General features: G+C 38.4%; 1 protein-coding gene across 1 annotated transcript; it reads right to left on the bottom strand.

Moving 5' to 3' along the window:
* Nucleotides 1–44,725: 44,725 nt before the first annotated feature.
* LOC121247267 (SH3 domain-containing protein C23A1.17-like) lies at nucleotides 44,726–59,422 on the bottom strand. Its single transcript, XM_041145643.1, has 3 exons — nucleotides 59,410–59,422; nucleotides 59,149–59,264; nucleotides 44,726–45,787 (listed from the first exon to the last, which is right to left on the bottom strand). The coding sequence occupies exons 1-3, from the start codon at nucleotides 59,420–59,422 to the stop codon at nucleotides 44,726–44,728; spliced, it is 1,191 nt and encodes a 396-aa protein (XP_041001577.1).
* Nucleotides 59,423–72,089: the final 12,667 nt, after the last annotated feature.

Below are 72,089 nucleotides of genomic sequence, written 5' to 3'. Positions count from 1 at the left end.
TATGTTTTGATCCCTATGTTATTTGTTTGAAGTTTGGAGCATGTTTATGTGATGAATCTTCATGTTTTTGTGCCTATGAGTTTCGGCCTAAGCAAGTTTTTATGGTTCTATGTACATAATTTGATATCTATCATGGTTTATGTGATCATGCTATGAAATGAATATATTATGCTTGGTTGTTTTACGCACAACATTTCATATGTCATATGTCAAGTATAAGTAAGCATGTTAAGTCTCATGTCACATGCATTTGGGGAAAGAAGTGTTTTCAAAGAAATGCTAACCCCAAGTGCATGACCCCAAGTGCCAGGGCGGGTGAATGTCCAAGTGGAACTCCTATGTCCACTCTGGAATACTTAACAATGGAGTGCTAACCTTTGGGTCGATGAAGATTAGTCAACGTGCCTCAAATGGATTCTTTTTAAAGAATGCTGAAGCGAGAAAGCACCTAACGCTAGTGGATGCATAAGGCATGTAACTCGACGAAGTAAGGTCAAGTTAATATGATTCTCTCTTTATGACGTATTCATTACGATATATGGACCGCTGATGGTGTGGTAACTTGCAGGAACACGTGGTGCAAGGAGGGAAGCCGTGTTGTGTCCACCCTGTGAACAAGTATAAGAGCTCATATGATAATGATCACTCGATAAAAATCTTGTGATATGTTCTGACAAGGCAAGTTTCGAATAAGGTCACGTGAATAAGAAGTTAAGAAGTTTTTATGAAAAGTTTATGTCTTAGTTATAAGTCTTTTGTAAATGGTCAAGTACATATGTCAAGTTCTGGTTATGGCATAAGTCAAGTACATGATGTACTTTTTGTATGCTTGTATTAATTGTGGTATGTCGTGTGATTACTTGTTGAGATTTCTTAAAATTTCATTGTGGTAATTTTCACTACCATTCCCTAACCGGAATGGTAGAAGTTGTAACAGGTATCCCAGATACCTAGGAAACATGAACCAAGACGGTTCTCTGATAGAAGATGAGTTCATTGTTCAGGCTCGTCAAGACTACAGTACGGATGTATTAATTCATACGGCTATGCTACTCAGGAAGATCTTACATAGTATTAGTGAGATAGAACTTGACGCTACGATCTATCAACTCTCTAAGAACTTGAAGTTTTGGTGGAACGTGGACCAGTTGTCTACATATTTAGAGCGAGCCTCTAAGGCTTTGGCTAACGTGAAGGCAGTAGCAAAGGATTTAGGTTTGTTACCTCCCGAGCCTTGGCAATCCCATGGGGCTTTTTGTGTCTATCTCCTGATGGGATGATGGTTATGAAACTTTTGAGGACTTATATTTCTTTTTTGGGATATTGTGCCTTTAAGGCCTATGTTTATGTTTTGAACAATGTTTTGGGTTATGATATTAGTATATGGTGCCATGTGCTTTGTAATTGCTTATCACGTTGCTTAGTAATATGAATTTTATTAATTTTTCCGCTGCATCGGTATTGCATACTGCTAGTGTACTTAAGTGCATAGCATTTTATCTATCATGTACGAGGGGTGTGTAGCCTTGTGTTACATGTCCCGACGTCTTAGTCACCGTCCAATCTCAAGCAGGGATTGGGGGCGCCATAGAAATACTAGCAAGCTATAAATCCTAACATATCATATTAGAAAGAGCATCTAAAACCCTATCTTATGTTCTTGAATGTTTGTGTGTGTGTTTTTCTAGGATATCACTTGGTCTTAAACCATTTAGCTTCTAGGATTTTTAGGTTAAAACCATCCTCATTTCACTCATAAAGTAAAACAAAACCTAAGGTAGGCAAGAATACATGTGATGGTTGAAATATTGAGGATAAATTCCCTCTTCACTATTTGGCCTCAAGGATTTCTGTTAGAAACCCTAGGTTATTTCTAAAATAGTAAATGTTCTATCATTTTTCAAAGTCAAATTAGATTTGAATCTCATTTTCAGATTGAGAAAAGATTTATATATGAGTAAGACTTAGGAAAAACCAAACCTTACCTTACAAATCCTTGGGTAGTGCCGAAATCCTTCTCTTACAAGGATCCTTCTTGCTTGGTTGGAGAGAAAACACAAGAAAATGAGAGAGAGTTTTCAAAGGAACATGGGAGATTTGTGTGGAGAGAATGAGAACTCATGCAAAATCCAAAAAATGACAAGGGAAAAGCCTCCTAGGCGTGCACCCTTCTCTTCATATAAGAGACCCTTCACTTCTCTCATTATTTGAATCAAAACCCTTGCATGTGAGACAAGTGGCAAGGTTTTTTATTCTCCCTCTCTCTCAAAAACAGAAAAGTCTCTTGCAGTTTCCCACTTAGATTGCATTAGGAAAGGGCATTCTTAGAGGTGTCGTGTTGGGTTCCCTCCTTGGCCAAAAATCTCTTTTCCCTCTTATGCCCTTCCTTTCCTTTAACAAGTCAATATCTTCTCAATGGGTAACTTGGTAAAACCATGCATGTCACTTCCTATTCCCAACAAGAAACTCTTGGCATGGAAGACAAGTGGAATTGGGCATGTGCCATAGCCCTAGCCATCCTCTTCACTTTTCCATTCCCAAAGTGTTGCTTCATCTTCTCAATATTCATTCTCTAGGTGACCCTTCACATTTCATTGGTCTAAAATGCACTAAGTGACAAGTGGCAAGCGAATGGAAGGCTTGGGGGCATGCTAGCCGAAACCCTGAGGGCAAACTTGTCCTTGATTCAAAAGTCTCATCACAAAAATCTTATAGAAACTTGGTGCATGCTTAACACATGGCAAAAGCTAGCAAGATTCGAAATCCCAAAGGCCTCTCTTCAGCTTCCTATGCAAAACTTCTAGAAAGGCACCATTTCACTTCCCTAGGCTCCCATTTCCAAAAAACCTACTTCGGAACTTGAATTCTGGACAAAAACAATAGGCTAGGCATGTAAACCCATCTTGGAGCTTTCTTACATCTCTCTTTCCCTCTTAACCCACTTTCTAGACTAGGTTTAAAGTATAGCATGCTTGGGTCACATAACACTTAGCAATTTAGAATTGGATCACGGACCTATACCATTGGACCTAAGTTCCCAATAAGGTCGAAATTCTAAGGTAAATTAGAGTCACTCTTCTCTTGGGCTTTAGTTACTACATCAAAGGTTTCTAAAGCCTTCCAAAGTAATTAAGGCTCCTAAAATACCATGGCAACCTAGAATAAATTCTAAGAGCCAAGCTTAGACAAAACTTGGGCCATCACATTTTAACCCTTAATAATGTGACCAGTTAGAATATATTTTTTACAAAGTAATCATTACAACTTTTTCAAACTAATCATTACAACTTTCCCAAACTTTCAAATAAAAAATGAAAAACAATTCAATTTTTTTCAAATCCCTAAACAAAATTAGTATTATAAAACTATATTCTAACAAAAATATTTTAATTGTATAATATTTTTTATTCAATTTTTTTTCTCTCATTTCCTAAAATTCAAAACATACTCAACTCAAACTAGCTCACGACTATTTACAAACTATTTTACTACTATTCATCAAATTCTCAGCTCATCTCGCTCCCTAAATGAGCCCAGATTATAATACTTAGATTTAATGTACAGATAACCTTCTTTTCTATTATTGCAATATGTAGAGGTGTATCATCATTCAAATGCTAGGAAAAAGGGCAGCAAAGGAAGGGTGGAGATCCTAAAATTGTTCCTATCGCGGCTCAATAAAAAAAACCCAAAGGATCTCAAAGTTGTGAAATAAGCATTTATTTCGTTTCACATCGATACTCACCTCCTCTTTTGGGTTCAATCACATTCAAGTTTTTTTTTTATTTGAAGTTTTTAGAAAGAAATAGGTACTTCTTTTTGAAAAAGAAAAATCTCCAATTCTATTCACTAAATAATATTGCTTAGAGCACTATTCATTCAGGGTATTCCTAGCTTAGAACTCGAATTTCAAACCCGGCCAGATGACCTGGGCCGAAACTCTAATGAATCGGAGTTTTTACAACCTGGAAATCCGGGTTCTAAAAACCATATTTGTCCGGGTTCCAAGTTGTACCCGATTTTCTTTCTTTTTTTTCTTTTTTTTTTTTTACACAAAAGCCTATATTATTAAATTTTAAAAAAAAATTAGATAATGCTGAAAAGCATAATTTTTCAATTATTTAAAAGCCTATATTCTATTACAACTTTTTCAAGAAAAAAAGTTGAAAAGGATATATATAAAACAACTAATTACCTTTTTAACTAAATTCATCTAAAAAAAATCAATATTTATTGTGAAATCTGCATGCAACACATAATGCAATTCACTACATATTACATTATTTGGTTTTTATACATTATATTATAAAACATAAAATTACAATATATGAAAATTACATATCAAAAGTGGATTACAGAGAGCCAATGGTTACTATCTCTTTAAACACTTAGAATGGGTCTACTTCATCCAATCAATGCATTCCTCCACCGCTCCAAACCGATGGGAAAGTTGCCATGCAAGCTCTTTTTCTTGTTGCCATTTTTAATGAATCAATAAGAGTTTCTACCAATTTAGGTTTGTTAAGTTCAATAATATAACGCTCCCTCTCCCCTTCCTTTCGGCTAAACTCATTCATCATGAGGTAAGGGAAATGATAGTAGTAGTAATAATAACAATGACTTACCCTGTTACCCACTGCCTAACAGTGGTCCTCCAGCTTAAGCTCCAACACTACATCCTGTATGGAAAAAGGAAAAAATAACAGGGTGATAAATGCAAAGAAGTCTACTAGCTGATACATGTGGAATGAAACATCACGATAAATGCCATAGAAACTTCATTCCTGGAAAGTCCAATGCATACCCACAACCTTTGAGGAAAGAGTTAAGAAGTTCATGCCTTTTCCACAAATCTATCACTGTACCATTGGGCAATGGCAGCATTTGATTCTAACAATTCCTTCATTGAATATCTATTTTTGTACCTTATGAATTAAAACATGAAAAAAAAAGGTTTATATTTCTTCTAGGAATTTTTTTTAGGGTAGTCTAAGACCATATAGAGACATGATCACTACAAAACTAGCAGCAGTAATAACAACATTAAAAATGGTGAGGACATGAAATGTTATAACCCTAGTTTGCTTAGAATAATTGATCAATACCTTTATAATCTACATTGCTATAATCAATTGCATCAAAGAAAATTATTTTTAGGGCACCAAACTATAATCAATATAGGTAGAATGCACAAAATTTCTCAAATCTGTACATGCTAAAGATGAAGAAACTGGATATAGCATATATGATGATGGTGGCAGTGGGGTCTTTTGGCATAAGCATTTCTGTCCCAACCGGTCCTATAATCTTTACGTCAAATCCAGGTTTTAAGTCACCTGAAACACATCTAACATTTAAATCTACTTGGGACAATTTTTTTTTTTTTTAAACGAGCTATCTCAACTCTCAACATCTATCTCATCCCAGATTTGCAGACAACTAATTTCTTCAAGTCTAATACACACCGGAGGAAAATCTGAAAGTACTGAAATATATGCACATGGTCCTCACCTGATCCATCAACTCTTATCAATGTTCCATTGATTTAATTGGTCCCTGGTCTCTATTCACTAGCATGCACCCCTCCTTTTTTTTTTTTTTTTTTTTTTTTTTTTTTTTATGGGAAATAGACTTCATTCATTCATGGCCTTACTCAACATTACAACATGACTCAACATTACAACCGTAAGAAAAACCTCCTTACTCAACATTACTGGCTTTACTGAAGGTCATTTTCCTTTTAAATATTTGGGCGTGCCTATTATGGATGAGAGACTTAAGACCTCTGACTTTTGTGAGCTATTCAAAAAAGTTAAAAAGAAAATAGCGGGATAGAAAATGAAAATGCTTTCTGCTGGTGGTAGAATTATTATTATTTTGTTAAGGCACCTGTTGTCTAGTATGGCCACTCATCTCCTGATTATTTTACATGTTCCTAAGGTTGTCCTCACTACTCTTAATAACATCATGAGTTATTTATTTTGGGGTGAGTCTGATGGAAAAGGTAAGAGAAAATTGGTGGCTTGAAAACATATATGTCGATCCACTGATAAGGGGGGCTGAGGATTTGGGATTTTGGAGACACCCAACGAGCTTTGCATTTAAAGCTTGCTTAGCATCTCATTAAGGGTCACTCCTTAGGGGCGGATTTCTTTAGAGATAAGTATGTTAAGGGTAATAATTTATCCCTCCTGGTGCCTAATGAAGGTACTCGGGTTTGGAAGTCTATTGCTTGTAGCATTCCTGTTGCTTTGAATAGTTCAAATTGGATTGTGAGAGAGGGTGATATTTCTTTCTGGTTTAACAATTGGAAGAAGGGAGCCCTCTACATGGTCATTAATCGGAGATTGAGAACCCTTTGCTTAAGAATAAAGAGTGTCGCATTGAAAATGGGTGGGATATTCCTTTTTGGGAATGCCTACTGGGTCACCACAAAGCTCCTAGCCTGGTTAATGTCTTGGCTAGTCAAAAGGGCCGGTAGGATGTGTGTTAGTTTGGTTGAAGGATTCTCAAGGTAAGTTTACCATGAAAAATGCCCAGGATTGCATTAGGGTCCAAGCTCTGCTTTTACCTTGGGCTCAGTGGACTTGGCACAATAACCTTCCTAAGAAAATCTCCATTACGATGTGGAAGGCCTCCAAAAACGGTTTGAGTTTTGATGAGAATATTAAAATGATGGGTATTTCCATTGCCTCTAAATGTAACTATTGTGCCACAGGTCACATGGAAGATCTTAATCATGTTCTTCACACTGGTGACTTTGCTCGACAAATTTGACGTCTAGTTGCGACTCATATAGGGGTGTATTTCAAAATTGGCAGTAGCAACTAAATTTTTGGTTCCATCGTGCTGGTAAGTATTCTCAATTACGAACTATTTTTGGTCTCCTCCCCTCGGTAGTATCTTGGAAGCTTTGGCAGAGGCACTGTAAAGCCAGGTTTGAAGTTAAGGCTGACACGGTTGAGTCTATTTGGCACGTTATAAAATTGTGGGTTTGCTAGATTATGCAAATGGACATGAAAGTGCTGAGGCTACCCAATCAGGATGTGGCTATTTTAAATCGGTTAGAGATCCCGGTTTTACTTCCTAAACCTAAGAAGGTTCGTGTAGTAAGATGGCACAAGTCCCAACAGGGTTGGGTAAAACTTAACACGGATGAGAGTAGTTTTGATAACCCTGGGCTGTCAGGAGTAGGGGGTGTTATTCGGGACTAAAATGGAAATTTGTGTGCGGCTTATTCTTCTTCTTGGGTCAGGGTTCTAATAACTTTGCTGAAATGAGGAGTTTATTGGAAGGGGTTCGGAGGTGCTATCAGCTTGGCTTTCACAGGGTTGAATTGAGACTAATTCCCAAGTTCTTGTGGATTGAGTCACTAGGGGTGAATGTAATATATGGTATTTAAAGGATTTTTGGGATGAGCTAATTATTTATCTAGAGTCTTTGGAGTACAGCATGAAACATACTTTGAGGGAAGGAAACGTCATAGCTGATTCCCTTGCCAAGAGTGGAGCTGAGGGTTCAGAAATGGCCTGGTCTGGAGATTGCTGCATGTTACCCACCAGTTTAAGAGGCCTTCTTCACATGGACAAAATTGGCCTTCCTTATCTGGGAATCTCATAATGTCGTTCCTGGTAGGTTCTTTGTGCTCTTTTTTGTTTTGATAATTGTACTTGCTTGTGTCCTTTTTGCAGGTTCTTGTATTGCTTATGTCACTTGCCTTGCCTTCTAGTCTTTCTTGTATTTTGTCTAGTTGCTTTACGATTTTTGAGGCCTGAATTTCTTGTATTCCCCAGGAATCTGGATGTAACCACGATTTTCCTCCGCTACAAGTGAGGGCTATCCAAAAACTTGTGGTGCCGTTCTCTTCTTGAAAAAGAAAAAGGAAAAAAAAAGACATCATTCATTCATGAAAGGGAAGTTACACCTGTGACTGATAATACAGGAGAAAACCTAGATTACAAGCCAACTACTCACAGTTGAGGCTCCACCAGTACACAAATTTCTTTGTAAATGGTTTGGTGTTAAATTTTATAACTCTTTACAGACAAACTGTCTAAGAGACCATATTCTGCCTAAAGCAGAGATTTCAAACTCCACCCTCCAGAGGAGGAGAGGACTTTTACTCTATTGACAAAATGTCCAAGAGGCTATTTCTTTTTTATTATTAACCTAAAACAAAGGAAATAACAGAAAACAAAAATGATACATAGAAAAATAACGAAATACATCTTGGAAAGCTATAGATCCGCAATTTCAACCTTAGAGGAAATCAAAGAAGCAAACATAGAGATTGTGGTGGCGCTTGATTGACACGCACCACCCTAGAGGTATAGTGGACAATCGAGTCTGAACAAACCGATGGCTCTGGTTCAAGAAATGTTGCGCATGGCGACAGTAGAGCTCCCATTGTGGTGGCACATGAATGTCACGCTTGCAATTTGGACCATGCGTGTGGCTCACTTGCTACTCCGCTCGATGAGATTCTTTGCCCGTCTGAAGGATCGGTGCCTTGGGAATCTTGCGGTAGGACGCGTGGTGGTCACCAAGCTCCAGAGAACAATATATCGACATTTCGCCCTACTTTGAAAAAAAAACACAAAAAATAAAAAAAAATAAACGAAAAAAAACTAGAGAGAAAAGGGAGGATGTGACGCCCCGACTCCCACGTACAAAAACAAGGGAATCGTGACGTCAGGATGATGACAACACGGGTCACGCATCCCAACGAAATGTGCTCAAGTATGTGCAACATGCAAGAGTGCACAATAAAAATCGCAGCGGATAATATAAATAAGTCATCTAAGTACCAGAAATTTAAATAAAAATATTCAAAACAAATTACCTTTAAAGAGTTATACAGTCATCCTAAATATATTACAAAGGTAATACATAAATTGATAAAAAAAACTCGATAAACAGGAGCAATCCCAGATCACTCCACCAACAGAGCCAAGCTAAGGCTCGTCATCCTCATCTACATCAAAATCTGCAATACCATAAAATGGTACCACAGGTAAGTATAAACCAAACAACTCTCAGAATAAGAACAAATTAATGCAACCAACATGCATTCATACGACAAAATCCACTTAGCCATAAAATACCATTTTTCCCCAAAAATGATTATTTCCAACACACGCCAAAATCTCATTTTGGCCCAAAAACATAGTCTGTCATTTTCCCAGAAAATCATTCAAACAAAACAAACCATTTATCGGACACTGTAGGCGGGAATCGCAGGCGGGACTCTACCACCGTCCCTGTTTACCACTATCCCTACCGCGTGCACCGTAGGCGGGAATCACAGGCAGGACACAACCACCATCCCTACCGCGTGCACCGTAGGCGGGAATCACAGGCGGGACTCTACCACCATCCCTGCTTACCACCATCCCTACAGTTCTTTTCCACACAATGAATACTTATCACACAAAATGAATACTTATCACACACCATGAATACTTATCAGAGCACTGTAGGCGGGAATCACAGGCGGAACTATACCACCATCCCTGATTACCACCATCCCTACCGCGTGCACCGTAGGCAGGAATCACAGGTGGGACACAACCATTATCCCTACCGCGTGCACCGTAGGCGGGAATCACAGGCGGGACTCTACCACCATTCCTGCTTACCACCGTCCCTACAGTCTCTTTTCCTTTTTCTCAAACCAGTCAATTTAGTCATTTCAAACACACTCAAATCATTTCACATGAAAATTCAATTTTCAAATAAACACATGAACATGTATGCAATCATGTGAAAACCTAGTTTTCATTTACAAATATGAACATGCGTGCAAATATGCATATACATCAAACAACACCACAACAACTAACAATTCACAATACCAACCAAACACACAACTCCGTCCATAATCTATCCGACCCCTGAACTCCTCGGACTCAGTCCGGCATGTCCAACCAGATCACAATAATATGTGTTAGTGTAAAAATACATTTAAATCACAAAAGTTCTTTGAAAAAATACTTACAATGCTATATTATAATTTCCAGAGAACCACGGAGTTGCAAAAGGTAGCAGCTCAGCAACAAAACAGTATAAAATACACTGTGGCTATGGGTCTCAAAAATCCACTTTTCAACGGGAACAAACCAAGACCCGAAATTGATAGGGTAGGGCTTAGAGAGGTCGGTAAAGCCAATGGTGGTGGTGGTTTGCCGTGGATGACGGTGCAAAGGGTGGTTTTAGGTCAAAAATGTCAAAATCGGAGATAGGCTTGGTTGTGCTTCACTGGTGACGGATCGGAGCCGGGGTTAGGTCCATTGGGTTGCCAAGAGGTCGGGGATGAAGTGGTGAAGAGATGGTGGCCGGAGGTGGCGAGACGGCAGCGCTGGAGCTGAAGATGCGCCGCGGCTGGGTGTTGCTCGTGGAGGCTAACGGCAGCGATGGAGGCGCTGAGATTGACAAGGAGTGGTCGCCGGCTGATGGGGAAGCTGATGGGAGGGGCGGTGTCGCGCACGGCGTAGCGACGACGGTCGGTTGGGTGGAAAGAGAGAAGCGCACGGGAGAGAGAGGAGACGTTGCGCTGCACGGGAGAGGAAGCAGGAGAAAAAGAAAAAGAAAGGAAAAGAAAAGAAAAAAGAAAAAAGAGAGGAAATAGAGAATAGAGGGAAAGAAATGAGGTCCAATCCTCATATCTTGGGTCACAAAAATGATCCAACGGAAAGGATTTTAAAACAGCAATTCAATTAAAATAATTTAAACGTAATGATACAATGAAAATAAAACAATTAAACCCCACAATCAATTAATTTAAAATAAAGAACAATTTAAATGCATAACAATAATTAATATTAAGAAAACATATCAAATTAATTTTTCACAATTTAAAGATCATAAAATATCTAATAATTTTAAAACAAGAGAATAAATTTTTGAATTAATAAAAAAAATCCTTCAATAAAAATATACTAAAATACGGGGTGTTACAGAGGAGGGTTAAGGGAGGGAGGAGCCAAAGCGCCAATGCCCCCCCTTCCTCTGGTCTGGGATTTTTGAGGGAGTACTGCTCTAGAGAGAAGAGGGAAAGGGAGAGAGGTGTCCTAGGGTTTTTTTCAATGGGTTTTGACTGAGAGACCCAGCATGCACCCTTGTTAAGGAAGTGAACCACAACCAATTCAATGGCTAAAAATAGAAACCCAGCTATGAGCTATGTATGCACCCTTGTTAGAAAGATATATCATTAAGACTTGAGGAACAAAACATTTTGGTACTTCATGCTTTTCTTTCTCTACCAAAAAGAGAACCTTGTTTAGCTACTTAGCATTTGTGCAATACAGTATAAAATCCACAGGCAGACCATAACCACCAAGGAACCCACAACGAATACGACAAATCAAACATAGCAAGAAACATAAGCCAAGGATAAGGACGATTGAAAATGTTAGGGCACCCCTAAAAATATAGAGCCAATCAATATAGAAAAAACTAAGAAAACTATTTTCAAATCCATGATAGCCAGCGATTGAACTTATTAATTGTTTCCCTGATATTTTACTTTTCCTCTCCTTTGTTATATTCTTTGAGCTACAAACAAAGAAACCCACAACAAACTAAATAAAAACAAAAGAGAGGATAGAAATGAAAACATATAGCGCATCCCAGAAAAATATATAGCCACTCACTACATTCATCCAAAAGAAGAAGTACCCCTAGAGCTCTCTCTCTCTCTCTCACACACACACACACAGACTTACTGATTGATTTGAAGTATATTCCGTCTTGATCATCTTCCCGTGAACTTATACTAATGGTCTGATTATCAATCTCTCACTAAAATTCACATGAAAATAAAAGAATACAAAAAAGAGAAACAAAAGAACCAAAATGTAAACCCTAAAATACTTCATAAAAAACCCATGTTTATCAAAAAAATAGCAGATCTAGTAAAAGAACTCATATACTTCATACCCACATAAGATTTGTTCAAAGACATTGCTCATAGATGGAGAGAGAGAGAGAGAGAGTGATAAGAGAGAAGAGAAATCACACAGGAGGACTTAGGCTCAGTTTGGATTGAGAAATACTCTCAACCTATCTCATTTTATCTCATCTTATCATTACAATTTTTACAAATTCTCACATAAAATGCAATAAACAATTCAAAATTTTCAAATTCTAAAACAATAATAATATTAAAAAATAAAATAATAACAATATTTTATTAAACTTCCAATTTTCATTACAACTCATCTCATCTCAACTCATTATCCAAACCTAACTTAAAGTTAGACAGATTTTAACTTTTTTTATTTATAAAAACTTGGTAATGAGGTTAAAATTTGGTACACAAGTGTAATACTCGTAACCAGCCCAGGTTGGACTGGCTCAGGTGATGCGATTTTTGACTCGGGTTTTACCCAGGTTGGAACCCAAAATCGAAACCCGAACCAGTTATTCGGGTTCCGAACTGGGCCGGATTTTTATTTGACCCAGATAAACACTCTTAATTGTTTATTCTACATTCCTAACCAAATATGGAAAGGAACTTTTTCCATATTGCTCACAACCTAAGAACTTTGTTAAAAGAGTACTAAAGAACTTAGAATTTCATTGGTTGGCTTCATCAATCACTTCCACAGTATATCATTGCAAGATATAGAGTATTAGGAGAAATATGCCTTCTATTTTTTATTTATTTCTACAAATAATATACTGACATACTCTTATGACAACACTTAGTCCAACTAAATTGTAATGATACTAGGTAAAGTTTTGGTTGAAAATGGAGCGAAATTTGCAGAAATACCAAGTTTATCAGATTTAGTGATATAGACAAAGTCAAAGTAAAATAGTCATAATGTTGTCTAGCATTGGATGAAGATTATCTTGGTGTCATTGAAAAGTTCATCAAAGTCCTACAATTGGACATCATAAAGATAATAAAATTCTAATGTTTATTAGGTACTCGAAATGGCTCGTCAAGAGAACGTGACAGAATCTGAATTAAAACATGCTTCTGCAATCCGAATTTGGCCTAATCTTGACCCTAGCTATGTAAGCATAATAAGGCACGATTTTCTTATGGGACTTGATCATTATTTCAAAGATCCTTACTTCTTGCCCTGAGAGAAAACCATTGTGAGTTACCGAGCCTAAACCAAACAACTTTCTCTACAATATATAGACCATCACCATGTTGATCTTTAAATATCGCCTTGTTCTTGGGTTATTGTTATATTGAGTCTATTGGTGTGTACATGTTCATTGCCCAAATGATTTTTGGAGCTGTCATTACTATAAAGATCAAGTTGGTGCTCACGGTAAAAGTATAGAAAGGCTAAAAGGATTTATGAGCTCCATTATTGTAGAAATTGAATGGGTCACTTGTGGAATTACAAGACAAGTTTAGAGTCTTCAAAGTTTTTACTAGTGTCTAAATCTGACTGTAAATAATAAATTCTATAGTGGATTTAAAGGTAGCGGCTGAGCAGCGGGAGTAATCTTAGATTTTGAAGAGATTTTTTAATGAGTTTTCATGAATTCCTTACCAAAATCTATGTTAATTGTTCTACTTCTTTCGAAGATTTTGGTTTTGATATTTGTGGTAATATATGTGATTTCTTAGGTATTTAGATCTAAATCTATTGAATATTGGTTTGATTTGTCGGTTAATCTTTCATTGTGACTAACTTTTCATGTAGTCCTTTAGCCTAATGCACCATGCCATGCACCCTATAATAATGCAACGTTAAATGATATTGCTTTGAAGACTTGAAAGAGATTAGTATTGTTTTGAAGCTGAATTTGGAACTAAATTTAATATAATTTATTTCTTCTTATTATTGTTCAACTTAGTTAACAAATCAAAAGGTACTCATAAAGTTAAATGATATTGCTTTGGGTCTTGAATGGGGTTCGGGATCTAAAACAGTCAATGCCCTTTCATGAGAAGTAGCGTCGACTGTGCATGAAGGCATATTTTCACTATCTATTTTTATGTTGTAATTGAACTTTTTTCTAGCAGCTATTTCTAAGCAATGGATGAAACCTCCCTACCATTGAATTCCTCCTCTTAGACCCTACAAAGCTCCACCTTCTTGATTTTTCTTAACAAGTTATTCCTCTCGATCCGTAGTGCCTTTCCTTGATAAACTTTTATTTATTACACCAAGAAGTTAAAATAATTCTCATAGAAAATCATGATCATTCTAGTCGAAAATGTCTTGCCATGAAAAAGCGTTTTTGTTATAGTGTTTATTTGATGTTTTCTATAATGGTTATTACTAAGAAGTGCTAAAATCTGATTTTTTGAAAACAAAGATATTTGAGTTTCCATATATATCTATTGAATTTGATCGACTTGCACCAAAGCTAATAATGTCAAGTAATTGTATATTATTTTCACACATATGCAAGTGTACAATTGATGTGATATAGACAGAAAGCTGATCAGGAGAGTTGACCAAGCTATACTAGGAAAATAGATAGGCATTGGTCTTGATTCACGGAGGCTAGTCTACATCATGTTGAGGCTTGATTCCAGGCATGCTATTGTGTTGTATGTTTACAGCTTGATCTTTTGACTTTGTGTCAATACTTGGTGCAGTTTCTGTGGCTTCCTTCTTGGCTGCATTGATTGGTGCACTATTAGTCCCTCTCAAGCTCTTGGGGAGGAACAAATTACAATGAGTTTGTCTTGGACACTATAACAAAAAGGGTCTTTTAGGACGAAAATTTTCATCCCAAAAGACTCCAATTTCGTTCCAAAAAAATTTTTGGGACGAAAAAATTGGTCCCAAAGTCGTTCCAATATCACTGTGCCAAAAGATATTTTGGGACGAAAATCACCATTTCGTCCCAAAAAATTTCTTTTGGGACGAAATTGAAGGAAACCGTTCGAACACGTTCGAACGAAAATTTTTTTTGTCACGGTTTAAATTCGTCCTAGAAAATGGTTCGAACGGAAAAAATTTTAAGTTCGAACAGTAGTGACATGTTTGAACGATTTTGAAATATGTTCGAACACACATGAATTCGTTCGAACGTTATGAATTGTCTTTGTGTTCGAACGTTAAATGGTCAGGTCGAACGGTATATGGGTTCGAACGGTATAGGCTATGTTCGAACACGACTGAAATTATTTACATTCGAACGTTGTGTGATCGTTCGAACTCTACTAACATAAATTTCGTTCGAACATTACGTTTACGTTCGAACGCTATTGTCATTACATAGAGTTTGAACGTTTTACATTCGTTCGAACGATATCTCTTTAATTTAAATCAATAATAAAAAACCAAATAGACATTCATACTATTTGAAAAAATACATTAGAAACTGTTTAACACTCACAAAAGTGTTAAAATAAGCGCAAACTAAATAAATAACAGTCGAGACGGGCATTGTTCGTACATAAATAGATAATCCCAAAATCCATCAGTTGCTTGGAGGCCTGTACTGTTGCATAAGCTGCTGCATTTGGAGTTGCATCTGTCTTCTGAACTCTTCTTGTTGTTCTTCATGTTGTTTGAGGCGCATCTCCATATCTGCTTGTTTTGCCAATTGAGCCTCTAACTCATGCTGTCTTGCAGTCAATTCTTCGATTCTGGAATTCGCATTCTATAGCGCTATAGAAGTCATAGATGCATTTTCAGAAGAAGAGGAAGAGGGACCAGGCTTTACACAACGACCCAAACCCCTCAAATATCCTGAACGTTGACCCAGGACTTGTGTAAAAATCTCAATATCACTTGTTGAGGAATTTTGATCTGATGTAGATTCAGCACGTAGGGCAATCATTTTATCCTAGCCATATACAAGATAAAGAATTAATATCGTCATAAATATTCTAATATATTTAATTAAAACAGGTTATAAAACTTACATAATTTTCATGGGCATCAGGATGAGTCCACTCTCCATTACGATCAGTGTGCGATGCATCATATAATTTTGTCAGATCATAATTAGTATCTGAATCTTGCTACAATAAATGTGTTAAGATATAAAGTCATTATGATTCATCCAAATAATTAACTATATCCAATAAAAAAAATAGCAATACCAATTTCTTAGAAAGGCGATGGAATGATCTTGAGCCTGCATGATGATTAATCTTCAATTTTGATCTATTTGTTTTGTTTATAGAACTTTGCTCCTGCAAAGAAATTGAAAATATGATGAAGCGAAATGACAGATAGGACAAGTAAAATAATTAAATTTCATTATACTTGATATGATGGATCCTCAAACATATCACAAAGTTTTTCCCACTCAGAAGGTCGGACATCCTGGAAAGGATGTTGGCGTGCATCTTCCTTCTTCTCAAACTTATTATAATACTCATGACACCTCGCCTTATATTTATGGAATGCATTACCCATAAGCTCTTCCACAGTCTTACGCTCCTCTCTCTGACCAAAATTTAATTCGAAATCATCCTTAAAAAAATAGTCACAAACACATTATCATTTATAATATTCTAAATTTAAGTAAAATAAAGAAATTTATTCTACTAAATCAATGTTTTAAACATTACCAAACAACGCTTCTTGATAAGCTCTTTAACATCTTGGGGGACTTTCTTCTATGAAGTCGTTGCCAAAGGTGCGTAAGTTCGTATAAGAGCACCCACATGTGATGCAAGCCAAGCTGCTGGTTGTCCTTCGCCCCCAGTATGTTCGTCAGGAATGTTAACCTTGATCTTACCCACCTTCCGATATTTTTCCAACGTCACCCCTCTAGTGGTGCCTCGACCTTGACGAGATTGTACTGTAGCTTCTATAAAATATAACATTGTAATCAATTTCATTTATATCTCTATTATAGGACCTTAATTAATAACTTTTATGAGTATTAGATTTTTACCTTGTTCTGTAAAATCAATCTCTAATGGTGACAATGAAGGAGAGCTAGGAATAGGTGGAGATGGGTTGCGAACTTCCTTCCTCTTTGGTGGCATAATTTCAAACTACTGATACATTCAATAAGTAAAATATTTGTCATCAAGTGTAATGTTAACACATAATTGGTCAATCAGAATCTGTATCAGTTTCATTTGACAATTCGCTCTCATCATCTGTAGATACTTCAGATGATTCAACATTTTCCTCAACTGTCGCATCAACAATTTCAGCCTCAATATCTTCTCTATTTAATGGAATCATCTCATACTGGCTCAAATCCACAAACAAATTTAAGGCGGGTTGACTCTCTTGGTATGCTTCTTGAGTAGAAGAGTCATCTTCTTCTTCATCTTGTCCTTCCGCCTGAGGGATAACATCATATATATTTCTTGGAGAATATTTTTGAACTACTCGCCATTGATTTCCTAACTTCGGGTCATCTAAGTAAAATACTTGAGATGCTTGAGAAGCCAAAATAAAAGGATCATCTTCATACCATTTTTTTGATGTATTAACACTAAAAAAATATTCATCATCACGGACTCCAGTACGAGGATTGCTTAAATCCTACCAATCACACTTAAACAGATACACCGCAAGCTCTCCCAAATATTTCATTCCAATTATATCGACAATAACCCTATAGAAATCAATATTTTCTCCATCATGACTTCCTTCGACTAGGACACCACTATTTTGGGTTTTCCTATAACAATCTCGATCCAGTGTGTGATACCTACTTCCCCGAGAAATACATGCAGAAAATCGAGCAGCGCGTCTCGATGGGCCACGCGCCAATGCATACAGTTCATCAGATATATCATTTGGATTATTCGCATGCAATTGTACAACCTACATATTGAGTAAAGCGTATACTATATCAAAGTTGAAATTAATAATTTTTCATTTGTTATTGAGTAACGCATATGTAATTTCATTACCCGTTCTTCAAACCATCTCGGGAACTCCTCTTCATGTTTTTGGTTCATATCATTTACTCCTAGTTCCTTGAGCACGTTAATATGATCACTGAAATTGATGATTACCACAAATATTTTATATTTTGTATTTTTTTAAAATTAATGAGGCAATTTAAATTAAGAAAAAGTTATAACTTACTTCAAGTAGTTCTCTATCTCAGGGCAATTGTTCAGCACGTACCACTGAGCTTTCTCGAACTCTCTTCCACACAAGTCATAACCACGCACTGCACCAATTGGACGAACTTGTTGAGAAAACACAGAAAATATATTCCGTTGTCTTGCTCGGTCAACGTCAAAGTTTCTTTCTGGCCGATCAAACCGAGTGTCAACTCCATGGAAATATTTGGAACAGAAGGTATGCCACTCATCGTCAATATATGCTTCTGCAATTGATCCTTCTGGACGGGTCTTGTTACCCACTGAACGTTTCAACTTTCCAAGAAATCGTTCAATGGGATACATCCATCTATATTGAACTAGTCCTGCAAGTCTAGGCTCACGTGGCAAATGAACAGCTAGGTGAACCATGACATCAAAGAATGACGGTGGATAAATATTTTCTAGCTTACACAATATTATGACAATTTCTCGTTCCATTCGATCCAAAGCTTCTACATTCAACGTCCTAGCACATAAGTCTTTAAAAAATGCACCCAACTCAGTCAAAGCCACACGCACATCTCTGGTCAAGTACCCACTGATACCAATAGGCAAGATATGTTGTAAGAAAACATAACAATCATGACTTTTTAATCCAGTTATTTTCCAATCATTTGTTCTCACACACCTTGTTAGATTCGAGGCATAACCGTCCGGTAATTTGATCTTCATTAGCCACTTACAAAATGTAACCCTTTCATTCCTTGACAATGTATACCACCCAATCGGCATGTAGACAGATGAACCATTTTCTTGCAACTGCATTTCCCGTCTTATTCCCAACCGCTTCAAATCCTTCCTTGAGTTTATTGTATCCTTTGTTTTTCCTTCAATTGACATCAATGTTCCCAATACGGATTCGCAAATATTTTTTTCAATATGCATAACATCAAGGCTATGTCGCAATTTTAACTTCGACCAGTACGGGAGTTCGAAAAATATACTCTTCTTTGTCCAATTCAACTCATTCGTAGCTCGTTTTCTCTTTCGTTGTTTTTTACCAAATTCATTACAACCAACATTTATAAATTGTGCAAGTACATCTTCGCCAGAAAAATATGGTGGAGGTTGGCCCCATTCAACAGTTCCATCAAACATTCTAGAATTTCCACGCCATCTATGGTCACCAGGTAAAAATCGACGATGACCCATGATACATAATTTCCTCCCGTACGTAAGCCATTCAGATTTGGTATATTTGTTACAAGTTGGACATGCCATTTTCCCCTTAGTACTCCAATCTGACAAATTCCCATAAGCTGAAAAATCATTTATTGTCCACAACACCGCAGCATGTATCTTGAACGACTTGCCTGTTGACGAATCAAATGTGACAACCCCATTCTCCCACAAATCTTTCAATTCTGCAATCAATGGCTGTAAGTGTATGTCTATATCATTTCTCGTTGACCTCGGACCTGGGATGAGCAAACTCATCATGAAATATGGATCTTTCATACACTTCCACGGTGGTAGATTATACGGCATAAGTACAACTGGCCAAGTACTATGACTAGTACTCATGTTCCCAAAAGGATTAAATCTATCTGTTGCCAACCCAAGTCTTACGTTACGCGGTTCTTCAGCAAACCATGGGTGTTCCTGATCAAATTCCTTCCAGACTTGGGAGTCAGCAGGATGTGACAAAATATTATCGTTCCTTACTCTGTCTGATGAGTGCCATGCATATCTACAGCCGTTGCGCATGACATAAATAATCGTTGTAATCTAGGTATCAATGGAAAGTGGCGTATGACCTTTTGCGGAACATTTGCCTTGTCCGATGTCCATCTTGACTCGTGGCATATAGGACACTCGTTCAACAGCTCATTCTCTCACCAAAATAATATGCAGTCATTCTTACATGCATGTATTACGTTGTAATCAAATCCGAGTCCTCGTTTCAACTTTTTTGCTTCATAGAAGTTATGAGGTAAAGTATTGTCTGTCGGCAGTGCCTCTTTAAACAGCTCAAGTAACATATTAACTGCCTTAATAGATAATCGACACATTGATTTTATGTGAAGCAACCTTACGGTAAACGACAACTTACTATGTCTTCTGCATCCTGGATATAGCTCACGTTGTGAATTATTCCACAAGCGTGCAAAAGTGTTATGGCCCCCATCATTTGAGCTTGATGTGTCCGTGTCACCTTCATTCATAAACATTCCCGCACCGATGTCACCTAACATTTCCTCCATATCCTCATCGTAATCATCTCCAACAATCTCTGGTTGTACATCTTCATCGATCCCTTCTTCTTCATGTGGAGCTTCAAATGAAGTTGGATATGGTTCACCGTGTAAGACCCAATCAGTATAACCCTTATCAATACCTTTGACAAACAGATGCTCTCTCACCAAGTCTATCTTATGAGAACGCAAATTCCTGCATTCTCTGCATGGGCATCTGATACGCCCATCACTATCACATGTACCCAATGCAAACTCTAAGAATTTCTTAACACCTTCAGCATATACATTGTAATTCTGACCCAATCGATCGCTAACTCTCATCCAACTCTTATCCATGCCTAACTATATTCATTACAAACAATATTGTAATGCATCAGCAAACAACTATGTATGATGTACCAATTAATGAGTATGCCACCTTTCACCGGGTAGTTGGTCCTATCCCGTTCGGTATTGTAAGATCATAGTCGCCAACCTATGATCTATTATCTGTCACGTCTAACAAAATTTCGGCAGCATCTCCCCATAGTTCTCCAAATATGCTCATTTGGTTGTGTGCACTGACGATTAACACGTCGTTGCACCATCACCGAAACTGCATATCCAGAGAACAATGGATGAATCTACCAAAATCATAATGTTGGACGACAACAGATATAGTTCTATAGTTTGCGAGAATGATCTTACAATTCCAAACTGTCCACTCTGGACAATTCAAGAGTTATCAATCAAGCATTCATCCGGATTGATAATTCTCGAACGGGTCTAAGGTTTATTTTGATGAACAAACAATGCAAAATATGCTAATATATGTCAAACAATAACAACATATTATTTATACAACAATACAACAAAAACTTAATTAGTAGGTATTATTAAATCTTAACTATTTATATTTTAATTTAAAGATTTAGTAGTATTTTAATTTGAATATTAATTTTATTAATTTATATTTAAGTATTTAAGTATTATTAAATCTTAACTATTTCTATTTTAATTTAAAGATTTAGTAGTATTTTAATTTGAATATTAATTTTATTAATTTATCTTTAAGAATTTAAGTATTATTAAAACTTAACTATTTCTATTTTAATTTAAAGATTTAGTAGTATTTTAATTTGAATATTAATTTTATTAATTTATCTTTAAGTATTTAAGTATTATTAAATCTTAACTATTTCTATTTTAATTTAAAGATTTAGTAGTATTTTAATTTGAATATTAGTTTTATTAATTTATCTTTAAGTATTTAAGTATTATTAAATCTTAACTATTTCTATTTTAATTTAAAGATTTAGTAGTATTTTAATTTGAATATTAATTTTATTAATTTATCTTTAAGTATTTAAGTATTATTAAATCTTAACTATTTCTATTTTAATTTAAAGATTTAGTTGTATTTTAATTTGAATATTAAACTTATTAATTTATCTTTAAGTATTTAAGTATTATTAAATCTTAACTATTTCTATTTTAATTTAAAGATTTAGTAGTATTTTAATTTGAATATTAATTTTATTTATTTAGAATTAACAATATTAAATGGTAGTTGGTCCTAATTATTTGTGATTTAGTAGTATATATAATTTATAACCATACCAAACCTAACGTATTCTGTATACGTTATTGATGTAATGTCATTATCCGTTCGAACTATGAGAACCTATGTTCGAACAAAATTAATGTGGCGCCCCCAATCCCCCTTATATAAATACACAGGGATCGAGACGCCAGGATGGTGACAACACGGTCACACATCCCAACGAAGTGCCAGTGTGTGTACATGCAACAGTGTACAAATATAATAACGCAGCGGATAGTCAACTAAGTACCAGAATTTAAATACAAATATTTAAAACAATTTATCTTTAAAAAATTATACAGTCATCCCAAATATAATACAAAAGGTGAATACATAAACTGATAAAAACACATAACTCACTAAACAGGAGCAATCCCATATCACTCCTCCAACGGAGCCAAGCTAAGGCTCGTCATCATCATCTGCATCAAAATCTGCGATACCATAAAATGGTACCACAGGTAAGTATAAACCAAACAACTCTCGGGATAAAAATACATTAATGCAACCAACAATATAGCAAAATACAGTTAACCATAAAATACCATTTTTTCCCAGAAAAATGATTATTTCCAACACACGCCAAAAATCCCATTTTGGCCCAAAGTATCCGTAACACATTTTCCCATAAAATGATTCACACAAACAATCCAATTATCGGACACTGTAGGCGGGAATCGCAGGCGGGACTCTACCACCGTCCCTGCTTACCACCATCCCTACCGCGTGCACCGTAGGCGGGAATCACAGGCGGGACACAACCACCATCCCTGCTTACCACCATCCCTAACGCGTGCACCGTAGGCGGGAATCACAGGCGGGACTCTACCACCATCTCTGCTTACCACCATCCCTACAGTTCCTTTACACACAAAAAATACTTAACAGAGCACTGTAGGCGGGAATCACAGGCGGGACACAACCACCATCCCTGCTTACCACCATCCCTACAGTCTCTTTTCCTTTTACTCACATGAAAATCCAAATCCAATAAATACATAAACATGTATGCAATACACGAAAACCCAGTTTTCTTTACAAACATGATCATGCATGCAATATGCGATGTACGTGAACAAGTCATAACCAACAACCACAATTCACAATGCAAACAAACACGACTCCGTCCAACCCCCGAAACTCCTCGGACTCAGTCCGGCAAAACAACCCAATTTACAGATAATATGCGTTAGTGCAAAAATATATTTAAATCACGAAAGTTCTTTAAGGAAAATACTTACAGTGCAATATAATAATTTCCGGAGGATCTCGAAGTTGCAAGTGGTGATTTCTGAGCAACACCACAGTGTAAAATACACTGTGGCCGTGGGTCACAATTACCAACTTTTCAACGAGGACAAACGAAGACCCAAGATTGATAGGGTAGGGCCTAGGGAGGTCGGTGAAGCTAATGGTGGTGGTGGTTTGCCGTGGGTGGCGGCGGAATAGGCGATAGAAGACCAAAATGCCCAAATCGGAAATGTAGTTGGTGGAGCTTCACCGGTGACGGATCGGAGGTGGGGTTGGGTCCAATGGGTTGCCAAGAGGTCGGGGATGAAGTGGTAGGAAGATGGTGGCCAATGGTGGTGCGACGGCGGCGCAACGGCGGAAGGAGTGCCGCGGCTTCGAAGAGCTACTGGTGGTTAACGGCGGCACGGATGGAGGTGAGATTGGTGGGGTGAGGTCGCCGGCGGCTGGGGAAGCTAATGGGCTGGGTGGTGAGGGCCACCGCCGGCTCACGGCGGCGCTGGCGTGAAGGTGGCCCGCGGCTTCGTGGGGGCGTGTGGGCTACCGGCGGCGAGGTAGGGGCTGAGGTTTGGGAGGTGAGGTCGCCGGAGGGAGGGGGAGCTGGTCGGCTGGGCGGTGTCGCGCATGGCGGCGCGACGGCGGCGCTGGGAGGAGACGATGGAAACGGGCGGAGGAGAGGAGAGAGAGAGATCGCGCGGGAAGGAGAGGAAATGAGGAAAGAAAAAAAAAAAAAAAAGAAAAGAAAGAAAAGAAAAAGGAAGGAAAGAAAAAATGGAGGAAAATAAATGAGGTCCAATCCTCATAACTTGGGTCACAAAAAAGATCCAACGGAGACGATTTTAAAACCACAAGTTAAATAAAATAATTTAAACGTAATGGTAAAGTCAAATTGAAATAATTAAATCCCACAGTAATTAATTTAAATATTAAAAGCAATTTAAATGCATAATAATAAATAAATATTTGGAAAGCACAAAAAAATAATTTTCACCAAATAAAAATCATAGAAATAAACTTACTAAAAATCCAACCAATTTTAAAATAAGAGGATAAATTTTTGAACAATCAAAAATAATCCTTCAGTAAAAATACACTGAAATACGGGGTGTTACATCCTCCCCCCCTTAAAATAAAATTTCGTCCTCGAAATTTGTAGGGCCAACCATCACTCTAAAGCAGGATACCAAGTACAACCAAAACACTCTTAAGAAAATCACACAACCTCCAACACCCAACGGGCATGGATACAACTTGCATAACTTTCCAAAACCCAAGAATAAACCACACATGGCATCCATTACGAAAGGTAAGATTAGACCCATACCTGCCGTAACTCCAGCGTCCTGAGTCCCTGGAATCTCGTCGCCAGCACTACCAGGAGTCATTGCATACACCCGAGCCTGAACTAGTTGCCTCTGATTAGTCCTACCACCGCGATGACCACCCTGATTCCCTTGGGTCCAATTAGGGCACTCACGAGCAAAGTGTCCTGTCTGACCACACTCAAGGCACTGGTTCCAACCCTGACAACACTCGCCCTCGTGGGCTCTATTACACCTACCACAAACTGGAGCTCGGCCCCCAATACGTATACCGGAAGCTGCCTGCGCTCTGGCCCCGATCCTTTGCACAAACTTCTGTGGCGACCCAGAGCTGCTCCATTCACCATCAACGTTCAGTCGCTTCTTACCCGGAGGGGAACCTACCGCAGCACCTCGCTCTCGCTCAGCAATTGAGGCCACATTGACCAACCTCTGAAAGTTCTGGATTTCCAAGCATGCGACCTGCCTGCGGATTTGAGGGCGCAATCCTTCTTGGAAACGTTCAGCCCGCATCTCTTCCGAAGCAATGAGGTGAGGAGCAAACCGCCCAAGCTCCATAAATTTCCTTGCATACTGCTCGACAGTCATGTCTCCTTGAACCAAATTATTGAAATCCCGAGCCAATTGCCGTCTCACCGAAACAGGAAAGAATCGATCATCAAATTCTTTCTTAAAACGCTGCCAAGACACAGCAGCCAAGGATCCCAACTCCATCTCTAAAAGTGACCGCTTGGTCTCCCACCAATTCGCCGCTTCACCTTGCAGCATATAGCTCCCATATAATACCCTCTGGGCCTCAGTGCATCCACAGACTTCAAACGTTCTTTCCAGATCTTGAATCCACCTTCTAGCCCATAATGGATCCTCTTCACCAGAAAAAGCAGGGGTCCTATGCGCTAAGAAGCGCTCATAGGTGCACCCGGCCTGCATCGCCCTGTACTGCTCTCCTTGCTGTGGACGAAAATTCTGCTGAAGAAACTCCGTCATCCTATTCAACGCCCTCGCCATGGCATAATTTCCATCACCCCTCGGTAATTCATCCTCGGGCTCATTAGCTTGCCTTCTTGGTCGTACCATTTTCCTGCCATAGCGTAACCCTTAACCCCACTATCAGCTTAAAACAAACTAAAAATATAATTATAGTAAAATAAATTAAAATACAACCATATCACATAAAATAAAATAAATAAAATAAAACCAACAAAATAAAATATCATAAGATAAAAGGAATAAAACAAATGAAATAGTACACAAGAAAATAATTAAAACAAGTAAAATTGCCTGCCTTATAATAAAATAACTAAATAAACTAAAATAACAAAAATAAGATAAATAACAAACAATTAACGTACAATTAAAATAAATAAATTAAATTAAAATAATGTACTCCCAACAAAATAATTTCAAATCAAAATTTTAAAATTTTCTGGTACTACACCTATGGGACATGTGGTTTTACCCAGAGCCGAACTGCTCTGATACCACCTGTGGCGCCCCCAATCCCCCTTATATAAATACACAGGGATCGAGACGCCAGGATGGTGACAACACGGTCACACATCCCAACGAAGTGCCAGTGTGTGTACATGCAACAGTGTACAAATATAATAACGCAGCGGATAGTCAACTAAGTACCAGAATTTAAATACAAATATTTAAAACAATTTATCTTTAAAAAATTATACAGTCATCCCAAATATAATACAAAAGGTGAATACATAAACTGATAAAAACACATAACTCACTAAACAGGAGCAATCCCAGATCACTCCTCCAACGGAGCCAAGCTAAGGCTCGTCATCATCATCTGCATCAAAATCTGCGATACCATAAAATGGTACCACAGGTAAGTATAAACCAAACAACTCTCGGGATAAAAATACATTAATGCAACCAACAATATAGCAAAATACAGTTAACCATAAAATACCATTTTTTCCCAGAAAAATGATTATTTCCAACACACGCCAAAAATCCCATTTTGGCCCAAAGTATCCGTAACACATTTTCCCATAAAATGATTCACACAAACAATCCAATTATCGGACACTGTAGGCGGGAATCGCAGGCGGGACTCTACCACCGTCCCTGCTTACCACCATCCCTACCGCGTGCACCGTAGGCGGAATCACAGGCGGGACACAACCACCATCCCTGCTTACCACCATCCCTAACGCGTGCACCGTAGGCGGGAATCACAGGCGGGACTCTACCACCATCCCTGCTTACCACCATCCCTACAGTTCCTTTACACACAAAAAATACTTAACAGAGCACTGTAGGCGGGAATCACAGGCGGGACACAACCACCATCCCTGCTTACCACCATCCCTACAGTCTCTTTTCCTTTTACTCACATGAAAATCCAAATCCAATAAATACATAAACATGTATGCAATACACGAAAACCCAGTTTTCTTTACAAACATGATCATGCATGCAATATGCGATGTACGTGAACAAGTCATAACCAACAACCACAATTCACAATGCAAACAAACACAACTCCGTCCAACCCCCGAAACTCCTCGGACTCAGTCCGGCAAAACAACCCAATTCACAGATAATATGCGTTAGTGCAAAAATATATTTAAATCACGAAAGTTCTTTAAGGAAAATACTTACAGTGCAATATAATAATTTCCGGAGGATCTCGAAGTTGCAAGTGGTGATTTCTGAGCAACACCACAGTGTAAAATACACTGTGGCCGTGGGTCACAATTACCAACTTTTCAACGAGGACAAACGAAGACCCAAGATTGATAGGGTAGGGCCTAGGGAGGTCGGTGAAGCTAATGGTGGTGGTGGTTTGCCGTGGGTGGCGGCGGAATAGGCGGTAGAAGACCAAAATGCCCAAATCGGAAATGTAGTTGGTGGAGCTTCACCGGTGATGGATCGGAGGTGGGGTTGGGTCCAATGGGTTGCCAAGAGGTCGGGGATGAAGTGGTAGGAAGATGGTGGCCAATGGTGGTGCGACGGCGGCGCAACGGCCGAAGGAGTGCCGCGGCTTCGAAGAGCTACTGGTGGTTAACGGCGGCACGGATGGAGGTGAGATTGGTGGGGTGAGGTCGCCGGCGGCTGGGGAAGCTAATGGGCTGGGCGGTGAGGGCCACCGCCGGCTCACGGCGGCGCTGGCGTGAAGGTGGCCCGCGGCTTCGTGGGGGGCGTGTGGGCTACCGGCGGCGAGGTAGGGGCTGAGGTTTGGGAGGTGAGGTCGCCGGAGGGAGGGGGAGCTGGTCGGCTGGGCGGTGTCGCGCACGGCGGCGCGACGGCGGCGCTGGGAGGAGACGATGGAAACGGGCGGAGGAGAGGAGAGAGAGAGATCGCGCGGGAAGGAGAGGAAATGAGGAAAGAAAAAAAAAAAAAAAAAGAAAAGAAAGAAAAGAAAAAGGAAGGAAAGAAAAAATGGAGGAAAAGAAATGAGGTCCAATCCTCATAACTTGGGTCACAAAAAAGATCCAACGGAGACGATTTTAAAACCACAAGTTAAATAAAATAATTTAAACGTAATGGTAAAGTCAAATTGAAATAATTAAATCCCACAGTAATTAATTTAAATATTAAAAGCAATTTAAATGCATAATAATAAATAAATATTTGGAAAGCACAAAAAAATAATTTTCACCAAATAAAAATCATAGAAATAAACTTACTAAAAATCCAACCAATTTTAAAATAAGAGGATAAATTTTTGAACAATCAAAAATAATCCTTCAGTAAAAATACACTGAAATACGGGGTGTTACAATTAATACGTTCGAATGGTAATCCAAACCCGTTCGAACGTATTCATTCCAGATTCCAGTCGCCTTCAACAACGCCGAAAATTCCATTAATCCCAAACTCTAACAAACACAAACAACAATCTCAAAGCATACAACTTTCTAACATTGCAAAATATAAAGTTCAAACCTTAAAAGAAATACCTGAATTTTTGAAGATGAAAAGGAAATAATCCGAGAATAATCCGAGAATAATCACAAACTATCATACAAGTAATAATCCGAGAATAATGGAGTAAGATGAACAATTTTTTTGAGCTTAAGGGCTAGTTTGAGAAAGAATACTTCTGATATGCGAAGGGTAATCCTCGGGCGACCACACGGAGCGACAGCAGGAGGAGAGAAACAGAATTGTGAGGTTCTGTCGTGTTTTTGAAGAACATTTCATGTTCGAACGGTTATTTACTAACCGTTCGAACGTGAAAATATTAAGCGGGAGAAAATTCTCTCCTAATTTTCATGTTCGAACGTTAACATATGTGTTCGAACGTTATTGTAAATGTTTATTTATATATTTTTTTCATTACACCTTTTGAATAAAAGAACAACATTAATATATATAGACATATTAGATGATACTATAGTTTAATTGGCGGGATATTTTCCCACCACTGCAATAATCCGTTCGAACTATAACAAATTATGTTCGAACGGTAATCCAGCTGTCTTGTTTTTGGCGGGATGTTTTCCCGCCATTTGCCTTGTCCGTTCGAATGTTTTTTTACGTTCAAACGTTAACATATGTGTTCGAACGGTTTATGAGTACCGTTCGAACACATATCCTTTATGTTTAAATATAACTTTTTTCATCATTAAATGAAAAGTACTATAACATCATATGTATTAGTTATATATACTATCATATATAATGTAATATATACTATCATATATATAGTAATCTATACTAAATATATAGTATATATATATAGTAATATATATTATCATATATGTAGTGACCTATACTATCATATATATTATTAAGATCATATGTATTAGTAATATATACTCACATATATATAGCCTCAAATATACTAAGGTCACATAATAAAGTGTAGAGAAATTTATAAGATGATAGTATATTAGTAAGCTATACTCTATATATATATGTTGTATAATGTCATATATAACTTTAGTAGGTAAAGTATAATGGAATATATAATATGACATATATTAGTTAAGTATAAACTCATACCATATAGCACTACATGCTATTATGTGGTACTATATACATATTAATATCTCATATATAACACTTTGATAGTAAAATATTATGATATATTACTATTATACTATAAAAAAATATTTTATAAGTTATTATGCTTTCATTTAAAGTATTCTACTATCATAATATATATTATAATATTACATATATATTACAGTATATATAATCTACTATAATAGTATATATATTATAACAATTTATAGGAATATAAATATAGTATACATGTAATATATTTTTTAATAAACTTACAAAACTTCTGTTCGAACATGAAATAGTAACGGTCGAACGGTTTTATATTAACGTTCGAACTTTAAATATTAACGTTCGAACGGTTATGCACGTATAAGTTATCGCAGGCAGCTCCTTCTCTCACGCCGCCGTCCCCACCGTTTGAAAAAGCGAGAAAACGTTTGAACGCACTACATTCACCGCCGTCTGCCGTCGTGATCAGCACATACGTCAATCACTTTTCCTCCCAAGTAAAGGTATGTATTTTCAAACTCATTTTACCGTTTATTTTATAATTTTATGGTTTTATTTGTTTTTTCTTTAAATTGCATTTTTTCATCAATAATTACCGTAGAACATCATAAATCTATCGTAGGATGTTTAGAAATGAAGAGTACTATGTTTTTAGTCGAAGAAACCACGGAATCGATTAATTTTTGAGTATTTTCATGGCCACTGAGTTGACTCAGCCATGGCCGAGTTAGATGTGTTTTACGTTCGAACGGTATTAACTAGTCTGTTCGAACGGTAAACCTGTACGTTTGAACTTGATCGACACGTTCGAACGTTATTAATTGTCCGTTCGACCATATATTTAGACGTTCGAACGCAAATTATTAAATTCATTCCATTAACATTTTATTAGCTTATTAAATTGTTTTCATCGTTTAATTGATTATATGTTCTATCAATTAATTTATTAAATTGCTATTAGTATATAATTTTGTAAATCCTTTAGTCGTAATTAGATTTTATCACTAATCTTGAATGTATATTTTATTTTTAAAAGTTCAGGATCATAATAATGTCTTATCGGGGCCGTAAACGTGGTAGATCAGGAGAACCTTCCATCCAAACAGTTCGAGAGCGGACCGTTTTACTTGAGCGACAGGTAAAACTGTCTGATTTTGTCGCTCTTATATGGGAGGGTCATTCCCTCCCATCAGTATTCAATGATCGTGGTTGGGCACCAATCTTAGATCAGCGAGAAGAAGGAATGGAGCTCGTTTCCTTCATTGAGATCGTTACTGAGTTCTATAAAGAGCTCGGTGCTGCTAGCCTAGACGATGGAGAGGCATATAGGATCTGTATCCGAGGAGCTCCTGTTATATTTTCAGCAGACGGACTCGCTGTATATCTGGGTATTCCTAGGCTTCTTGATGCCTATCCAAACTTGCCGCCTAGAGAGTCTAGTCCTTCAGGTGATGCAGCTATGTCTCAGGACGAGGGACTAGATTACACAGATGAGATCGATACACTTGCTGATCACGAGATCAGAGACTTGATTGTTGGTCCAGATGCTCCAGTGTACGATGGCTCCAAGAGTATTAGGCAGGCAGATTTATCTTCTTTCTTCAAGATTATGAATTTGATCATTGCCAATAATATTGACCCACGGCAGCACAAGACAGAGGTCGGCATGGATCGAGCGAGATTTATGATACGGGTCGCTCGTGGCATCCCGATCGACCTCGTTGGTTATATATTTGAGAGAATCCGATCAGAGGCACGGTTCATTACGACAGATATACTTCCGTTTGAGATCCTCATCACTCGATTTTTACTACATGCCGGGGTTGTGTCCGAACCTACCGAGCGTTCCCGATTTCCGATGACACCGATCTATAGCACCACCCTATCACGGAGCACGGGACACTCTAGATTTCGTTTTCGTGGGGCTGTTCCTGACAGGGCTGAGATTCAGAGAGATGCGCAGCCGGGAGATACTGGAGTATCGGCTGGTGAGACATCTACACAGGTTGAGACATCACACACATATATTCGTGAGGAGATGGCTGACATATTGCGTGTTGAGATCAGTGTACACACATCAGCAGTGATTGATGCAGTGCATACTGCAGTACATACTGCCATGTCTGAGTTGCGTACAGAGATTATGGCTACTAGGGGTGGGCTCCGACTCCGACGGAGTCGGAGATGTCATTTCCGACCTCCGACTCCGACTCAAGTCGGAGGCGGATTTTCCCTCCGACTCCGACTCCGAAGGTAGTCGGAGTCCGATTCCGATCGGAGGTCGGAGCTCCAAACTCCGATCAGAACTCCGAACGGAGGTCGGAGCCCTGAACTCAGATCGGAACTCCAACTGGAGTTCGGAGCCCCGAACTCCGATCGGAGGTCGGAGCTTCGACTCCGAACATAATTTCCGAACTCCTCACAAAATTTTGTTTTTTTTTTTTTTTATTATTATTTAAATTTTATTTTTCAATTTCGTTTCAGATAGTGAGCAACATATATATTTTTTTTAAAGTGAAACGATCTACAAATATTTGGTTTATTCAAGAGTTTTCAATAATTTAAATATTCGTTCTAATTTTGTTACTGAATTTTGATTATATCTTTAATTTGTTTTATGTCCGCCTGAAATTTAGCATTAAAAGTGCTCATGACTCATGAGTTGAAAATTACATAAATTTAAAATTTTATAAAAAAGAATGATGGTACGAATTTCTATAATTCGATTAATTTCAGTTGGATAATAAATTCTAAACGTTTGAGAGAGGATGAATAAGTACTAATAGAAATTATAGAATAAAGAGTACTTATCTCACGTCTTTGCTCGGGATATGACTACATAAATATAACTATATAAATAGTTTAAAAAGTAAATAACATGTATGATGTAGCCATAAGTTATAACAGTCTCATTATTAACGTAATAACAATATGACTATAATTTGAAATATAACTACAATTCGATTAAACACGAATTTCAGTCAAATAATTTTTGTTCCATTGGTCATGCCTGAAATGAATATAGAAAGTAGCAATCAATAAATGAAAAAAAATTGATAATAAAAAATTGAATACGGTAAAAGAATAATTTGATTCTTACCAAGAAAGGAGGTTCTCCCAACTCCATCCCAACTCTCAAGTAGCGTCCATTCCAGACTCTCAATCATCGGTAATTATGTTAGGGTTCACAATTAGATCAATAAAATCATAAAAATTAGAAGTTAGAAACATTAAAAATAATTAAATCATCATTCAAAAGCATATAAACTTACCCGATTCAAGCCTATAGCTCTCGGCATCAACGCCAACGGTATCTAGTCCAATAGGCGTTTCACTTATCCAATTCTGTGTGCAAACGAGGGCCTCCACGGTTGACGGTGACAATGAACTCCGATAAGCATCCAACACGCGACCTCCAGTGCTAAATGCCGACTCTGAGGCAACTGTAGTGACAGGAATGGCTAGCACATCTCGGGCCACACGGGAAAGGACTGGATACTTGGTGGAATTAACTTTCCACCAAGTTAATAACTGAAATACATCACTAGGTGCCTCGACAGCTTCCATAAAATATCGTTCAACCTCAGATATACAATGCATAATATTCCTTGTTGACATGAGTTGATGATACTGCTGTATAATACGATTGCCTCTAACCCCTACAGATGGGTCAGTATCACCTGAGGAAACTGTCAATCCTGTCTGCCTCGAATGTGAGGAGCTACCAACTGCGGATGAAGGCTGAGCACTAGTACTGTAGTGATGATATAAGTCATCAACATCACTTTTTAGCAATTTAATAAACTCTGCAGCCTTCACTGCCCCGAGGACGGAATTTACCCAAAATTCTAGAACGGCCAACTTAACTCGGGGGTCAAGGATCACAGCTACAAATAGCAATCTATTTATCTTCTCAATATTCCCCCAATATTTATCATATTTGATCTTCATCCTCGTAGCCATAGCAGATAACAATCCAGCAGAGTCAGTACAACTATTTTCCAACTGGAAGTGAAGCTCCGAGAGCTCGTTGAAAAATGAGTTCGCATTCGTATATTTGGATCCAGATAGCCGCATGGTTATCTCATAAAAAGTTCTTAAAAATTCAACAAAATAACTCACACTGGTCCAATCATGTGCGTCCGGCGCACCGAGCCCCTGTCCTGCTGGCTCGAACAAAGCATACCTCAGGCCCCCATCCTCGACCTCCATCCGCTCGAATGCTTTTTGGTACTTCTGTGCCACATCCAACATCATGTATGTAGAATTCCATCGAGTCGGAACGTCCAAGCACAGCATACTAGAACATTCAATCTTCAGATCTTCTGCTATTGCCTTAAACTTGGCAAGCCTTTGAGGGGAACCCCTCACATATCGTACAATGTTGTGGACTCGGGTTATGGAATCATGAACCTCTTTTAATCCCTCAACAACTATGAGGTTAATGATATGAGCACAACATCGAACGTGAATAAACTCGTGGGCCCGAATGACATCATCTCTCACCGTCGTGTTTCGCTTAAACCAATCAATTGCTGTTTCATTCGCACTGGCATTGTCAACTGTAATACACAGGACTTTTTGAATTCCCCAGTCCTTTAAACAATCATCCATCTTCGCCCCAATGGATGCACCTTTATGATCCACAATTTCTTTAAAACCAATAATTTTTTTATGCAAAATCCACTCACTGTCAATGTAGTGTGCTGTGATACACATGTAGCAGACGTTCTGTATGGAAGTCCATGTGTCAGTCGTAAAAGACACTCTCTGGCCAGTGGTAATAAACATCTTCCTCATCTCCTCCTTGTCCTTCGCATGCCTCTTCATACAATCTCGCATCACTGTATACCGTGATGGAATGGGAAATCGTGGCTCAACAAAATTTAGAAACTTTCGAAAGCCTCTTTTCTCGACTGTGGTAAATGGCATCTCATCAGTAATTATCATCTCTGCAAGCATGTCCCTCAACATCTTCTCACTGTATTGAGGGATGACCAATTTCTTAGTCTGTGTACCATCAGTGGCTGTAGAAGTTTGGTAACTGAGGTTGGTCTGATCAGTGGCTTGCAATCCCTTCGCTATCTTATATCGTTGACAACCATTTAGATGTGCTATTAACACGCTGGTACCTTGCTTCTTCGAATGGCATCCACAAAGTGATCCACAGTAATGGCATCTTGCTACTGGGTTCGCAATTTCACCAGGAATTTTGGTGAAATGCTCCCATGTCCACGACCTCTTTTTAGAAGGTCGTGGTGGTTGATCTTGCTCAATGGGCATCTCCTCCTCTTCGTTGAACATATCCTCATCCTCTATATCAACTGGGAGTGGGAGTCGACTACTCGCACAAGATGTAGCTGCTCTAGATGTAGCTGCTCTAGATGTAGCTGCCCTAGATGTGGCTCTAGGGGTGGAAGTACCCACCGGTGTAGGAGTTGTAGCATTGGCATCCGCCACATTCCTTTGTGGACGATCATCTCCACTATGTCTAGGATCCATATCACAATCAATGAAGCTGAAAAAATTAAATTAGAAGCAAAAAATTAGTTTAAAAATAAACTAGGCTATTGTATTATACAATAGGACATGTATTATTGTATCATAATATATTATTGTATCGATGTATTATTACATCGAGGTTCGGTTGACTTGCGCTCGACTCAGCGGAACCCATCCAGAGAGGTTCGCTCGACGTGCGCTCGACGTTCGCTCGAGCGGAACCCATCCAGAGAGGTCCGCTCGACGTGCACTCGACGTGGCGCTCGAGCAGAATCCATCCAGAGAGGTTCGCTCGAAATGCGCTCGACATGGCGCTCGAGCAGAATCCATCCAGAGAGGTTCGCTCGACTTGCGCTTGACATGGCGCTCGAGCAGAATCCATCCAGAGAGGTTCGCTCGAAATGCGCTCGACGTGGCGCTCGAGCAGAACCCATCCAGAGAGATTTGCTCGACTTGCGCTCGACGTGGCGCTCGAGCCAATGTTCAATACAACGTGCGCTCGACTTGCGCTCGACACCTCTCTCGAGCGCAAGTCTGCAATACAATGTAAAATTCAGGGTTTTGAGCGCCGTGTTGGGACTATATTAAATATTCAATACAACCAATTCACAAGAATCACAACTACTGGCTCCAATTCATAAGAGACGTGCTTGAATTAAATTTAAGGCTCATAAATTTAGGGCTCACCGTAGGTGGAAGCTGAATAGAGGAGCAACGAGGAACGGCGGCACGGAGGAGCAACGACGAACGGCGGCACGCTGGCACTAGGACGGAAGACGCGAGAGAGAAGGGATGCTTCAGTCACTGGGACGGGAAACGCGAGAGAGAAGGGAGAAGGAAGAAGAAGAAGAACTGGAGAAGGAAGAAGAAGGGGGGAAGGGGAACGTATGAGGCTCATGAGGCTTCTTTAGGAAGACATATGAAACGACGCCGTTCCATATTAAGTGGAACGGTGTCGTTCAATAATTTTTTTTAAACCCAGCTGTAAAACGACGTCGTTTTACAGCTGGGTTTAAAAAAAAATTCGGAGTCGGAGTCGGAGCTACATGGAGCTCCGACTCCGACTCCGCTTCCGAATCACTAGTCGGAGTAGTTCCGAATTCCGACTCCGAATTCCGACAACTCCGACTCCGTCGGAGTCGGCGTCGGAGCGGAGGTCGGACGGAGTCAGAATTCTCGGAATTTTGCACACCCCTAATGGCTACCGTCTCTGGGTTACGTACAGAGGTTAATGAGTTACGTACAGTGATTAATGCCAATAATGCAACTCAGGTCACAGTTAGTACTCGACTGACATAGGTAGAGACACAATTAGCTGCAGTCGAGGATGTGTGTAGAGACCTCGCATCACAATAGTTTTTATCTTTTATTTATATTTTCTTTTGTTGTAATTATGAACAATATATATGGCATTTTGATAATTTGCTTTATTTGGTTGATTAATATATATGTGGTTGATAATATTTATTTAACTGAAAATCTTATTTAAGGTAAAAGAAATTATTAAAATATTTTAAAATTAATTACATAAAATTAATTAATGAATTTGTATATATGATATATATTTTTTATATTTTGAGTTTCGTACCGAGATTAATATTATACCTTCGAATGTATAAATGTGGTGCTTGAATATGTTCTAACTAAATATATTCCGTTCGAACGGTTTAGAAACCTTCCCGCCAGGATTTACCACCAAATATTTTCCGTTCGAACACTACAAATTCTCGTTCGAACGTTTTCGAACTTTCCCCGCCATAATAAAGTAATTATCCGCCAAATTTTACTGTTCGAACGTATTTCTTCACATTCAAACGGAAAAATTTTTTTGAGACGATTTAATTCGTCACAGAAAATACTGTTCGAACGGTTATTTTGACGTTCGAACGATTTTCTAAATTCATCGATTTTTTGGAACGAAATTTAAATTTCGTCTCAAAAAATGACTTTTAGGGATGAAAAAAATTTCATCCCTAAATAATTTCGTCCCAAAATCTCAAATTTGTTGTAGTGGGAGTAGGGAAAATCTATGAGCTACCAAGGGTTTTGTGAGAATGTCAGCCGTTGATGCTTGCTGAATAAAAATTGAACTTCGGGAGAGCCATGAGTAACTCATTCCTGAACAGAGTGAAAGTCAATAGCTACAATGTTTGTATGAGTTTGAAAAAATGGATTAACTGAGAGGTAGGTAGCCCCGTTATTGTCGCGCTAGAGAATAGGAGCTTGGTGGAGAAAAATACCGGGATCTCTAATGTGTCCTTGGAGCTGATTAGTTCAGCAATGGAGTTGGCGTTTGCTTGATACTCACCCTCTATACTAGAACGGGCAACATTTTGTTGTTTACATGAATTCCATACAATGAGATTGTAGCCAAAGTAAATTAGATAGACACTAGTGGACCGACAATCATTTGGACAGCTAGCCAATACACATAAAAAAAGACTTGTAATGTGGGAATACGGGCAGGAGTGATGTGCAAACCATGGTGAGAGGCGGCTTTAAGGTAGTGAATAATTTGTGTGAGAGCGGTTTAATAATTGAAAGTGGTGCGGTGCATGTATTGATGAACACGATTGATGGCAAAAGACAAGTCGGGCCGAGTGAGCATAACATACTGGAGGGTCCCAACAGAGTACTACGATAGAGTGGAATTGCAAAAAGAATCACCAAAAAAAAAAAAAAAATAAAAAAAAAATAAAAAAAATAAAAAAAATAAAAAAAAAAAAAAAAAAAAAGAAAAGGGGAAGAAGAAGAAGAAGAAGTTAGAGTGCATGGGCCGAACTCATGGGTTTGACTCTTTTGGCATTGGACATGTTGTTTTTTTTAGTAGGTCCATGAAATGTTTATGTTGAGAGAGGAAAATCCCACCAGGTTGAAAATGGACTTCAATGCCCAAGAAAAAGTGAAGTTGGCACAAGTCCTTAACAGGAAGGGTACTTCGTAGATGGTAGAGCAGAGTGTCAATGGTCGCCGAGGAGGAACTGATGACAAGAATATCCTCAACATAATAAGATCAAAGAGTTATAGAGAAGCTTGACGATCAATAAAGAGTGAACTATTTGCCATAGAGGATAAGAACCTAAGCTCGAGAAGTCGTGTACTGATCAGTTTGGAAAAACAAGATCGAGGCGCCTGATTTAGGTCATAGATGGTTTTGTGGAGATGGCAAACACGATGAGAATATTGTGGATGGACAAAACCTAGCGGTCGAGCCATGAATACTAACGTTGAGAGTTCTCCATGCAGGAAGACTTTTGTACGACTAACTAACAAATGGAGCAGTGGCGGATTACGACAACTGAAAGGATGAGCCAAATGGTCTGAGGTTTAGCACTGGTATTGTATGTTTCATCATAGTCAAGGCCAAGTTGCTTGTGGAAGCCCTTGGCTACCAAGTAGGTCTTGAACGATGTCGTCAGCATTATACTTCAGGTGCAAGACCCACATGTTACCGATGACATTCATATTAGAAGTGGCAGGGACTAGTGACCATGTGTTGTTCCAAAGAAAAGCATCAAGCACCTCACTCATAGCGTGCCTCTAGGCAAGGTCTCTGTTAGCAGTAGTGAAGCAAGTGGGTTCTAAGGGAGCAACGATAGTGGTGGTTACCATGGCTTGGCTTGGATAAGGAATTGTCACATCAGTGCATTGCTTCTTACGCTGAATATTGTTCTACAGTCGAGTGTGTAGTGGCGGAGCAAGTGGTCCATTATAGGAAGTGGTTGGCACAGGCAATGGTGTAACAGGTGGTGAAGCTGATAATCGAGTGGCATTGGCATGGGGAGTTGAAGAAGATGAAGACATTGTGGGCTCATTTGGGACAGCTGTTGAGGATGAGGGGGTTGCTGCCCGTACCTGTAAAACACAAGGGAAAGAGACACCAGATGGACTGGTCAAGTTAGTGGGCCTAGGCTCACTAGGTGGATATTCCCGAAATGGGAAACGGGCTTCCTCCAATATGACATTGAGAAATATGTAGGTACTATAGATATGGCCCGTTTCATGATAAAGGTACTTGTAGCCTTTATTAGGGCGAAACCGATTTCAACTAAGTGACAATGTTTTGGTTCAACCAATCCGTTTTGTTTATGAGTGTGGGGACAAATTAGAAGGTGTGGTATAACATGATTTTTAAAATATTTATTCAGTGACCGAAACTCCGTCCCCAATCAATTTGGACTGCTTTGATTTTACACCCAAATTGACATTCAACAAAGCTTTGAAAATGATAAAATAATGTTGGTTCTACATGAAATTTGCTCACCAAAGTATATATCCGCCAAGTAAATTTACTATAATCATGAAGAGAATTAATAACATAATAACGGTCATCATCCACAGAGGAAATAGGTGCAGGGCCCCAAACATTAGAAAAGATAAGATCAAGAGGATGTTGGTCATGTGTCACAGTGGTGTCTGGATACCAACTTGAATCTGGATGATATACTTTGATTTACAAAAGTGGTCATATTGGCTTGGAGACTGCCAGATGAGTCTGCTTGGTACGTAGGCGAAACCAAACGGATGGTAACACTTTAGTGCAGTGTGACCAGGTTTTTTAGAGACTTGACATCAGGTCGTGAGATGTTGAAGGCAGAAGATTGGTAATGACCACATGCACCCCCTTCCTCGATCGGTGTCGAGAATTTTGAGATGCATTTCGGTCTGGAAGCTATTGGAGTCTATTGTAGAGGAATATTGCGACTAAGACCTCGATTTGTCTGAGAAACTGTATTTGCAATACTGGCATGAGCAGGCTGTAAAGATTGACATGAAATGAAGCCAAAAAAGTCGCACCAAATATTGACACAAAGTCAAAAGATCAAGTTGTAAAGATACAACACAATAACAAGCTTGAAATCAAGCCTGGAAGAGAGGGTTGTTGTTGTTATGAACGGTATTCAAAATTTAGGAGATGACCATAGACCTCCTGCAATGTCATTTTTTCAAACTGTACGTGTGGTGGAAGATATAATCAAGGGGTCATAAGCATACCCGAAACAAGCTGATGAGTCACTATCAGATAGTGGTTGGCCAATAGCATGTAGCGTGTCGCTAAAGGACATCATTTTCTTGTAAAAGTTAGGGATGAAGTTGTTTCCTTTCTTGCAAGAAGCAAGATTAAAAACTCAAGTGTATCACGCGGCCTTGAGACTGCAAAGAGAACATCATGTACTCAAGGGCTTGCTAAGCAGCACATGAAGTGTCAAAGCCAATCACATGGGCAAGAACATCAGCAGATAGAGGAGATATTATGGCTAAGATCAGCACAAGAGGTGGTCTTGCTGTTTCTAATGGAGATGTGCTAGATTAGGTGACAGCACTGGTGCAGTACTATTGTTAGAACCAGGGCTGGAAATCATCGGAGGTGGAGAGGTTTGTGCACTATTAAGAGCCAAAATAAAAAAAAAAAACCAAAGAACACGAATTTGTATTGCTTGAATCTTAATCATCGTAGTTTAGAGTTTGCATTGCATGAAGAGTTGAATCTCAATTAAACCTATTATTTTCATGAGTAATGTTATGTACAGTAGTGGAGTGTAAAAACGCCGTGCTGCAGTCACTTTGAAAAAGAGTAGGGTTCTCTATTAAAAAACTAATTTCTTTTCATGTAAATCTCATATTTATTCACTTTTTTCAAAGTGATTGTATGGCGCTTGCACACTCACGACTGCAACTATCATTTCTCTACTTTCATTATATACCCGAACCTTCATTATTTTTTCTAGTTGTTCTTTTGTTTATTTCCATTATAATTAATTACATGGTAGTTGCTTCAAATGGATGACTCGGAATCTGTTCTCTCGAAGGTCATCTGCCCCCAATCATCATCTATGTTGTAATTTTATCTTTACCAAAATGTCATGATGTTTCCAAACTTCCATTTCTGGATTTCTCACTCCATCTACCTAAGATCAAGACATATGGATCGAAGAAAACATACCTGCAATTGTGAAATTCTGTAAGGGTCGGCCAACTATGAACGCCATAAGAGCTCATATTACGAGTGAATGACATCTCATATAGTTTCCAATAATGGGACTCATAGATCAAACTAACATACTGTTTAGGATACATAATGCAAAGGGTTTGCCACAACCTTGGGCTCATGACTCCCGTGAGTACTAAGGCCCACGCACCAGTCTTTAATTTGGTTGCACGTTATATATATATATATATATATATATATATATCATAGAGAGAGTGAGAGAGAGTGAAGTTACTATTGCAGAGAATAGTTAATTTGCAGCTTAATTAGTACTTAAGTTCATTATAAAGGCTTTAAATTTACTACTAATCCAACCTCAATTTATCTAATAAATTAATGGACATATGTGAACATCCGCACGTATGAAGATTGATATCAGCGAAAGGATAAAAAGTCTTCAATGAAGAGTCCTTAATTAGCATATGAGACTTTCTTCATCATCATCATTATCATTATCATTATATATAATATAATTTTTGTAAGGCCCAAGCGTTGTGAGTCCAGGACCGTGCGCAAGGGCCCAGCTCTTTTCCTTGGAGGAGTGTGAAACTGCGCCGTTTGGGAGTAAGTTTCCCTTCTCCATCAGCTCCCCCAATTCATTCTCCCTATCTTTCACTTTCAGTTTCTGTTTTCCCCCGCGTCCCTCTCTCCCACGTTACTCACTTCTTTCTGTTTTCATTCTTTTTTCTTGTTGTTGATTCTGTTTTGTGGTTCCGAATCTCATGCCCTAAATTTCCTCCATTTTCCTTTTCCCTCAAAATTGGTTTCTCACCCGGTCGCATTCCACCAGTTCTGCAGATTAACGTGTCCCTCTCCCTCTCGTGTACCTCTATTTTTCTGTAGTTGGTTCTTCTCTCTTCAGATGTGGCTCTTCCTCTTTCCACTTGGTGATTTTTTCTACCTATAGGTATCTCTTTCTTCCTCTCTTTTATTCTACATTTAAGACCTTGAACTACCATTCTCTCAGCCGACCCTCTCTTTCTCATCACTTCAGATTTGTTGTTGCCTTGTGGTTTTGGATATTGCGTTTTCGTGGGTCCTTGGATTTGTTTTTCGTGTAATCATTGAAGCCATTACTGGAGAATTTAGCTTTCGCAGGTAGGCCATTCTCGTTCTCAATTTCTTACGCACACACACACACTTTCACTTCAAGTCACTTCAATGAAATTTTTTAATATGTAGTCCGTGAGTTCTCGGGCATTGTTGGTGTGCAAGCAAACACCTTGTATTGGAATGGTCTTGGAGTTTTGAATTATTTGGGTTGGATGTGCAGTAAACCAAATGGATACTCAGAGTTGAGTAGGGGCTGTTTTTGTACTGTTCGGGTTTTTATACGACCGTTGGAGTGGAGGTTAAATTATTTAGAGTTATATTGTTGTTGTTTTGGTTGAGTTGTGATGATTCCTTGGAGTTAGGGGCCATTGAAGTGGGGTTGAGATTTTGATTATTTGTGTTTGAAGTTGACTTTGGTGGGTGTATAGGTCAATATTAAGATTAGTATATGGTATTTTGGGTTGAAATGCAGGCAGTCCAGATTACTATATGGTTGTCTTAGTGAGTTTTTTGCTATAATATGGTTTGGGATATGGGTTTTAATTATTAGATGGAAGTTATTTCAATTTTCGTTTAATACTCAGCGTATATATTTTACTATCAATAGGTGACAAGATTTTTAGAGGTCAAATTTAAGACATAGATAATACGTTGCAAGAGTCAGGTAAGCTGAGTTTCTATGCTAGGCCTTACACGAATTATTGAGACTGAGGTTGACATTCTGAAAACTTTGCATATTTTTGTGATGAAATGAGAACTTGGAAAAAAACCAACATCGGTCGCTTATTTGCATTACTCATGAAATCTGTATGAAAAAGAGGAAATATTTTCTGACATTCATTGTGTAGACATGAGCTCAATTTTGTCATATTGTCTCTGAAATCTGAAAAAGAGCGATATTGAGAATCAGAAAAATTGTGCATTTATTAGAAAGATGCTCTGACTTTTGTTTTCAGTATGTTAGAATGATCTGATTATGTTTTGGTACTTTGTTTTATTTTGTTATGACATCTAAAAACCTTTGGCATGGTGTACTGATTTTGTATCTGACTCTGTCTCTGCTCTGCTCTGTTATGCTCTGCTCTATTTGGGTTGGTACCAACTTCTCTGTCTCTGAGTGCACCCACTTTAGAAACAAAGTGATTTTATGTGATCTTTTCTGTGTGCACACTGGAGGCTCCGAGAGTAATAAGGGAAAGATTTCACCTTTGTCTCTGCCTGGTTTGGCCACTGGGATTAGCACAACCCTACCACGGGGGTGAAACATGGTCTCTACTTTATGTAATGCTCTATTTTGATGTGATGATAATACTCAGTGTATGCTATGCTAAAGTATTACAGGTTTTTCTTGTCTTAAAACCATCGCTCTGTTACTTTTAGAAAAGATGTTTTGTTCTGCATGATAACTCTGTAAAATATTTTATTCTGCATATTGTACTTTGTAAATACTCATGTTTGCACGCTAACATATGCCTCTTGCTTATTGAGTTGTTGACAACTCACTCCCTATCTTCATAATATTTTCAGATGATATGGAGAGTCCAACTGAGGACCGGGATTAGATTGGTGAACATGATTAAGTTGAGGAGAGGATGTTAAAAGGAGGAATTCTGATGTCTTTTAGATTTAATATCTCTTAGGTTTAATTTTATCTTGGGTTTAGTAAGACTTGTGAAGTTATTAGTTTGGTTTGTTATGACTACTGGGAGATTGTGAACTCTTTAGTTTATTTTTGTTCTGCTGCGGTAATGACTTTGTGAAGTTTTTAAGGGGTTTATTTAGAAGACTTGAGATTGTGTTTTGATAATAAAGTTTTGTTGGAGATTTATTTTAGTTGTGCTGGAAAATATGTTCATAAGTGACAAGTAGTAATTCTCCTAGCCACCTGGGTTTGGGGGTTACAATTCTCAAATGAGGTACCCGAATACATAATGCATTAGTGAGGTAGACTTGATCTTGTCACTAGCTGATTTGGCCTCATTCATGCATAATACATGCAAAAAGAAAATCATTATTATCATTATATATGATATAGTTTGCTAATAAAGCCAAATGAGCAGATGTAAGGATCTTGATAGATGTGTACCTTACTAATACATTATACATAACGCATAACACATGCAAAAAAGGAAAATCATTATCATTATCATTATCATTAACTATAATGTAATTTGAGAATAAGGTCAAATGAGCAAGTGAAAGGATCTTGATAGATGTCTACCTCATTAATACATTGTGCATAACACATAATGCATGCAAAAAGGAAAATCATTCTCGTTCTCATTATATATAATTTAATTTGCGAATAAAACTAAATGAGCAAGTAAAAGAATCTTGATACATGTCGTATTTCAACAAAACTTTCTTGAATTTTTTATGATTAATTCGCCAGGAAGAAAGAAGGAAACTTTTTTCTGAACTCCGACAGAATATTGTTTTTTGAATAAAAAAAGGAAAAGAAAATCACCCGAAAGATCTGAAGTACGATATTCCATCTAATACGATGAAAAATATAAAAGGGCAAACGTGAGGAGCTGTGTTTTATTCGTTGACATTAGTCACTTACATATTCATGCAAACCGCATGTTTATTACCAAACATAGATGATTGACAATCTTCAACTACACTTTACTAGATCAAGTGGATTAACCTAGCAAGCTATGAAGAATTAGAATCCATGCTCTGCTTAATCACCAACAGTAGTACTCTAGTCACCTTTATATAGTTTATTCTCTAACATAGCTTAGCCTAACAAGAAACGCTGCTTAATCTCTCCAAGTCTCTTTCCTCATGTTCTGATCTTTGATATGGAACTCGGCATTGGGCTTCCTAGTTCCTAGAGAGAGCAAGGTGCACCCCAGGATCATGGTGAGTGCATGAACAATTGTAGAGGATGGAGCTGTTAATGCCCTGCACATTATTGTTCACGAACGCACTCATGGGCTGTGAACTTGTCACTTTTCCTTTGTGACTCTTGTTCTTCTTCGGATTCCCCTCCTTGTTGCTATCAGTACCACTTTTCGAGTCACTGCCATGGCTTTTTGTTTTTGGATTTTTATTCTTCTGAGCAACTTCATGTTTCGTTGCGGATTGGATTAGTTTCATGAAGGCACCTTTATTTTCACCAGCAATTGATATAACCCTCATACCCGCCTCCATTGAATCCAAAATAGTTTTGCCACTACTTTTCCCCTTCTCCTTGGTTTCATTTTCATTCGACACTTCTTCCCCTCCAATGGTCTTCTGAAACACAACGGTCTTCTCCTGGACCTCCATTGGGATCTTCTGCTCAAGTTCAGTCTGCGACTTCAGTTGAGAAGGCAAGAGGGTTAAATCAGGTGATGGTAAAGCCGAAGACTTGGGATTAGGTGATTGAGGTGAGGTTTGAACAGTAGACACAATTGTTTTGGGAGGTGGGACAGGGCTAGGCACACGAGTTGTGGGGGTAGAGGTTGCGGTATTGGTAGTGGAGGAAGTTTGTGGTGGTGCTGCTTTAGAAATTGATGAAGTTGGAGCTGAAGAGGGGGATGGCGCTGCTTTAGGTGCTAGAGAAGTTGCATCTGAAGAGGAAGGACCAAAACTTTTGGCACTAGGTGATGTTTGCACTGATGACGAGAATGCGACAATTGGCACTTCGGAAGAAGAGGAAGCTCTTGGAGTTGGAGATGATGGAATTGATGCAGTGGTGGCAACAGGAACTGTTGCTGCAATGGCGGGTATTAATGGCCTTATTCTAGGCCGAGCCACAGGTGGGCGTGGCTCCGTAGGAGGGGCAGGGGCTGGGACTGGGGTAGCTTCTTGAGCTATTGTAGGTAAACGGAACAATGGACGAGGGCGGGGGGCTGGTTTGCCATTATTAAGGTTATTTTTTAAGAACTGACTTGAAAACAACTAAACAAGAACACTTGTGATGGGCACAAAGATAGATGGTTGATGTTTATTGTTATTTATAGTTCTACAATAAAGAGGGAGGGAGGGGCAGAGAAAGAGAGGACAATGGAAGGCATCGAATTAATTCTGCACTACATACAACAAAAGTACACAGTAAAGATTCCACTGCATTTAGATCGTTCGAATGAGTTTGCCTTCTACCGTGACAGAGTTTTACTCATTATGGTACCCAGGTAGGACTGAACTTCGTGAGGGAGTGGTACAGCATCCTTGAGTTTTTTTTTAGAGAGCGAGAAGCCACTCACATAGCAACTTCATCTCAAGTTTATTAATAGTTCTCACTTATGGCGGGGGAATACCGTTGTAACAAATAAGAAACTTGGGATTTACAAAAATAGAAAATAAAAATAAACAACCACTACAACAAATTTGAGATTTTGGGACGAAATTATTTAGGGACGAAATTTTTTTCATCCCTAAAAGTCATTTTTTGAGACGAAATTTAAATTTCGTCCCAAAAAATGATGAATTTAGAAAATCGTTCGAACGTCAAAATAACCGTTGAACAGTATTTTCTGTGACGAATTAAATCGTCTCAAAAAAATTTTTCCGTTCAAAAGTGAAAAAATACGTTCGAACAGTAAAATTTGGCGGATAATTACTTTATTATGGCGGGGAAAGTTCAAAAACGTTCGAACGAGAATTTGTTGTGTTCGAATGGAAAATATTTGGTGGTAAATCCTGGCGGGAAGGTTTCTAAACCGTTCGAACGGAATATATTTAGTTAGAACATATTCAAGCACCACATTTATACATTCGAAAGTATAATATTAAACTCAGTACGAAACTCAAAATATAAAAAATATATATCATATATACAAATTCATTAATTAATTTTATGTAATTAATTTTAAAATATTTTAATAATTTCTTTTACGTTAAATAAATATTATCAACCACATATATATTAATCAACCAAATAAAGCAAATTATCAAAATGTCATATATATTGTTCATAATTACAACAAAAGAAAATATAAATAAAAGATAAAAACTATTGTGATGCGAGGTCTCTACACACATCCTCGACTGCAGCTAATTGTGTCTCTACTTGTGTCAGTCAAGTACTAACTGTGACCTGAGTTGCATTATTGGCATTAATCACTGTACGTAACTCATTAACCTCTGTACGTAACCCAGAGACGGTAGCCATAATCTCTGTACGCAACTCAGACATGGCAGTATGCACTGCATCAATCACTGCTGATGTGTGTACGCTGATCTCAGCACGCAATATGTCAGCCATCTCCTCGCGAATATATGTGCGGGATGTCTCAGCCTGTGTAGATGTCTCACTAGCCGATACTCCAGTATCTCCTGGCTGCGCACCTCTCTGAATCTCAGCCCTGTCAGGAACAGCCCCACGAAAACGAAATCTAGAGTGTCCCGTGCTCCGTGATAGGGTGGTGCTGTTGATCGGTGCCATCGGAAATCGGGAACGCTCGGCAGGTTCGGACACAACCCCGGCATGTAGCAAAAATCGAGTGATGAGGATCCCAAACGAAAGTATATCTGTCGTAATGAACCGTGCCTCTGATCAGATTCTCTCAAATATATAACCAACGAGGTCGATCGGGATGCCACGAGCGACCCGTATCATAAATCTCGCTCGATCCATGCCGACCTCCGTCTTGTGCTGCCGTGGGTCAATATTATTGGCAATGATCAAATTCATAATCTTGAAGAATGAAGATAAATCTGCCTGCCTAATACTCTTGGAGCCATCGTACACTGGAGCATCTGGACCAACAATCAAGTCTCTGATCTCGTGATCAGCAAGTGTATCGATCTCATCTGTGTAATCTAGTCCCTCGTCCTGAGACATAGCTGCATCACCTGAAGGACCAGACTCTCTAGGCGGCAAGTTTGGATAGGCATCAAGAAGCCTAGGAATACCCAGATATACAGCGAGTCCGTCTGCTGAAAATATAACAGGAGCTCCTCGGACACAGATCCTATATGCCCCTCCATCGTCTGGGCTAGCAGCACCGAGCTCTTTATAGAACTCAGTAACGATCTCAATGAAGGAAACGAGCTCCATTCCTTCTTCTCGCTGATCTAAGATTGGTGCCCAACCACGATCATTGAATACTGATGGGAGGGAATGACCCTCCCATATAAGAGCGACAAAATCAGACAGTTTTACCTGTCGCTCAAGTAAAACGGTCCGCTCTCGAACTGTTTGGATGGAAGGTTCTCCTGATCTACCACGTTTACGGCCCTGATAAGACATTATTATGATCCTGAAATTTTAAAAATAAAATATACATTCAAGATTAGTGATAAAATCTAATTACGACTAAAAGATTTACAAAATTATATACTAATAGCAATTTAATAAATTAATTGATAGAACATATAATCAATTAAACGATGAAAACAATTTAATAAGCTAATAAAATGTTAATGGAATGAATTTAATAATTAGCGTTCGAACGTCTAAATATATGGTCGAACGGACAATTAATAACGTTCGAACGTGTCGATCAAGTTCGAACGTACAGGTTTACCGTTCGAACGGACTGGTTAATACCGTTCGAACGTAAAACAGATCTAACTCGGCCATGGCTGAGTCAACTCAGTGGCCATGAAAATACTCAAAAATTAATCGATTCCGTGGTTTCTTCGACTAAAAACAAAGTACTCTTCATTTCTAAACATCCTACGATAGATTTATGATGTTCTACGGTAATTATTGATGAAAAAATGCAATTTAAAAAAAAAAAACAAATAAAACCATAAAATTATAAAATAAACGGTAAAACGAGTTTGAAAATACATACCTTTACTTGGGAGGAAAAGTGATTGACGTATGTGCTGATCACGACGGCAGACGGCGGTGAATGTAGTGCGTTCAAACGTTTTCTCGCTTTTTCAAACGGTGGGGACGGCGGCGTGAGAGAAGGAGCTGCCTGCGATAACTTATACGTGCATAACCGTTCGAATGTTAATATTTAACGTTCGAACGTTAATATAAAACCGTTCGACCGTTACTATTTCACGTTCGAACAGAAGTTTTGTAAGTTTATTAAAAAATATATTAAATGTATACTATATTTATATTCCTATAAATTGTTATAATATATATACTATTATAGTAGATTATATATACTGTAGTATATATGTAATATTATAATATATATTATGATAGTAGAATACTTTAAATGAAAGCATAATAACTTATAAAATATTTTTTTATACTATAATAGTAATATATCATAATACTTTACTATCAAAGTGTTATATATGAGATATTAATATGTATATAGTACCACATAATAGCATGTAGTGCTATATGGTATGAGTTTATACTTAACTAATATATGTCATATTATATATTCCATTATACTTTACCTACTAAAGTTATATATGACATTATACAACATATATATATAGAGTATAGCTTACTAATATACTATCATCTTATAAATTTCTCTACACTTTATTATGTGACCTTAGTATATTTGAGGCTATATATATGTGAGTATATATTACTAATACATATGATCTTAATAATGTATATGATAGTATAGGTCACTACATATATGATAATATATATATATACTATATATTTAGTATAGATTACTATATATATGATAGTATATATTACATTATATATGATAGTATATATAACTAATACATATGATGTTATAGTACTTTTCATTTAATGATGAAAAAAGTTATATTTAAACATAAAGGATATGTGTTCGAACGGTACTCGTAAACCGTTCGAACACATATGTTAACGTTTGAACGTAAAAAAACATTTGAACGGACAAGGCAAATGGCGGGAAAACATCCCGCCAAAAAACAAGACAGCTGGATTACCATTCGAACGTAATTTGTTATAGTTCGAACGGATTATTGCAGTGGTGGGAAAATATCCCGCCAATTAAACTATAGTATCATCTAATATGTCTATATATATTAATGTTGTTCTTTTATTCAAAAGGTGTAATGAAAAAAAAATATAAATAAACATTTACAATACCGTTTGAACAGTTAGAAATTAAAGTTCGAACGGTTAATTTTCAAGCGGTAATAAATCAATAACGTTCGAACACATATGTTAACGTTCGAACGTGAAAATTAGGAGGGAATTTTCTCCCGCTTAATATTTTCACGTTCGAACGGTTAGTAAATAACCGTTCGAACATGAAATGTTCTTCAAAAACACGACAGAACCTCACAATTCTGTTTCTCTCCTCCTGCTGTCGCTCCGTGTGGTCGCCCGAAGATTACCCCTTTGCATATCAGAGGTATTCTTTCTCAAACTAGCCCTTAAGCTCAAAAAAATTGTTCATCTCACTCCATTATTCTCGGATTATTACTTGTAGGATAGTTTGTGATTATTCTCGGATTATTTCCTTTTCATCTTCAAAAATTCAGGTATTTCTTTTAAAATATAAATGTATGGTTTGAACTTTATATTTTGCAATGTTAGAAAGTTGTATGCTTTGATATTGTTGTTTGTGTTTGTTAGAGTTTGGGATTAATGGAGTTTTCGGCGTTGTTGAAGACGACTGGAATCTGGAATGAATACGTTCGAACGGGTTCGGATTACCGTTCGAACGTATTCATTTTGTTCGAACATAGGTTCTCATAGTTCGAACGGATAATGACATTACATCAATAACGTATACAGAATACGTTAGGTTTGGTATGGTTATAAATTATATGTACTACTAAATCACAAATAATTAGGACCAACTACCATTTAATATTGTTAATTCTAAATAAATAAAATTAATATTCAAATTAAAATACTACTAAATCTTTAAATTAAAATAGAAATAGTTAAGATTTAATAATACTTAAATACTTAAAGATAAATTAATAAAATTAATATTCAAATTAAAATACTACTAAATCTTTAAATTAAAATAGAAATAGTTAAGATTTAATAATACTTAAATACTTAAAGATAAATTAATAAAATTAATATTCAAATTAAAATACCACTAAATCTTTAAATTAAAATATAAATAGTTAAGATTTAATAATACCTACTAATTAAGTTTTTGTTGTATTGTTGTATAAATAATATGTTGTTATTGTTTGACATATATTAGCATATTTTGCAATGTTTGTTCATCAAAATAAACCTTAGACCCGTTCGAGAATTATCAATCCGGATGAATGCTTGATTGATAACTCTTGAATTGTCCAGAGTGGACAGTTTGGGATTGTAAGATCATTCTCGCAAACTATAGAACTATATCTGTTGTCGTCCAACATTATGATTTTGGTAGATTCATCCATTGTTCTCTGGATATGCAGTTTCGGTGATGGTGCAACGACGTGTTAATCGTCAGTACACACAACCAAACGAGCATATTTGGAGAACTATGGGGAGATGCTGCCGAAATTTTGTTGGACGTGACAGATAATAGATCATAGGTTGGCGACTATGATCTTACAATACCGAACGGGATAGGACCAACTACCCAATGAAAGGTGGCATACTCATTAATTGGTACATGATACATAGTTGTTTGCTGATGCATTACAATATTGTTTGTAATGAATATAGTTAGGCATGGATAAGAGTTGGATGAGAGTTAGCGATCGATTGGGTCAGAATTACAATATATATGCTGAAGGTGTTAAAAAATTCTTGGAGTTTGCATTGGGTACATGTGATAGTGATGGGCGTATCAGATGCCCATGCAGAGAATGCAGGAATTTGCGTTCTCATAAGATAGACTTGGTGAGAGAGCATCTGTTTGTCAAAGGTATTGATAAGGGTTATACTGATTGGGTCTTACACGGTGAACCATATCCAACTTCATTTGACGCTCCACATGAAGAAGAAGAGATCGATGAAGATGTACAACCAGAGATTGTTGGAGATGATTACGATGAGGATATGGAGGAAATGTTAGGTGACATCGGTGCGGGAATGTTTATGAATGAAGGTGACACGGACACATCAAGCTCAAATGATGGGGGCCATAACACTTTTGCACGCTTGTGGAATGATTCACAGCGTGAGCTATATCCAGGATGCAGAAGACATAGTAAGTTGTCGTTTACCGTAAGATTGCTTCACATAAAATCAATGTGTCGATTATCTATTAAGGCAGTCAATATGTTACTTGAGTTGTTTAAAGAGGCACTGCCGACAGACAATACTTTACCTCGTAACTTCTATGAAGCAAAAAAGTTGAAACGAGGACTCGGATTTGATTACAACGTAATACATGCATGTAAGAATGACTGCATATTATTTTGGCGAGAGAATGAGCAGTTGAACGAGTGTCCTATATGCCACGAGTCAAGATGGACATCGGACAAGGCAAATGTTCCGCAAAAGGTCATACGCCACTTTCTATTGATACCTAGATTACAACGATTATTTATGTCACGCGCAACGGCTGTAGATATGACATGGCACTCATCAGATAGAGTAAGGAACGATAATATTTTGTCACATCCTGCTGACTCCTAGGTGTGGAAGGAATTTGATCAAGAACACCCATGGTTTGCTGAAGAACCGCGTAACGTAAGACTTGGGTTGGCAACAGATGGATTTAATCCTTTTGGGAACATGAGCACTAGTCATAGTACTTGGCCAATTGTACTTATGCCGTATAATCTACCACCGTGGAAGTGTATGAAAGATCCATATTTCATGATGAGTTTGCTCATTCCAGGTCCGAGGTCACCGGGAAATGATATAGACATACACTTACAGCCATTGATTGCAGAATTGAAAGATTTGTGGGAGAATGGGGTTGTCACATTTGATTCGTCAACAGGCAAGTCGTTCAAGATGCATGCTGCGGTGTTGTGGACAATAAATGATTTTCCAGCTTATGGGAATTTGTCAGGTTGGAGTACTAAGGGGAAAATGGCATGTCCAACTTGTAACAAATATACCAAATCTGAATGGCTTACGTACGGGAGGAAATTATGTTTCATGGGTCATCGTCGATTTTTACCTGGTGACCATAGATGGCGTGGAAATTCTAGAATGTTTGATGGAACTGTTGAATGGGGCCAACCTCCACCATATTTGTCTGGCGAAGATGTACTTGCACAATTTATAAATGTTGGTTGTAATGAATTTGGTAAAAAACAACGAGAGAGAAAACGAGCTACGAATGAGTTGAATTGGACAAAGAAGAGTATATTTTTCGAACTCCCGTACTGGTCGAAGTTAAAATTGCGACATAGCCTTGATGTTATGCATATTGAAAAAAATATTTGCGAATCCTTATTGGGAACATTGATGTCAATTGAAGGAAAAACAAAGGATACAATAAACTCAAGGAAGGATTTGAAGCGGTTGGGAATAAGACGGGAAATGCAGTTGCAAGAAAATGGTTCGTCTGTCTACATGTCGATTGGGTGGTATACATTGTCAAGGAATGAAAGGGTTACATTTTGTGAGTGGCTAATGAAGATCAAATTACCGGACGGTTATGCCTCGAATCTAACAAGGTGTGTGAGAACAAATGATTGGAAAATAACTGGATTAAAAAGTCATGATTGTCATGTTTTCTTACAGCATATCTTGCCTATTGGTATCCGTGGGTACTTGACCAGAGATGTGCGTGTGGCTTTGACTGAGTTGGGTGCATTTTTTAAAGACTTATGTGCTAGGACGTTGAATGTAGAAGCTTTGGATCGAATGGAACGAGAAATTGTCATAATATTGTGTAAGCTAGACAATATTTATCCACCGTCATTCTTCGATGTCATGGTTCACCTAGCCGTTCATTTACCACGTGAGGCTCGACTTGCAGGACCAGTTCAATATAGATGGATGTATCCCATTGAACGATTTCTTGGAAAGTTGAAACGTACAGTGGGTAACAAGGCCCGTCCAGAAGGATCAATTGCAGAAGCATATATTGACGATGAGTGGCATACCTTCTGTTCCAAATATTTCCATGGAGTTGACACTCGGTTTGATCCGCCAGAAAGAAACTTTGACGTTGACCGAGCAAGACAACAGAATATATTTTCTGTGTTTTCCCAACAAGTTCGTCCAATTGGTGCAGTGCGTGGTTATGACTTGTGTGGAAGAGAGTTCGAGAAAGCTCAGTGGTACGTGCTGAACAATTGCCCTGAGATAGAGAACTACTTGAAGTAAGTTATAACTTTTTCTTAATTTAAATTGCCTCATTAATTTTAAAAAAATACAAAATATAAAATATTTGTGGTAATCATCAATTTCAGTGATCATATTAACGTGCTCAAGGAACTAGGAGTAAATGATATAAACCAAAAACATGAAGAGGAGTTCCCAAGATGGTTTGAAGAACGGGTAATGAAATTACATATGCGTTACTCAATAACAAATGAAAAATTATTAATTTCAACTTTGATATAGTATACGCTTTACTCAATATGTAGGTTGTACAATTGCATGCGAATAATCCAAATGATATATCTGATGAATTGTATGCATTGGCGCGTGGCCCATCGAGACGCGCTGCTCGATTTTCTGCATGTATTTCTCGGGGAAGTAGGTATCACACACTGGATCGAGATTGTTATAGGAAAACCCAAAATAGTGGTGTCCTAGTCGAAGGAAGTCATGATGGAGAAAATATTGATTTCTATGGGGTTATTGTCGATATAATTGGAATGAAATATTTGGGAGAGCTTGCGGTGTATCTGTTTAAGTGTGATTGGTGGGATTTAAGCAATCCTCGTACTGGAGTCCGTGGTAATGAATATTTTTTGAGTGTTAATACATCAAAAAAATGGTATGAAGATGATCCTTTTATTTTGGCTTCTCAAGCATCTCAAGTATTCTACTTAGATGACCCGAAGTTAGGAAATCAATGGCGAGTAGTTCAAAAATATTCTCCAAGAAATATATATGATGTTATCCCTCAGGCGGAAGGACAAGATGAAGAAGAAGATGACTCTTCTACTCAAGAAGCATACCAAGAGAGTCAACCAGCCTTAAATTTGTTTGTGGATTTGAGCTAGTATGAGATGATTCCATTAAATAGAGAAGATATTGAGGCTGAAATTGTTGATGCGACAGTTGAGGAAAATGTTGAATCATCTGAAGTATCTACAGATGATGAGAGCGAATTGTCAAATGAAACTGATACAGATTCTGATTGACCAATTATGTGTTAACATTACACTTCATGACAAATATTTTACTTATTGAATGTATCAGTAGTTTGAAATTATGCCGCCAAAGAGGAAGGAAGTTCGCAACCCATCTCCACCTGTTCCTAGCTCTCCTTCATTGTCACCATTAGAGATTGATTTTACAGAACAAGGTAAAAATCTAATACTCATAAAAGTTATTAATTAAGGTCCTATAATAGAGATATAAATGAAATTGATTACAATGTTATATTTTATAGAATCTACAGTACAATCTCGTCAAGGTCGAGGCACCACTAGAGGGGTGACGTTGGAAAAATATCGGAAGGTGGGTAAGATCAAGGTTAACATTCCTGACGAACATACTGGGGCGAAGGACAACCAGCAGCTTGGCTTGCATCACATGTGGGTGCTCTTACACGAACTTACGCACCTTTGGCAATGACTTCATGGAAGAAAGTCCCCCAAGATGTTAAAGAGCTTATCAAGAAGCGTTGTTTGGTAATGTTTAAAACATTGATTTAGTAGAATAAATTTCTATATTTTACTTAAATTTAGAATATTATAAATGATAATGTGTTTGTGACTATTTTTTTAAGGATGATTTCGAATTAAATTTTGGTCGGAGAGAGGAGCGTAAGACTGTGGAAGAGCTTATGGGTAATGCATTCCGTAAATATAAAGCGAGGTGTCATGAGTATTATAATAAGTTTGAGAAGAAGGAAGATGCACGCCAACATCCTTTCTAGGATGTCCGACCTTCTGAGTGGGAAAAACTTTGTGACATGTTTGAGGATCCATCATATCAGGTATAATGAAATTTAATTATTTTACTTGTCCTATCTGGCATTTCGCTTCATCCTATTTTCAATTTCTTTGCAGGAGCGAAGTTCTATAAACAAAACAAATAGATCAAAATTGAAGATTAATCATCATGCAGGCTCAAGATCTTTCCATCGCCTTTCTAAGAAATTGGTATTGCTATTTTTTTTATTGGATATAGTTAATTATTTGGATGAATCATAATGACTTTATATCTTAACACATTTATTGTAGCAAGATTCAGATACTAATTATGATCTGACAAAATTATATGCTGCATCGCACACTGATCGTAATGGAGAGTGGACTCATCCTGATGCCCATGAAAATTATGTAAGTTTTATAACCTGTTTTAATTAAATATATTAGAATATTTATGACGATATTAATTCTTTATCTTATATATGGCTAGGATAAAATGATTGCCCTACGTGCTGAATCTGCGTCAGATCAAAATTCCTCAACAAGTGATATTGAGATTTTTACACAAGTCCTGGGTCAACGTTCAGGATATTTGAGGGGTTTGGGTCGTTGTGTAAAGCCTGGTCCCTCTTCCTCTTCTTCTGGGAATGCATCTATGACTTCTATAGCGCTAGAGAATGCGAATTCCAGAATCGAAGAATTGACTGCAATACAGCATGAGTTAGAGGCTCAATTGACAAAACAAGCAGATATGGAGATGCGCCTCAAACAACATGAAGAACAACAAGAAGAGTTCAGAAGACAGATGCAACTCCAAATGCAGCAGCTTATGCAACAGTACAGGCCTCTAAGCAACTGATGGATTTTGGGATTATCTATTTATGTATGAACAATGCCCGTCTCGACTGTTATTTATTTAATTTGCGCTTATTTTAACACTTTTGTGAGTGTTAAACAGTTTCTAATGTATTTTTTCAAATAGTATGAATGTCTATTTGATTTTCTATTATTGATTTAAATTAAAGAGATATCGTTCGAACGAATGTAAAACGTTCGAACTCTATGTAACGACAAGCGTTCGAACGTAAACGTAATGTTCGAACGAAATTTATGTTCGTAGAGTTCGAACGATCACACAACGTTCGAACGTAAATAATTTCAGTCGTGTTCGAACATAGCCTATACCGTTCGAACCCATATACCGTTCGACCTGACCATTTAACGTTCGAACACAAAGACAATTCATAACGTTCGAACGAATTCATGTGTGTTCGAACATATTTCGAAATCGTTCAAACACGTCACTACTGTTCGAACTTAAAATTTTTTCCGTTCGAACCATTTTCTAGGACGAATTTAAACCGTGACAAAAAAAATTTTCGTTCGAACGTGTTCGAACGGTTTCCTTCAATTTCGTCCCAAAATAAATGTTTTGGGACGAAATGGTGATTTTCGTCCCAAAATACCTTTTGGCACAGTGATTTTGGAACGACTTTGGGACGAATTTTTTTCATCCCAAAAATTTTTTTGGGACGAAATTGGGGTCTTTTGGGACGAAAATTTTCGTCCCAAAAGACCCTTTCTGTTGTAGTGAACCCAAGTACCAAAAAACAGCCATAGCCAAAGATAACGAAACAAAAGTGGCAAAACATCTAACAGGCCTAGAATCGATCTAAAAGCCTAGGGCTATTTACCCGACCCGAACCGACACGAAATTCATTAATCCACCCTGCCCCGATTTCAACACACTTCCCTTTACCCGATTGGTCAATACCTAATTACCCGACCCGAAATTGATTTCGGAATACCCATTTATTCCAACCCTTTTTTTTTTAATTCTCTTTAATCTAGAAAAATAGAAAGTTATTTTGATTTTGAATCACTAGAAGGAATATCTTTAAATGCTTTTTAGTTTTCTAGCCATTTTGATTATGAACGGTAGCATGAACATGGAATTGGTCGGGAGGTATATCCTGATCAATTTGTTTTTTTGAGTGTTTCAAGATCGTGTAAGAATTCTGGGAAGGGCTTGTTAGTGATGGTGGTGAAAAACCCTTACGGGTCAGCTTGCTTGTACAGTAATGTTGCTTGTTTTTCGTGGTAGCTATAAATTGATGATGCTTAGTTAATTGCCATATATACATAGATATGCTAGTCTCTTATAAGACTTTGAGCCCAAGAACTTTCCGGTTTGCATCTATGACATATCCACTACATTTCAATAAGAAAAAATCCATTTACAAAAAATCTGTTTGTTAAAGCATTCAACACACAATTAACAACTATTTACATTAAAATGAAAAATCCAACCAAAGGCAAACTTCTTGGTTATACCAAAAGGCAAAAAGAGCAATATCCTAGTTACATCAATCCCAAAAAATTCACAAGGAAAATCCATAACTAAGCCCTCTCCAATTGGAGCAACAATCAATAGAAATCCACCATCAATTATGATGTAAGCCGGAAACATTTTAACATCTATGAAGTGAGGTAGGATATATATCCAAGGGCTGATATCGCAACTAATCTTTGTGTGGCAATGGTCCCTCCTACAAAGAAGTATATTATTGAGCATTCAAAATTATAGTTGACAAAAATGGAATTCTTGCTGGTGGCACAGCATTAGTGCAACAGTTGAAGGAATGACTTGAGAAAGACTTGCCAGAAGTATATTGTTTTCCTGAATCATCACCTCCGACTACTATCCACCACATTGGTACATCCATCAATCCCAATCTCAGGATGAATGGTCGGCTGCTAAAAGATTGTATCCCATTCTCAAATCTCTTTCTCCACCACTACAATCTATATTCAAGAAAAGAAGGAAAAAACTGACAAATAAAAAGACAAAAGTCTGATGAAGAATAATTTTGGCTTGTTTCTGGGTTTTATCTCAAGGCAACTCACCATCCACACTCAAGTTTCTTGAGACCGGGATGATAAAAAAAAAAAAAAAAAAAAAACACCCATAAAACCAAAATATTCAGTATAGTCGATTTCATCATAAGAAAATACTCAAAACACCCATAAATCTACGACTAACAAACTCACAAACTAATCTCAAGCAAGGGAGCAAGAATCTGTTTTACAACCATCCAATACCCATAAACCAAACGACAAACTCACTAACCTTGATTCTGAGTTACGATGGAGACCGTAAGAGCTGCGAAAGTAAGCTGCAATGGAGAAAGTGAGCTGCAATGGAGAGAGTGAGGCTGCGAGGGACAGAGTGTTGAATTGGATAAAGGAGAGGAGGGCTGAGTCTCAAACTTGATTCGTGCATTTTAGACTAAATCGGATAAACGGGTATTACCCGTTTAAAAAAGAATCGAGTAATGGGTATTCTGTTTCTGTTTCAAAACACAAATGGGTCGGGTTGGGTCGGTAATTTGGCCTTTTCACCCCTAAAAAAGCCTATAAAAAGGACAAAATAACCTTAGTAGATTCTGATATAAGGCATGTCACTCCGATCTAACCTTAGTAGATTCTGATATAAGGCATGTCACTCCGATCTGTACATAATAATCCTCTAAGAATAGAGGGAATATTGCTTTGCGCATTCCAGTAACAATTGCAACCACTACTCCCCAATCTGGCAAAAAAGTCAGCTGATTGATCCATTGGCATTGTCAACTCAGTGGGGGCTGCCAAACATATTGGGCTTTACATCGACAAGTTCTTGATGGAGTTGAGGCTTCCCTTCTATCACCTAGTTCATGACATTTTGGACTACGTACACATGGCTACCATTTAGCTCTTGCCCAATGCTTGAAGGATCTTTATGTCTTATTGCATTGTTAGGAGGCAAGCCTTAGAGGCAACAGGGTAAGAGAACCCTGACCTTATAGCATGTGTGTTCTTCCATGTCCATGGTGTAAGAAGGCATGATGGAAATTAGCGCAGTTTCTATTTGCGTACCAATTATCAAGTCATCCACTTGGAATCTCAATACTCCCAAGTCAAGAACTGGGACTAGAGATTCTTTCTCGTCTCAGGATTCAGTTGGGAATTCCCCATTGGCTAGGCAGTCCACCGCGAGTTTCCAGTCAAGGCCTCTCAGTGTTCCTTCCCCAACAGTCGTAGCTTCAAAGTGACACCCACCAAGTGGGAGATGGTGTTTCTGGATCTTATCTACATGTGGGTCAGGGTGATTCCAAGTTCTGTTAGTTCAGAGGTTGTCCTTACCTGGGAGAAAGTTGATCACTCCTTGAATCTACTAGATGATGGCGTTCTAGGCTGTCAAGTTCCAGTCTTGATGGGATTAGGGCATGTTTGTGGGCGTAAGAAGTCTACCCCTACCTTTTCGAATGCCAAGGGAAAGAGACTATGTACAAAGGACAATGAAATCCATAGTGGGTCATGTGCTCGTCGCGACCTCACTTGCCCAGAAGAGACCACACAAAGTTCCTAGCCTCCAGCAATCCCTTCCTCCGAGGATTAACGAGATACACAGTGATTCCAACCACCGTTGCACTCTCATCACCTCATCAATGTGATTGGCCAATGGGCTCAGGATCTGGACTCATTTCTGAATTCCAACTTTTTCGACATGATTCTCGACGTCTTCTCGGGCTATTGTCTTAATGCACTATTTGAGTAGTTTGGCTCACCTTTTCTTCTTCAGATTCAAGCAAATCCATTAAGGTGTTGGAAGTTCTAGATGAAAAGCTCGCTCCAGGCATTCTTGAAGTCATAGTGAGAAGTGCAGAAGTTGTTGAAGGCCCATTTGCATATATGGCCAGATTGTGGTCCTAGCTGAGGTAGTTCCTTCTACCGTTAGAGAGACTATCGTGAGTGAGGGTGGCAACCTCCATACAGAGCGCACCCGCGCCTGTCTTTGTGGAGCTAGTGGGGTCCTCTTGCTGATTCATGGAAAGAGCCTCATATGCCATGTCTGAAGTGGTAGAGGAGAGGAAATAATGGGAAAAGGCCTACTACCAATTGGGCACCCACACGCACGTGCAGGAAGTGGAGATTGCCGCACTAAAGGCCGAGGTGTTGGATTTTCGATACACTTTGGCCTTCAGAGGGATCTCTGTTGGCAAAGGCCCCAGGCGACTTGGACCGACCCTTAGAGCATGAGCGGGAGGCCGCCCAGGTCACATTGTTTCTGAGGATAAGTTTGTCATAGAGTGTCAACGCATTGGCGAGCAAAGAGCCTAATTGGAAAAGGTGGTAAGGTTTGCTTCTGAAGTGTAGGAACGTTGTTCCACCTATACAGAATGAATTTTGAAGGCTGAAGAGTCCAACCCAAAACCTTGTCTTGACCTCGACACTGCCTTGGGAGTTGGCGCAGGCTAAAACTAGTCAGCGAACTATTAGGGAAGAATTTCGCAAGGCTGATGGGAATTATGTTAAGCTTTCCAAGATTATAGAAACGTTGCAGGGGAAACTTGCAAAATCTAAGCTGCATGCCAACGAACTGGATGCCCAACTTTTGTCATCGAGGGATGAGGTTGTTTGCCTTTCTCCCCAACTATCCATGGCCCTTCAAGTTTGCAATCGGGCATGAGGAATCAGGTACAACCTTGGTCTCCAGACATTGAGAAAGTTCTTGCTAGCTCATGGTTGAAAAGATTTGAGGTCTTTTGAGCTGCACAATCTCCTCCCTGAAGCGCTAGCCTTGGCCACCTTGGACTGATTGGGAGCCAACATGATGCCTGACGCATTCTTCGCTCAACCGTTTCCTTCCCCTCATGATGGTGGCCTGAAAACCTAGGCCTGGGGCTAGTTCCTCCGTTTGTTTGCACTAGTTACATTATTATTTGATATATCTTGTAATAGACTTGTTTTGTAATGGATATACCTTGTTATAGATGTGTTTTTGTGACTAATGGTTGTTATGGGTTTTCTTCCATGCTTGTCACCAATCTAGTTTTTGCCCTTTCTTTCCCTATTGTGTTTAACCTATTGATTACCTCAACTGCGAGTGTCGAGAAGGAGGCTATTAACCTTGGTCACGAAAGCTTAGCTTGCACTTGGCTAGACTTTGCTTTTCAGACACACGTTGGTCACCAAGGTCATGCTATTCTTGGTCGCCAAAGCTGAACCGGCATTAGGCTAGGATTTGCTTTTTAGATACGTGTTGGGAGCCAAGGTCATGTTAGCCTTGGTGAGTCTGCAATAGAGAACAGCATGGAGGAAATCCTCTATTGGATGTAAACAGAAGCTGCATTGTGCTTCATTAATCACATGCTTATTTAACAAATTATCGTTTGAAGGTAGACTCTCATTAACTAATTAATCTTCAAGAAGGAAAAAGGAAATGTTTTTCCTAAACATCAACAGAAATGTTTTTGTTTTAAAAAAAGAAAATCACCTTCAATATCTAAATTATGATATTCCATTAAATACCAATATCAAAGGTATTATATATAAAATGGACAATGTGAGAACGTAGTCATCATGTACTACAAATATAGGCAATTGACAATTAGTTGTGCTCTTCTGCTAAAAAACACTTGCTATAATATTTATGAGAGAGGATATCGTATTATTTGTCGACATCCATTGATCATCGACAATCTTAAACTACGTACAGTTTACTAGAAGTGGAACCTAGCTAGCTATCAAGAATTAGGACCCATGCATGCTTATTCTCTTACATGTATACCTTAGCCTAACATCAAAAACTGCTTAACTTCTCTTATAAGTCTGATCTCTCTAGTTCTGGTCATTGGCATGGAACTCTGTGTAGGGCTTCTTAGTTTCTAGAGAGAGCAAGGTGAACCCCAGGATCATGGTGAGTGCATGAACAATTGTAGAGGCCAGAGGGAGTTGTTAATGCTCTGCACATTGCTGTTCACGAATGCCCTCATGGGCATTGAACTTATCACTTTTCCAACATGACTTTTATTCTTCTTCAGATTCCCCACGGCCTCATCACTACTAGTGCTTTCCCAGTCATTGACATCATTAATCTTAAGGTACGTATGTATTAGTTTCACACCGAATATTTTTATTCTGCGAGGTGTCAAAAAGGAGTGGAAAACTTCTGCATTTCAGTTCAATGAATACATACTCTGCATTCCCCAACAAAAGAAGTTAGGAAATAAACGGCGGCCTTGTCCCATATCGTTGACAGCCTTATATTGGACTTTTTGCGAAAGGAGTGAAGACTTTAGAAATGATCGTATTAATTGCTTCTAGATTAGTAGACCAGTGCATGCAGGGCATCGAATATTTTGAGAAATATTACGCATTTTTTTTCTTTCCAAGCTGTAGTAGTTACGTAGGACGTTGCTTAACCCTAATCATGCTCAATACCATGCATGCACCAGCCTATCTTTATAATGCAATGAATGATGGCTAATTAAGCAACTAATAATTCTAATTAATTAGACACCGAGATTTTGAAACAAATGATTGTTTCCCAGCTAAATTTGGATTTATATATGCTTGATAGAATTAATTAGTCCTTCGTGAGTGGTCGATCAATACTAGTCCGCTCGACCAAATAGTCATGAAGAAACATTCAAACAAACAATTTGATGGTCGAACAGTAAGTCGTTCGAATGTTTAGTTCACGTTCGATGATTCGTTCGAACGGTTTCACGTATTGTTCAAATGTTTAATTCCGATTGCATTTGAATGTTTTCTGTCAATTTTTGAATGGTTTTACTAATCTTGTTTGAACGGTTTTTTTTTTCAAACCGTAACTATTTTATTTTACCCAATAATTAAAAATCAAATAGACATACATAATATTAAAAAAATACGTTACAATTTGTTCATACCCATAAAACTAGTCTAATAAGTGCAGACTAAATAAATAAAATAGTAGCAGTACTAGTGATCTTCATACAGAAATTGTACCGCCCCGCACTCGGAAGGGTCGGAGAATTACTACCTGTCTCTTACAAACCTGTCTCTCCAAGCACTTAAAACTCCAAGGACTTCATGATTAGCACACAAACTCATATTTTCCAAATAATCATAATACAAACTCCATAAGCCATCATTTCAAAAACATAAACCAAGGGGGGTCCAAAATCTCCCCATAACCTCAACAAAATTAAACAATACATCTTTAGGTCTCAATAGGTCCAAACAACAAAAAGTACTTTAAATACTCAAGTTAAATCCATCTACTAACAATGGTACTCTTAGTTACCCAACCTTCCATCCATATCTAGCCAGTTTCAATTCTATTCTGACCCCCAGCTGGGTAATCAATGTCATCTGAAAATATATGAAGATAAGGGGGTGAGTTATCCACAACTCAGTAAGCAGAGAACATATACTACTATGTAAACATTAGCCAATTTTAGAAAGTATAGTATGCAGAAATAAATCATTTCATTTTCATATGTACATCTCAAAACGTATTATCAGGAAAAATCAGAGCGACTTTTAAAATCTTTTCATACTCATAAACCAAATTCATATTCAAAAGCTGCTTTGGCATAACGTAACTGCACATATTCATCTTATTATATCATATTATGTCATACACCATGTTTAACTCCCGTGGTAGGGTTGTGCTATCCCCGGTGGCCAAACCAGACAGTATCATGTTGTGAAACTTCCCCTTTTTCAATCTCGGAGCCCCGAGTGTGCACACAGGAAAGAACACGTAAAAGACCACTTTGTTTCCAAAGTGGGTGCACTCATATCATATCATGTTGGTACCAACCATATCACGTGAACCCGTATCATCATATCATAACCATATTCAGAATCAGATTCAGAACAGATAAGTATGCCAAAGTTTTATCATATCCATATCATATCAAGACACGTGCGAAACATATTCATATCATTTCCATTTGACCAAAAACAGATCCAAATCATTTCATACCACATGTAAAAAAAAAAATCTCAATGGTATCATATTCGCTCTTTTGCATATTTCAGAAGCATGTCAAGTATTGCTCATGTCTACACATTTCATGTCAAAAATATTTATTTTCTCTTTCCTCCGTATCTTATGATTGAATGCAAAACATACACTGAGGTTGTTTTCACTTTGTCATTTTAAAATAACATGCACATTTTTACAACCCAACCTTAGTTCATTTCTTTTCATGCAAATCTAGTATAGGAACCCCGCTTACCTGGACGTCTTAGCTTTTCAAAAATTTCTTCAACAACGCCGAATAAAATTAATTGTCATCTATAAAATAATCACATAAATTTCCATAAATTTACAATTTATCTCGCATTTCGATATTCAGGCCTAAACATCTAAAATAACCTATTTTAACTTCCTCAAAACCCAAAATTTTCATTCTTCTTAGAATACCAACATCATTGTTTAAATAAAAATAAAACAAAAATATTCTTTTTAGTATTAATTATCAGTATTTACTTAGTAACCATTCCAATAAAAATATTAGTCCTTTAAAATACCTACTTAACAAAGTAAATCCACACGTCTACGTCCAAATAGAAATATATTCTACATCCCACGTAATATCTTGATGATTCCAAACCTCAAGTACATGATATAACCTCATTAAACTGTTCACCCGAAACAATAAATCTGGAAGGAGATACTATAAGGGGTAAAAGGGTAATATTTCCTACTATTAGAATAACGTGAGTTACATATATATATATATATTTATACATATGCACACCAGAAAAAGAAAACTCCACACAGTGCAGCTGAAGCACTTACGGAGAGGAGGCGAGGGCACGACGGCGTGGAGCTAGTGGTTGGCTACAGTGGACGGGGGTCGCGCTTGGTCACTGGCTGTGAGAGCAAGAGAGAAAGACGAGTGAGAGAGGCACACGGTGAGAGAACGAGGGAGAGACCGAGAGAAAAGGAACTCCAACCAGAAATGGCGTGAGCTTACCGTGGGAAAAACTGAGGCAGCATACGGCGGACCAGGGTGATGGGGCGTCCTCGCCGGCAGTTTCTGTGGGGTCACCACAAGGAAGAGCCTCCAGAGGAGGAGATTTCAGCGGCTAAGGGGGACCTGCTCTGTTTTCAGCTACCAAAACAGAGGAAGGCAAGGCTTGGCCACGGGAAGCCAGGCGGTGGCTTTGTACGGCTGAGCACGATGGTGAGGACCGGACTAAGCTTCACGGTGATGGGTGAAGACCGGATGGCTTGGGGTGGTAGTTTACCAGGTGCAACCCGAGCCTTCGGTTTGGAGTTTAGCAGAGCAACGATGGCCTTCTGCGAAGAGGAGAATGAGCGGCGCTTGGTCTAAGGTTGAAGATGTTCAACATATATATAAGATAAAAGTAGTATAGAGATAAAACCTATAGGAAAAGGATACACGTACATGCATGAAAATGGAAAATAAGAACGTGAACAAAAGTGACGAAGGCATGAACCTGTGCGACAGATTATGGAACCGTGAACCACGTGCATGGATGGCAGTGAGCTGGGTATTACATCCTACCCCCTTATAAAATTTCGTCCTCGAAATTTGTTAAAAAGAGTCAACATTCGCATCGAAGAGTTGTGGGTTGTAACATCCCGTATTTTAGTGTATTTTTATTGAATGATTATTTTTATTTTATTCAAAATTATTCTCTTGTTTTAAAATTATTGGATTTTAATTGTGTAACGCCCCAAATCCGGGTGACTTGGAGAATTTCTACTTGTCACTCGTAAACATATCTCCCAACACATCCAGAGAAATAAACTCCAAAAAAAACTTCATAAATGAAATGAATCTCAAATCTTCTCAATAATCTCATTACAAACTCCACACAATCTTTAATGCAATAATAATAAATCAAAGGGGTCCATAACCTCCCGATAGTCATAACAAACCAACTAAATATTTCATAAATCTTACTAAACTCAAGACATAAATAAAACTCAAAGATATTAAAACTAAGAACACCAGAAGTCCTTCTTCTACCAACATCTCCTCAGCTTAGACACAAACAGCATTCTAATCCAGGTCCTCATTTGGACTCACCACATCATCTGAAAAATATTATAATGATAGGGGGTGAGTTATCAATAACTCAGTAAGCAGAAATCATATGCTAGCGTGCAAACATGAGCATTTATCAAGGAGAGTATGCAGAACAAAATATTTTTCCAGAGTTATCATGCAGAACAGAACATATTTTCAAAATAACAGAGCGATGGTTTTAAAACAAGTAAAACCCATGGTACTTTGGCATAACATAAACTGAATATCATCATCAAATCAAAACAGAGCATCAAACAGAGCAGAGACCATGTTTCACCCCCGTGGTTGGGTTGTGCTAACCCCAGTGGCCAAACCAGGTAGAGACAGAGGTGAAATCTTTCTTTTATTCTTCTCGGAGCCCCGAGTGTGCACACAGGAAAGACCACAATAAAACCACTTTGTTTCCAAAGTGGGTGCACTCAGAGACAGAGAAGTTGGTACCAACCCAAACAGAGCAGAGCATAACAGAGCAGAGCAGAGCAAAGCAGAGACAGAGTCAGATACGAAAACCAGTACACCATGCCAAAGGTTTTCAGATGTTATAACAAAATAATACGGAGTACCAAAACAGAATCAGACAGTTACACACGCTGAACACAAAAGCCAAAACATCTTTCTAAAAAAATGCACAACTTTTCATATCCTCAATATCGGTCTTTTCTAGATTTCAGAAACCACATGACAGAATTTAGCTCATGTCTACACAATGCATGCCAAAACATTTTTTTTTCTTTTTCACACAGATTTCATGAATAATGCAGATGAGTGACCGAGGTTGATCTTTATTTTCACAAGTTCCCAACATAACACAAAATATGCAAGTTTTTCATAAAATCAGCCTCAGTCTTATTAACTTGTATAAAACCTAGCATAGGAACCCCACTTACCTGACTCCTGCAGCATATTATCTATGACTTAAATACGGTCTCTATCCGTCTCGCCACCTATTCATAAGATAATATAAACTAAATATTAAAGTCCAACAATACACAATTGGTCTTAAACAACTCAAGACTCAAACTCTAGACCATAATTCAACGAGTTTAATCACACTTAACTAGCCAAATAACAATCCGGACAACCCACACTTCAATCCAAAATATTCTATACTAAACTCAGTATGTTGGTTATAAGTGGAGACTGATTTGGAACTGAAAAAGTGTTTGCTGAAAGTTGGCTCGACAGTTGGCTCGAGCCAAGTTCGCTCGACAGACCGCTCGAGCGAAGGCAAGTCAGAGAGGTTCGCTCGAGTCTCGTTCGACACTCCGCTCGAGCGAATGCAAGTCAGAGAGGTTCGCTCGAGTCTGCAAGTCAGAGAGGTTCGCTCGAGTCTCCCTCGACACTCCGCTCAAGCCAATGCTCATTTGGCTATTCGCTCGAGTCGCGCTCGACAGTCCGCTCGAGCGAAGTACGCAGATTTTGCCAACTTAACCAGTTTATACTACACAAAGCACTCTTCTTTCCATTCCCAACTCCATAACATAAAGTATAAACTAATACTTCCAAATATTTTCTCAACCACCAGTCCAACAATTCCACTACAATGAAACTTCAAATAATCCAAACCTAGGATAGAACACCAACCCGAAATACTCACCACGCAACAACCAGAAAAACTCACAAAAAGCTACTCAATCTCACAGCCAAAACAGATACTGCAACAAAATGAAGATAAACCAAACCCTTACCAGTCAAAAGAGGAGGGGATGCGAAATGATGCCCGTGTGTTGCAGATGGAAACCGAAATGCAAAAATGGAGAGAAAACAGAGTGCAACAGACGGCGACACTCGGGAAACCAGAGGCAACGCAGCAACAGAAATCCACGTGAGGAGGTCTAGGACAAGGGATTCGGAAACTCAAACTAAAGCCAACAACAAGAAATAAAGATGAAACCGAAAAGAAAAGAGAGACGTGCGCGAGAGAGATGTGGGAGAAACTGAAACTGAAACAGAAAAATGCGGAAAGAAACGGAAGTTGAAGAAGAAAACACTCACCTCAAAAACGACGTCGTTCGGGATTCTCACTAAACACGAAAATGGCTGGGCCATTTTCACGCACTGATCCGGGCCACTTTGATGAAGGGGCAGGGCCTTACAAATTGGATTATTTTTTTAGGATTTTTTAATTGGTAAAAATTAATTTTTATGTGCTTTCTTAATATTTATTTATTGTTGTGCATTTAAATTATTTTTCATATTTAATTAATTACTGTGGGTTTAATTATTTCAATTTGATTTTACCATTACGTTTAAATTATTTTATTTAACTTGCTGTTTTAAAATCTTTTCCGTTGGATCATTTTTGTGACTCAAGATGTGAGGATTATACCTCATTTCTTTCTCTGCATTTTCTCTTTCCTCTTTTCTTTTTCTTCCTTTTTCTTTTTCTTCTTTCTTTTCTTTTTCTTTTCCTGGTCTCCCTTCCCGCGCACGAACTGCTTCTCCCTCTCTCCCGTGCGTCCGTCATTCACCCTCAACCCACCGCTGTCGCGCCGCCGTGGCCTGCACCGCCCAACCCAGCAGCTTCCCCACCGGCCGACGACCACCCCCCATCAATTCCAGCCTCCCTTGAGCTGCCGTGAGCCTCTACGCACGGCTGGAAGCCGTGGCACTCTTTCTGCCGCTGCGCCGTCGTCGCACCACCATTGGCCACCATCGGCCACCATCTTCTTACCACTTCATCCTCGACCTCTTGGCAACCCATTGGACCCAACCCCAGCTCCGATCCGCCACCGGTGAAACTCCACCATCTATATTTCCGATTTGGGTATTTTGGTCTTCTACCGCCCATTGCACCACCACCCACGGCAAACCACCACCACCACTAGCTTCACCAACCTCCCTAGGCCCTACCCTATCATTTTTGGGTCTTCGTTTGTCTCCGTTGAAAAGTGGGTATCTGTGACCCACGGCCAGTGTATTTTACATTGTTCTATAGTTGTTTTTCCACTTCTTGCAGCTTCGTGATCCTCGAAAAATTATTATATAGCATTGTAAGTATTTCTCCAAAGAACTTTCGTAATTTAAATGTATTTTTGCACTAACCCATTTCACTGTATTTTTGGCATGCCGGACTGAGTCCGAGGAGTTCGGGGGTCGGATGGATTTGTGATTGGAGTTGTTTAGTTGGTTTGGTTTATTTGGTTTGGTTGTTGATGAGTTGTTTTGATTGGATTTGTTGGGATTGGTTCTGGATGGATGTTGGATCAGTGTTGGTGCATGTTCATATCATTATTTCATGCATGATCATGTTTGTAAAGAAAACTTGGTTTTCGTGTATTGCATTCATGTTCATGTGTTTATGAAAACTGGGTTTTCATGTGAGAATGGATTTTGGGTGCGTGTGTATCACGACCCCAAGCCGAGATGGGGTATTAACTCGGTGGAGCTCCTCTGGTTACTCGGGAGCGGAATATACTGAGTAACGTGCCGTGGATTGTCGCCGGGCGACAATGGGATCAGACGAGATGGTCTCATGCCGACTCCGTGGTCCTTCTCCTGGCGGGGACTAGAGGATGTCTGGCCACGTATGCGCTGGGCGCGGAACTGGGCATCGCTCGTTGCGTAGTGTGGGTGCTTGGCCATGTACGCGCCGGGCGCAGAACTGAGCACCGCTACGAAGCCAGGACGTGTGGATGGTCCATAAGGGAGACCATGGTGCATATGGAATTAATGCATGGTGCATATGGAATTAATACACTATTTTCTGGGAAAATAGTGCGAGTTGGATTTCTGGGAAAATGTTTTATGGATATTTTGGGCCAAAATGGGATTTTGGCGTGTGTTGAAATAATTATTTTCGGGAAAAATAATGTGTTGAGTAAAATACATATTTTTCATGTGCATGCATGTTAGTTGCATTTAACGCATTTTATATTATGTTGTTATTTAGGGTCATACTTACCTGCGATACCATTTTGTGGTAACGCAGATTTTGATGCAGATGAGGAGGAGAAGGGCGAGCCTGAGGAGACGGCTCCGCCCGAGGAGTGATCTGGGATCACTCGTTTGTTTATTTGAAAACTATTGTATTATATTTTTATGGATGACTGTATAACTGCTATTCAAATTTTTACTAATGTTTGATTGTAAATAAATTCTGGTACTTAGTTGACTATCCGCTGCGTTATTTTATTTGTACATTGTTGCATGTACACACACTGGCACTTCATTGGGATGTGTGACCGTGTTGTCACCATCCTGGCGTCTCGATCCCTGTGTATTTATGTAAGGGGGATTGGGGGCGCCACATGGGTACTTATCTCGCATTTCTTCCTCCAACTCCCAAGAAGCTTCACTAATAGCATGATTTTTCCACAACACTTTAGCAAAAGGGATAGTTCGAGTCCGTAGCACTTGCTCTTTCCTTTCCAAAATCTGAACTGGTTCTTCCGCATAAGTCATATCCTCCTGAATCTGAAGTGGTTCATAGTCAATAACGTGCGTCGGGTCGGCAACATATTTCCTCAACATGGATATATGAAATACATTATGGACTCCCGCAAGTGCCGGTGGAAGTGCTACTCTGTAAGCCACTGGTCCAATCCGGTCAAGAATCTCAAATGGCCCAATATATCTTGGGCTCAACTTGCCCTTCCTTCCAAATCTCATAATTCCTTTCGTCGGTGCTATTCTCAAAAATACTTTATCTCCAACCTCAAACTCCAATGGGCGGCGACGCTTGTCTGCATAACTCTTTTGTCGGCTTTGAGCTGCTTTCATTCTTGCCCGAACGATATCTATCTTCTTTGTAGTCTGCTGAATAATCTCTGGTCCCAAAAGTTTCCTTTCACCTACTTCATCCCAATACAATGGAGATCTACACTTTCTGCCATACAAAATCTCATAGGGTGCCATTCCAATGCTAGCCTGAAAACTACTATTATAGGCAAACTCGACCAACGGTAAATGTTGCATCCAAGTTCCCTTAAAATCCATCACACATGCCCTCAACATGTCTTCCAAGATTTGAATAGTTCTTTCTGATTAACAATCTGTCTGAGGGTGAAATGCAGTACTGAAACTTAACTTAGTACCCATTGCCTCCCGTAATCTTCGCCAGAACTTTGAGGTGAAACGAGGGTCTCTATCCGACACAATGGATACCGGTACCCCGTGCAACCTCACTATCTCCCGCACATACAACTCAGCTAGTTTGTCCAATTTATAAGAGACTTTAATGGGTATAAAATGAGCAGCTTTTGTTAAGCGATCTACGATCACCCATATAGCATATTGTCTGCTCAAAACTCTCGGTAGGCCTGTCACAAAGTCCATGGTGATATGCTCCCACTTCCACTTTGGGATCTAGAGTGGTTGTAATAATCCTGCTGGTCTCTGATACTCCACCTTCACCTGTTGGCAAGTTAGGCACTGTTCTACAAATTTTGCAATTTCTCTTTTCATACCATTCCACCAAAAAGACTCTCTCAAGTCCTGATACATCTTGATACTCCCTGGGTGAACTGTGTATAAGGAACGGTGTGCTTCTTCAAGAATTACCCTTTTCAGTTCCTCATTACCTGGCACGCATA

This window comes from Juglans microcarpa x Juglans regia, chromosome 1S, assembly GCF_004785595.1.
Source record: "Juglans microcarpa x Juglans regia isolate MS1-56 chromosome 1S, Jm3101_v1.0, whole genome shotgun sequence".
Classification (NCBI taxonomy): Eukaryota; Viridiplantae; Streptophyta; class Magnoliopsida; order Fagales; family Juglandaceae; genus Juglans; species Juglans microcarpa x Juglans regia.
This window is presented reverse-complemented; position numbering and strand designations above follow the sequence as displayed.

Bases quoted from the DNA above. Each gene is read 5' to 3' on its own strand.
- LOC121247267 (XM_041145643.1), bottom strand. The intron at 45,788-59,148 runs GTTAGATCGGAG...GTTCTTGTTTAG, and splicing joins TTATATCAGAATCTACTAAG to TTGTTTTCAAGTCAGTTCTT.